Source organism: Copadichromis virginalis, linkage group LG5, assembly GCF_057382275.1.
Source record: "Copadichromis virginalis isolate Kocher_CV1m ecotype Utaka linkage group LG5, C_Virginalis_male_GT1.1, whole genome shotgun sequence".
Classification (NCBI taxonomy): domain Eukaryota; kingdom Metazoa; phylum Chordata; class Actinopteri; order Cichliformes; family Cichlidae; genus Copadichromis; species Copadichromis virginalis.
The window spans coordinates 19781932-19842879 of NC_140622.1; the positions used below are offsets into that span (position 1 = coordinate 19781932).

Sequence of the window (60948 nt, forward strand, 5' to 3'; positions counted from 1 at the left end):
AACCACTTATGATGTCAAAAGAGGATGTGAATGTCTCAATCACGCATTCGCAACTCGACTCTGAGACCCTTACTAGTTGTTAAAGCAAATTACAGCAGTCGTAGGACACGGGTGGCATGGTGGCTCCAACTTTATTTGGTTTGTCACAAACAAGTGGGGGTAGTATGCATTGTGTGGGTGGCAACTGCAGGGTGGTCGAAAGAATCCAGAGACAGGCTCATCCCATGACTTTCTAGAGCAATGAGTAAATAAGCAAAACGAGTCGGTGAATCTAACCGGTGTATCCGAGACGGGCTGCACCGCGTTGACCGGCTTTCCTGTCCTCTCTGTTACTGTAGCATCTGGCAGGTTATACCCACGGCTTTATGTTTCCATGAACAACTGTGAGGACCAAGGTTAACCTCGTTTTATACTCATAACATCATCCACAACACCTGCTTACATAAAGGCCTGCCTTTTAGGTCATGCCATTAAATGGGACAGGGGGTCCTCATTGTTTCCCCTCCCTATATTAACCTCACTTAAATTAAAGTTTATAATTATTTTAATGTGGGATCATGACCCTAATGTTCATACAACCCTGTTTTTTGTATCTTACCCAGGAGCCACTGTTTGCAGCAAGAGTGATATATGACCTGCTGTTCTTCTTCATGGTCATCATCATTGTCCTGAACCTTATTTTTGGTGTAATCATTGACACCTTTGCTGACTTGAGGAGTGAAAAACAGAAGAAAGAGGAAATCCTGAAGACCTCGTGTTTTATCTGCGGTAAGACCGCTCAATCTAATGTGTTAAAGGGGATGTGTTGTTTTTTTCCATATACGTTATTACACATATATCCTATATGTATGTATATGTGTTTCAACCAGACCCGTAAATGAGAGGCTATAAAGAGCGAGACCCAGTATAACCTTTGAATTATGCAAAGTTACTTTGGCAGAGTCCAGGAATAAAAATATGAGGAAGCTGCATAACTCTGTAGGAAAATAGTAAAAGACTCTCCCTCCTGACATGTTTTGTGCCCTTTGCAAATTCCACTAGTGAGACATTATAGGCCAGGTGACTGCTCCAAAATAAAATAAAATAAATAACAATAGAGATAAAAGCTGATAATGTATAATTGCAGCTCAAATGCATACATACTTTAATGTTGTGTGTAACCTACCGGGTGTTGGGCACAGCTTTCTGTCTCAAGAAGTCCTGTGATGTTAGTCATGGGAAATAAACCTCTTAACTTTCCAGTGATGGGATGACTTGTCTTAACATAAGGGCAGTGTGCCAGCCCGGTAAGGCTGTGCTCTGTTGCTGGAAGGGCTCTGTGTGGTTTTAAAGACTGCTTGTTATTAGAACTCCTCCACAGTCTATCTAATATTACTTTATTCCCAAATTCTCCTCTTGGAATATTAGATTTGATTTGATTTTGGTGTATTTGTGGTTTGTGGTACGCCCATATTAGTTAGTCTATTAGTTTGTTGCTTTCCCCCTCGTCTCTCCCGCCCTCCCTCCCCCTTCTCACTCTGCCGTTCCAAAGAAGGCTGAGTCATGAGGGCTTCCTGCCACTGCTCTGCTCGCCTCCATAATTCATGTCTGTCTCACACGCACAGACATTTTCTCCCACTCGCTCGCTCACTAACTCGCACACACTTAACTTCCTTACCATATGTCTCGTGAGGCTTCGCCGATTGCCCGAACTTTGTCCCTCCGTGCGCCATCAGCCGCATGTCCTTATATGTACATTATATGTAAGTAAGTAGCTAAATAAGAACATGCCGTGCAGCGTGTGCATGTCTCTGCTCATTACTGAGTGTAAGCCCAGAAGTACATGCTGTATGTGAGCATGTGTGTGCATGCGTATGTTGGGTCAGGCAGTCAGGACAAGTGGTAAGCATATGGAATGAGAACAGTATTATGTCACCCAGTCAGCCATCAGCTCTGACTCATTCATGTTAAATAAGGCCAGGCCACAGGGGGAGCTGCTGTCTCTATGGTTTCCAGAAGGACCACGAGAGAACAGGAGATGCAGAGATTAGGGGCTCCGCAGGAGGATGTTAAGTGGCTCAACATCCTCTAGCTTGGTTTTATAAGCCATTGATCTTTCGCTCAGTCTCGTATTAGTCTTCAGGTCTTTGGGGGCTGTTGCCAATGATTGATTTACGTCATGAACTTCCTGCACAGGGATTTTTACCTGTAGCTTAATTTATTGTTGTGCAACAAATCAGGCTCACTGGCACGATAAAATGACCTCCACCATCTTATTGGTTTGGTTTTCATGCTGCCGGTGTCCTTGAGTGAGCCTCTGCTTGCTTCTTTTTTTTTTTATCAAACTGTAGAAGGTTTTTATCCTTGGGCCTTTTTTGTTCTGCATTTGTACATCAGTAACACTATTGTGCAGCCCCCTTTATTGAGTAGAAAGATTAGGGTTTATGGGCTTTTAGTGAGGACTAATTGGTTTCATTATGTGGATAATTATTCTTAATGGGTAAAGTAAACCATGCATCACTTTTGTAATGACAGGCTAGCAAATAATATAGACTGAAATTTGAATTGCCATATTTGGGAAAGTAAGATTTTTTTCAGTCCATGTGACAAGTTAATCAATAAATGTGAAACTCGACTGTCTACTTTACAGAAGTGGTTTCAGTTATAAATCCAAAAATACCATCTTGAGAAAATTAACTTTAAGAACAATTCATCCATTTTCCAACCCGCTTATACAACCAGGGTCACAGGGGGAGCTGGAGCCCGTCCCTGCCCACATTAGCTAACAGGATGGGTGCAACCTGCTGGCTGTCAGTGTCACACTGGGTAACGTTTAAAAAACTTTTAAGTTCATATATATATATGAGTTTTAGTTTTCAGATAGATGGTCTCACATTTGACTCTAGAATACTTTAGTATACAACTGAGTTTGTGGTCAAATCATTGTCTTTAAGTGTCCAGGTCCTGTGCCGCTGTGCATTAGGGGCAAATATCTCCACTATGGCCTCGTCTGTCCAAAGGAGTTTCAAGGGTCCTGTGGTTTGTTCAGACGCAATTTAGCAAAAATGTTCCTTTTAGAGAGAAAAAGCTTTTTCCTGTCAGTGCTTCCAAACAAGCCAAACCTCTTCTGTCTTTCTCTAACCTTGCTCTCATGAACTTTAACATGTAACATGCTAACCGATGCCTGTAGAGTCAGAATTTCTCTGAGAAATGCACAGCCTGACCTTGGGGTGAATTTGCTGGGGCTTCCACACAGCTAAATGCTCCAGGCTAACAAACTGACAAAACTTCTTATTTTTTCTTTAGGACTTCTTAATTTCTGTATGAATGTTGCTTTATTCCTGGAAACAACAATTCCTGGAAGCAATTTGTTACCAATGTTATCTTATCTTTTGACAGTTTTTAATCAATTTTAATTGTATACTTTGCATGTTGTTTGTCTTGGTTCTGAGCAAATTTTTTAGACATTTTAGATCACTTAGTGCTCTCTGATCAGTGTCAAATGACAGTTACATGACAATAATAATAATAAGATACCTTTATTAATCCCACGAGTGGGAAATTTCATGTCTGACAAGACAGACGGCCCATGTCCTCAAGAGCCATTTTAAGCCAATAGAAGAACAAAGAGTCTTGCAGCAGATGGTTTGGCACCCATAGAGTCCTGACCTCAACACACTGAGCCAGTCTGGGGTTACAGAAGACACTGCGAAAGAGTGAATACAGAGAACAATTGTTGTTCTTCAGGACCCAATGCAAGGAGACCCCTGTAACACCAAAGTTTGATTAGATTTAACATTCACTGACATTCAACATTCACATCATTTTAGCAAATATTTATGAATTTAACTTGTTAAAATAATGTGCATTGCATTACTTACAAAACAGCAAGAAACATTGATGCTTTATTTTTCCAAAACACACTGTGACCTCTATTCGTGCTATTTTCCTCATGGCAGGTCTGGAGCGTGACAAGTTTGACAACAAGACGGTGACCTTTGAGGAGCACATTAAAGAGGAGCACAACATGTGGCACTATCTGTTCTTTATCGTCCTGGTAAAAGTTAAAGATTCCACTGAATACACCGGCCCGGAAAGCTACGTGGCTGAGATGATCAAGGTAAACGCAAAGCATGCACACACCCTTAAAACAAAGAGCTAACTGATCTGGTTGTTTTGCAAGCCTATATGTTAAAAACTGATTGACTTCACTGTGAGACCGCACTGTTTTAGAACTAACAGTGTGTAAAATCAGAGGGAATGTCTGTAAAGACTGTGTAATCTGCAGAACTTTCTGCATAAAAATTGCTTAACCTCACAGCTTGATGACGTAAGTATCTTTGACATCATTCCCAAGCCATTTACTAGAAATCAGAGTGCTCCTTGCAATACTCAGTCCTGAATTCAAGAGCGCTTTGGGCAGCATTTCCCTTTGTGTCACATTTTTATGGTAAGCAGTGCTCATCAGTTTATCCTACTGAGTCACACATAAACACGTACCAGCTTGTCACACACACACACCACACACCCTAGTAGATTGTGTTCCGCTTTTTTAATCTAAACTGACAGACATACCTGTCATGTCCATTTAAAGACACAAACAGACCAATGGGAAGTATGTGCACCAGAAAGGCAGATTAGCCAAAACTCTTAAAGCTTAAAAAGGAATCAGTCACGTGCACACTGTGATTTTCATCGCAGTAGTAGAAAGTTTTCCCAATTTTTCCATTGGTAACAATATTTTGAATTTGCCTTTTCATTAACTGTTAATAAAAGTAGTTCAACGCTCGGCTGATGTTCTCTGTCAATGCCAGGAGCACAACCTGGACTGGTTCCCTCGGATGCGTGCCATGTCACTGGTGAGCAGTGATTCGGAGGGGGAGCAGAATGAAATCAGGAACCTGCAAGAGAAGCTGGAGTCAACCATGAAGCTGGTGACAAACCTGTCTGCACAGCTGACTGAGCTCAAAGAACAGGTATATCATGTGACAGTCAACTAACTCCCTCATTTTGTAATACACCATCGAGTTTTTCTGTTTGCGTTTTTTTTTTTTGATTCAAAGCTTTCTGCAACCAATATTAAACTCCAGTTTTTACACTTTGTATTGTTTACATCTTCATTTCTGACTTGCCTTTGTTTGCACACTATTGAGAAATCAGGGGGAAAATGTTATTTCTCATATGCTTGCGTGCTTACAGTCATGTGAAAACAGAAAGCTTTCACAGGACTCTAAGCAGTCCTGTGAAAATCCAAATAAACCCTGTGATTCAATAGCATGTAGAACCACCTATAACAACAATATCCTGAAATAATAGTTTTCTTTAAGACTGTGTCAGTGTCTCACATTGTTCTTTAAGTATTTTGGCCCACCCTTTTTTTAAAATAGAGTTTATTGAGTTTTGTGGGCATTCGGCCACTGCAACACCTTGATTCTTTTCTTTTTCAGCCATTCTGTTGTAGATTTGCTCAGCCAACCTTTAGAATGCTTTGATAGGAGTCACGAAGTTCCCTAATGAAAAAATTTGCACAGCTAACTGTCAAAAACTCCAAAGTCTATAAAGACATGAGAATTAACATCAGGGATTCTATACTGAGATGATGCCTTTAAACTGTCTTGTTTTTTCCCCCTATGCAGATGACAGAACAGAGGAAGCAGAAACAACGAATTGGACTTCTTGGTCACCCTCCTCACATGAACATCAATCCCCAGCAGCCTGCCTGAGGGGCCTTGGGGCCATTTTCACCAGTGCCTGAGCACCCGTAACAGTGTACAACATGTTAGCCAGGAGAATGCCAAAACATGTCCATCTCCAGTATCTATTTAGGTCAATGTATGGCTGTATTTTCCAAAACACTCCCTTAGACGTGAGTAAAAGTTATCTTGGTATGTAGTATAGATGTGTCAGTGTGGGTGGAGTGTGCACGACGTGCCTCAGGACCTGAGAAGCCAGTCCTGTAAGTTTCTGTCTTCAGCTTTACTACCCTGAATGCCTTCTGCATCGGACCTGTCAGACAGCATGCCAAAGTTTAGCCATTGTTCCTGAGGGAATATTCCTCTCAAGTGTCCTTGTAATGAGGATTTCATCCTCTGTGTTGCACCAGCAAACTCAGGTCACATGTGGATTTGAAGTTTTGTTTGACCCCTACAACATGATATTTAATATTTTGCTTTCATCAGATGGCAATAAGAATGCTATTTAATATGCAATGACTAATTAAGAACTAACTAGTTTTGAGAATTTTGTTTGCTTTTTTTTTAATTTAAAGTGATTTATCATGTATTTAAAATATAAGACAAAGCTGTAAACAACACTGAAGAGGTCACCAAGCTTTTCCAAAGCATATAAAGATGTTATTAAATCTGTAATCGTTTGTTTCTTTGTTTTTTAAGTCGAGAGAAAGCATTTGATACTACTTTCAGAATTCTTTGTAATCTCAAACTAAGGGCCTCCTTGTTCCAGGGCAGTTTATATAAGAAAAACAATCGTTGGGAATACGTGGTAACTTTTTTTGAAGATAAAAAATAATTCTGACCCGTTACAACTTTGGAGAAATATTTTTTGTATAATGAACATTATGGACTTCCTAGAGAGCTGAAGCGATTGTTTCACCCTGACACTGGGTCCATGATGTATTTAACAATGTGATTTATGTGGGATCTCATTAAAACCACAGATCCAAACATAAAAGATTTTTGGGAACAACATTATCTTCATTATCCTTGATGTCTGCACTGACTTACTTAACCTTCGTTTAACCTGTTTAGATTGAAGCACTGATATTTTCTGTAGCACAGAAGCAATCGTTGCTATTTGTTTGGTCACTTTGTAAAGAATACAAAGACTGTGTTCATGTTAATGTGAAGAAAGAAAAAACTACTAGATTGAATTTGGAGTGCTGTTAAACCAAACTCAACTTTTATACTTACTGATGGATTCTGTCTGAACTGTACATTGCATTCTTGGAGTCTATTTAAATAAATAAGTGTGTCAAATATGGTTGCTGAAACCAATGTCTGCATCTACAAATGTGACACAAAAGGAAGTGAAGATCTGGTAATTCCCTAAGTCACAGCCATGCACTTTGATACTGCAGTGAGCATGAAAAAAAATGCAGCATGCAGAAGTCATAATCGGGAATTGCCGGCAGATTATCTCTTATCCGAAATCCTCTAAAAATGAGGAAGTGCACTTCTTCGATTATCATACGGCATGGGGAAATGTCTGCGCGTACATGGGTTGCACATTTGTAAGCTTCATTTGATCTTTTTGTATTTCATCCTTCCGCAGGCAGAATATTTGTAGAGTTTAACATTTGTGTAGCTTCCTGTATTTGCATTGAACATTGAAACTGAACAGTACTGCCCAAAAGCATTGCGCCACCCTTAATTTCTTTATATTTTGTTAGGAAAATGAGAATGGTTACAGCTATTTATAGCAGCAAACGCACACAGAAATGCAGTTTCTGAGGCAAAAACATAGTTTGTACAATCCTAACAAGTTTGCAAGTCAATATCTGGTATGAACACCTTTATTTTCAACTCTCTTAGGCAAGCCTTAGTGGAATTTATTGAAGTAATCTTCAGGAATAGTTCTCCAGGCTTCTTGAAGGACATTCAAAGCTCTTCTTTGGATGTTGGCTGAAACTCTGATGGTGCTTTTTTGTTGTTGTTGTTTTAGGCCTAGCACTTCTTCTTTTGCCCTTCACTTGTCCAGTTTCTTCAAATGTCTGTGTAATAGCTCTTGGGGATCATCCTGTTGGTGCTTTACAAACTGTTATCTGTGGCATTTTTTATCAATTCAACTTTAAACTTGAAGAAATTGCAACAAATTAACTGTTTGGTTTTTTGTTTTTTTTTTGGATGCACTGCTCATAACACTGTGCATAAAAATACAATTTAAAATCCGTTTCTTTCTATGCTGTTTGTTGTGTGAAGATGCAACACTGGTTCATGTCTCGCGTTAGTGCCTTTACGCATGAATGATCAATAGGTCAGTCTTAAGTGTCCTACAAATGTCTCTTAAAATGGTCAGGTATAAGGAGTGGACTGAAAAGGAGTGGAAAAGCAGCCAATGTCCAAATCAAAAAAATTCCAAAGACCTCCAGAAAGCCTGGAAAACTATTGCTCATGACCACTTTTAATAAATTACAAGAAAGACAGGCTATTGGATTAAAATAAGACGAAATGAGGGGTGAGAGTCAAGACCTTTGCACAGTGATAAGTAAGGTTTCTAAATATATGCTTCAGATTAAGAGAGTGTTCGTCTCTATTTGTTGTCTATATGTTGTCGCCTAAAAGGCTGTTGAAATAGCCTTTGACATTCTCTGTGGTTTCACAGTATCACATAAAAAACAATATTTTTGTTACCAAAGCTCAAACATTTTGTAAGAAAAAGAAAAGGCTTCATTACATAAAAAAAACAAACAGGATGTACTTGTGTTACGTGTCCCCAGACTGCCTTCAGGGTGCTTTCCATCGTTATGGTTATTTATAAAAGATTGGGATGTGACCGGGATTATGGTTGTTTTCCAATTACTGAGCCCCACTTTATTCACCAAACTCTAGGAACAGTTTCTAGGAACAGTTGATAAAATCACAGGACGAGAGATTCTGGAGGGTTTTAGTGGAAATACAGACTGTTACCAGTTACTGTGAAGGATCCTGATTATCTGAAACAATGAAACGTCTGTTTACTCCGGATTCTTTTAAAATTAGTGTCATTTAAGTGAAACTTTCAGAGCTAATGCCTTCTGATGTTATGAATGCATGTTTGATATCTGCAACTTTCTTTTTCTTTTGCTAGATAAGACAGATCGAAAAGATTGCTTTTAGCAGCAAAGCAGGGAGACAAAATGAGCTCTTAAACACAGTAATCATTTTTAGTTTTGTTTTGTTTTTTTGTCAGAAGGAGTATAACAACTGATGAAAATGCAAGAAGCTTCATAATGTAAAAAACCCCACAAAAACGTGCACGACTTCATCTGATTCTCCATAGATTTGACTAAATGTGCTGCTGCTGTGTTAAAAAGGTGTGAAAACTGGGAAAACCCTAAACCTCTTTCACGGTGGTTTCATAATGTGCCTTGAATTTAAGGTGTCTTTAACTACGAGATGAACAATTTATGATTTTCATGTCTTGTATGTTGCTGAGTGACCCCTAAATGCCACTGCTGTCGTTCCTGTTTTCGTCTGACATGTGACACCTACTGAATGTTGGTGTGTTCTCATATTTCCGTTCATTAAGCTGCAGCTGACCCCTATTATTCCTATTAAATGTGGAAATACCCTTGTGTATTAAGTTTGTTAGGATCATCATCAAACCTCATTTTATGAGCTATTCTTGCGTGAGAGGAAAAAAGTACCTTACTGCTTATTTCAACATTACATGAGAGTTCTAGGGGATATTTTTAGTGAATGCAAAAATATGAGCAAAATCCTGCAATGTAAACGTCGTCACACCAGTCCTTGTATACCATTTCGTTTTTCTGCGAGAAATGCAATCAATGAAGAAGCACGTTTTAAAAGTGTGCCTGCAGCCTGCAGCGGACAGGTGCAGCCGCCGTGTGCCTGGATGAGCTGGATGTGCCCCGCGCGCGCTCAGCAGGATCCCGGGGCCATGAGGAGATCAACGTGACAGACGGCACCGCCTCATGACAGTAAACACGGACTCCACACAGCCGTCCACGCACAGGCGCACGTGGTTCTCCCACCGTGACCGAGCCGTTCTGCAAACAGACCAATAGACGAGACAATTTCATCTTTCCTCTTCTACAGATTCAATAAGTTGTTTGTCTCCATGAGATTAATGATTAATAAAGTGAACTTTTGTCCTTTAGTGCAGAGCTCGTGACGTTTGAAAAGCCCCTTAAATTGTTTTTATTGCCCTTGAAGAAATATTCCGATATTTTTTGCTATTTTGCAGTCGTACGTGAGATTGTGTGCCTTTAACTGCTCGATTTACTCTTTTAATTTTATTGTGTTCCTTTAAAAAAAAAAAAAAACAAGAAAAAACCGTAGTAGGTACCACACCTACTCGCCTCGCGAGGTTCGGGTTTGTTGAACTCCTGCGATGGTTCACTGCCAGCACGTTCCTCGGCGCACAGCCTTGTTTCCATACACTTCAGCATGGTGGTACACGGGATCGGTCATGCCCCGCCCTGCGCTCTGACGTCATTCGCCGTCCGCCCACTGAGGCGCCTCATCTGTAGGGAGTGGGCCGTCCTTTCGCCGAGGATACAGCGCCGTTTAACACGTGAGCCTCATGTGACAGAGGTAGATCAGTTTGAGCGGAGAGTCAGAGGGTTTATTTAACTCGTCGTTCTGTCCTCCCCCACTTTCCCAGTGCGCCACCAAGGCTTGACTTCCTCACCGCTGCGGGACCACGGCGTGGAGATCGCAGGAACTAACTTTACAGCGTTTTGTTTTAAAAAAAAATGACAGATTATTAAACAGTTTTAACCTTTTTCGACGCATTCTGCGCATTTTTCGTTGCATTTTATCATTTCCTTTTTTATTTACAAATTGCTTTGCAAGTGCTGATAGAGCGCGTAAATAAATGCGTATTTATTTCTGAGTGCTTTTGGAAGAGTACCTCGGTTTTGACAGCAAAATTGGAATACAAAGAATGGAGCGAATTCCAAGCGCGCAACCACCCCCTCTGTCCAAACATCAGGCTGAACTGTCAGACGTGCAGGGGTAAGTTATACTTTGGAGATGTAGCTTTCCCAGACTGCGTCGCCCCCTTTTTAACCTCCAACTAAAATGCACCTAATGTATAATTTTGTGCACTTTACCATCAAAATGACCTGATTCCTTACTCGTGCGCTCTTTTTGTGTTTCTTTAGGATGGATTTCCCAATGTATGTCTATAAACCCAGGCGGGGAATGAAGCGAGGAGAAGAGAGCAAGGTCCGTTCTACGTGTGTGTGTGTGTGTGTGTGTGTGTTCGTGTTTGTGGTTGTTTATTGCCAATTGGTAAAGTTAAGTAATAACCATAGAGCTCAAACATCCAGGAATTAGATTAGGAGTTGGTCTATAGTCCCATAAATGGTTGACCTAGTTTCTACTATGACATAACTCCTGGATTCCTCCCTATCGGTGTATCTGCCTCTGGTCATGGAGAACTATGTGCTCTCGTTTCACTTAAATTTACGCAACATTTCTGTTTATTCTCTTAGGAAACCTACAAGCTGCCTCACAGACTTATTGAGAAGAAAAGACGTGACCGGATAAACGAATGCATCGCCCAGTTAAAAGATCTATTACCCGAGCACCTGAAACTAACTGTAAGTTCATAGTGTAGGTGGGAGGGTTAATGGGATTGGCTGTATTGAGCGGCACGCACCATCTAGTGGCTGTTTAGTGCTATCACATCTTTGTTGAGTGCGTCAGCAGCTCATGCCGATGACGGCTCACGTTAAAGAGAATGTGCTGCTGTTAGATTTTTGTTGTTTCGAGTGTATATTTTAAAAAGTTACATTCAGTGTTGATTTCCTTAATGCAAATGAAATTTCAATAAATTGGTGTAAATTATTTCAGAGTAATCACATGTGGTGATGTGTACATGTGTAGTAGAGCTTGGTTTCTGCTTGTTATATAAGAGGATATGCTGACTGTGTGCGTGTCTCTCCATTAGACTCTGGGCCATCTGGAGAAGGCTGTGGTTTTAGAGCTTACGCTCAAGCACGTGAAAGCCCTCACCTCTCTTCTTGAGCAGCAGCAGCAGAAGATCCTTGCTCTTCAGAACGGCATGCAAATCGGTGAGCTGCAGATCATTTTTGCACACGCACAAACACATGAGGAGGAACTGGATGGGTTTTCTAGACAGAATGCAAATAATGCAGATGAATGCAGAATTGCACCACTGAAAGTAACTTCACTTACAGCTGTTTACAAAAAGTCACAGTCTATATTAGATTTCTGAGTGTGTTGTTTCCTTATGTGTTTATAGAGCAGCCTCCCATCAGCCAGGAGAAGTCAGAGGAGATGTTCTGCTCTGGCTTCCACATGTGTGCCAAGGAAATTCTCCAGTATCTCGCTAATCACAAGACTGACGGAGACTTCACCCCATCCCACGTCATCAGCCACATTCACAAGTTAGCTGTAGAGGTGCTGCACAGTCCAGCCCGACCCCGCACCCCTCTTAGCCCTCAACCCGAGGAAATCCCTGCCTACCAACCTCATAAAGAAATGTCTCCCAGCTTAGCCCCTAAGCCCAGCGAGGGCTACGGGAGGAACTGTGTGCCCGTCATCCAGCGGGTGTACGCTTCACCAAGCAGCGAGCAGAGCGGCAGTGATACAGACACAGACAGTGGCTACGGAGGAGAGCTGGAGAAAAACGAATCTGGGGCACCGCAGGGACATCCAGATTATTACGTTCACGGGAGCCAGCAGAAGCGACTGCTGGCTGACAGGCAGAACTCCAGCATCAAGCAGGAGGATGACGAGCCACGCCACAAACGAGCCCGTGTGGAGTCGTCTGAGGATGAGCTGCTCTCAGGCGGAGAATCATCAACTTCTTCATCCTCTAGCGGATATGGAAGTTTCATGAGTGTATCCCCTAACCATCCACCCCCTCCTCCACATCCCCTCTGCATGCCTTTCTACCTCATTCCACCTTCTGCTGCAGCTTACCTACCAATGCTTGAGAAGTGCTGGTACCCTGGGGCCATGCCAATGCTCTACCCTGGCATGAGCAGCTCATCACCTACCATACCCAGTGAAAGGCCCGGCCCACCTCAGCTTGTGCTGTCTCCCCGGGGAGGTTCTCCAGCCCCAGCCATATCTCAGACTCCCATGGACTCTCCTGCTCTCCTTCAGGCACTCAAGCAAGTACCACCCCTCAACCTGGAAACCAAAGACTGAGAGATAAAGGCGAAAAGACTGCCCTGATATATTGCCCTGTTCTCAAAACACGACTGAGCTGTTCCATAATTCATAATCACTCATCTCCTCTTTTCCTCAGCCTGGAGGGTAAAGCATCAAATAAGAGGACTTGTAGAAATGATCAAGGAGAGAGAGAGAAAGAGGTGAGAGCAGCATCCTTCCACACTGAGAGCAATGCAAAGCTCTGGTTGAATGTCAAATGCTCAGCGGTGTTCAGTGGTATATATGTATCATATAAACTGGATCTGCCCTGTGCACACATAAACACACATATGGTTGAATGTAAAGAAAGAAATGTTTTAGCTGCTGCTGTTAAAGTGTAAACACAGATTAACATTGACGCATCTCACTCGCGATTTTGTAATTTAGAACGTGTTGCACCAAATGTTAGCGATAATTTGCCACCCAAAGTTTGTCGCCTATGTCCTTTGCTCACCATTATGATTACTGAGATGGAAAAAAAAGCCCTTTCAGCCATGACCGGCACCATAAAATACAAGGATTCCCTCAAATGTGTACAGACAGCGAGGGTACACCACATGGTAGATGAAGGAAAAGGCCGCCGCATGGCCACGCTGAATGAGAGAAGTGTCGTTTATGATTTAAACAGACGCCTAAGATGGATTTTTCTGTAATTATTGTTCATAGATTTATTGTACATTTCTATTTTTGATACCTTCTCGCACTCTGTCTGCCCCGAGAGATATACGAGGAGGGCAGAGTGTGGACAATGTACGTCGTGTACTCAGAAACTGTGTACATACTGTAGCACTGTGCTGGACCTGGTCTGCATACTCGACATCTGTTTCTGCTCAAGTCAAACCCGGTGTTTGTGCTTGCTGTTGCCTTTTACTTGTGAAAAGCTGATAAATCTCAGATGTTAATTCTCTGTACTATGTATGAATCTTGGAGACAAAGGAGCAAGGAAGTGAATGTAAACGTTTTAACCAGAAGACTAGTTTTCTATAGAAAGAGGTACTTGAGATTTTATATTTTGGGACCTACATGAAAGATGTTTGATGTAAATATTTTGTCTATAATTGTTGATATACATGATATAAGTGTATTAATAAAGTATTTTTTTTCCCGTGGAAACTTGTTCTGACCGTATATGTACGAAAGAGAGTGAGAATGTGTGTGAAAACAAATAAATACTTTTTAGAGGTTTTACAGCACCACAGCATTCACGTCACAGGGAACACTTATGTAATGGCAGATCTGTGGCATGGCTCTCCTGCTGGTTAACCGTCTGTGGCCTCAAATGCAAAAACACAAGTAAACACACGAGTATAAACAGCTACAGTAAATCATCTGAGGCAACAGTCAGAATACATCTGCATCTTGTCTCTATGGCTGTATGAGACGATAGTAAATACCATTATTCCAGATTTGTGACACACCCCTCTGCATTTAGTTTCCCTGCAGAGTGCTTTACCTCCTGGAGACATGCAAAACATGTAGCTGTATAATTTACAAAAAATGCTACCACTACCTCCTGTGTTGTGCAATCACATTTTTCATCTATGCGATAGCACCTCCAATTATAGGTTTATCTCAGTGCAGTTCAACATAAGCCCAGTGCCAGTCACAACATCTTTGTCTTCCCACCTACACATTTTTTTCCAGTGCCCTTTTTTTCGGAGCTTAGTCATTCTGTTGCTGGTTTGTTTATATAATCTACAGTTTGAGATTACGACCAGCCACCTAAATGTCATTTATATCTTTCAAACTAGTTTCCTTGAAGCTGATTTCCATTTATTTGTTTCAGGAGGAGTTGCATGTTGTATTGATGTCATGAGTTTGCAAGCAAAACCATTATACATGTACTCACCACCCACTTTGTTATTTACACCTTGCTAGTGCCAAGTTGAGCCCTTTTTACCTTCAGAGATGCCTTAATTCTTCTTGGCATGGATTCAACAAGGTGCTGGAAATATTCCTAAGCAATTCCCATCTACGCTGATATGATAACATCACACATGATGTGAATCTCCTGTTCCAGCACATCCCAAAGGTGCTCTATTGGAATGAGATCTGGAGACTGTGGAGGCCAGTTGAGTACAGTGAACTCATTGTCATGTTCAAGCAATCAGTTTGAGATGATCTTGTCTCTGTGACATGACCTGTAATCCCCCTGATGGACTCATCAGAAGATGAGTGCACTGTTGTCGTAAAGGGACGGACAATGTCAGCAATAGTACATTGGCCGTGGTGTTTAAATGATGCTCAGTTGGTGCTAAGAGCCCAAAGTGTGCCAAGTAAATAACCCCACACCATTACAACACCATCACCACACACATATATTGATATAAGGCAGGATAGATCCATACTTTCAAGTTTTTTACACCAAAGTCTGACCAGCGAATGTTTTTCTAGTCTCATCTTATCCAATTTTGATTACCAAGTACTAATTCCAGTGTGGCCATCTGCTGGAAAGACTATCTGCTTTAAGGTTTGTGTTGTGCTTGCATAGATGCTCTTCAAGGTTCAAGGTCCAAGGTTCTTTATTTGTCACATGCATAGTTATACAAGTATAACACACAGTGAAATGTAGCCTGACACACTCCTCGACATGTGCAAAAATAGGGGGGGTGGGGCTGTAGAGGAAGAACATTATATATATAGTATATACATTGGGTGAATGTGCAGTAGTAGCAGCAAGCAGGTGAATTCTGTACATTAATATGAATAGACATCTGACTATTTTACAGGATAGACAATATAAACATATTTAAAATTAAAGGAATTTGAAATGTACATTGTTCCTTGGTTTAGTGTCTGGAAGAGAGTCCTGTCTCAGTCAATTATAGATGATGTGAGATGATGTGAGCAGGCGGGTGTGTGTGGTTTAGGGCACAGATGGCTTGGGGATAGAATAATAATAATAATAATGGATTGGATTTATATAGCGCTTTTCTAGGCACCCAAAGCGCTTTACAATACCACTATTCATTCACTCTCACATTCATACACTGGTGGAGGCAGCTACAGTTGTAGCCACAGCTGCCCTGGGGCAGACTGACAGAAGCGAGGCTGCCATATAGCTCCTCTTGAGTCTCTCTGTCCTTGCCCGGAAGATGCGGAACCTTCTACCAGAATGCAGAAGTTGGAACAGTTTGTTGCCAGGATGGGACGGGTCCTTCAGTATCTGCGCTGTTCTAATCCGGCATCTCCTGGTGTAGGTGTCCTGAAGCGGGGGGAGAGCAATCCTGCAGCAGCGTTCTGCTGTACGGATCACTCTCTGGAGAGCTTTTTGGTCCTTCACACAGCTGTTCCCAATGCTCTCCACAGCGCCTGTATAGAAAATCCTGAGGATCTTTGGAGAGACCCTGAACTTCCTCAGTTGTCGTAGGTGATACAGGCGCTGCCTAGCCTTTTTGGTCTGGGCCTGAATGTGGGCAGCCCATGTCAGGTCTGAGGAGATGTGAACACCAAGATACTTGAAGGACTGCACCCTCTCCACTGGAGCTCCATTGATGATAATGGGCTTGTAGTCTCTGTGCTGACCCCTTCTGAAGTCCACCACTAGCTTCTTGGTCTTGCCGACGTTCAGCTGGAGTTGGTTGTCCTGGCACCACGATGCCAGATTCTTCACTTCATCCATGTAGGCCGCCTCATCGTTGTTGGAGATGGCACCCAACACCACTGTGTCGTCAGCAAACTTCACAATGGTGTTGGAGCCATGGGTGGCCACACAGTCTGAAGTGTAGAGGGAGTAGAGCAGTGGCGAGAGGACACATCCCTGAGGTGCTCCTGTGTTGATGGTGATGCTGTTGGAGAAGCACCTGCCCACCCTCACCACCTGAGTTCTGCCAGTGAGGAAGTCCAACACCCATGCACACAGACGGCTGTTAAGTCCCAGATCCCTGAGCTTCGTGAACAGTCTGCAGGGCACTATTGTGTTAAACGCTGAACTGTAATCAACAAACAGTATTCTCACATAGTTACCCTGTTTCTTGTCCACGTGGCTGAGAGTGGTGTGTAGGACGTGGGCGATGGCATCCTCTGTGGATCTGTTGGATCTGTAGGCGAACTGCAGTGGATCTGCGGTGTCTGGGATGGAGGAGGAGATGATGTTCTTCAGCAGCCTCTCAAACACCTTCATTACTACCGAGGTCAGTGCAACTGGCCGGTAATCGTTCAGGGATGAGGGTTTGCTGTACTTGGGCACAGGGATGATGGTGGATCTTTTGAAGCATGTGGGGACCACAGACTTCGCCAGGGACTCGTTGGAGATGTAAGTGAACACACCTGCTAGCTGGTCAGCACAGCAGCGCAGCCCCGACGCTTTCCTTGTGTTAACTCTCTTCAATGCCGCTCGGACGTCATGCTCCGCGATGCTGGTCACCGGTCTCTCGCTGATGACGCCACTGTCCTCGGTAGTCAGGCGGTAGATAGCATTAGCCGCTACTACCACAATGTCATCTTTTATGTGATCCCTGTTTTACTTGACTGTATGTCTAAAATGTGATAAATAAAGTAAAAAAAAAAAAAAAAAAAAGATAGGATTAGCCGCCTGGCTAACCAGATGCTCTTTAGCATAGCTTGGTTGTAACAAGTGCTTATTTGAATTACTGTTGCCTTCCGATCAGCTCAAAGCAGTCTGGCCATTCTTCTCTGCAATTAAGAAGACATTTTCATCCAGAGAGCTGCTGCTCTCTAGAAATTCTCTCTTTTTCTCTGTAAACCCTAGAGACTTTTATGTGGGAAAATCCCAGCAGATCAGCAGTTTTCGAAATACTCAGATCAGCCTGTCAGTCACCAGCTATCATGCCACCTTCAAAGTCACTTTAAATCATCCTTAAATCTGATGCACGCTTTGAACTTCAGCAGGTCATTTTTACCATGTCTATATGTCTAATGAACCGAGCTGCTGCCGCATACATGAATATTTGCACGTAGGAGCACTGAACATGGCTGCTGGTACCAGTCGAGTATTGTTGCTGACTATGTCAATCCCTTTAAGACCACAGTGTACCCATCTTATGATGGCTGCTTCCAGCAGTATAGCAAATTAGTGGATAAGATGAATACCATGTTTTCTCAAGTCATATTTGACTGTCCCTCTCTCGTTGTTTCCTGTCTGTAGTTAAAAAATTATGACAAAGCATATGAAAAAAACTTTATTATTTTATCCACATATGTTATTTAACACACAGCTCAACAAAATCTAGTTAACGATAGTTTACATGAATTTGATTAAACCTGTGGCAGTCAAGTGTGTTACTGTCTGAATGTTTTGAGAAAATGATTGTAATCAGTAGAGTAAAGATTCTTCTTCTTGGGGCATAAAGACCCATATCACTTAAAAAATAACTTTCCAAGTTGTTTTTACATTTAAATTTTATTTTTATAAAAAAGCACCGAAACACTCAATTAAATAGGTGTTGCTAAATGTATCAGTGTGTCTGTGGACCCAGAATGATTTTCTCTGGTTATTTCCTGTCATCACCAAACCTTAAAACTTTTTTTTTTAATCATTGAAACTTTATTGCCACCTGGTGGGGAATTGAAATACCCACATCCTATAAAAAGGCCAAACTTTTGTACAGACATGCATATAGATAAACTAACAGATATTCTGCTAATTTGGCTTCAGCCCATTAAAATGTAAATTATGTTCAGCATTTCTGGCTGTGCTCCATCTCCATCAACTCAACATCTCTTGTACTTATGTTCTTCTGTGAGCTCCCCTTTGTGTCTAGCTTTGACTTGCCTTTGAGAGTTTAGGCATAACTGGTGCTTGTGGGTAGTCGGGTGAGATAAAAAGGCAGAATTATGACAAACGTTAGTTCCAGTCACAATATTTGGTTGCAATTGAAAGATCTCCAGGGTTGGAAGGGGACCCTGGAGTGACGGAAAGACCCTGGAGGAAATCTTGTGTTGTGGCTCAGAGCTTCGCTGGGAAAGGAAGGATTTGGACGTGTGTGATGCATGATGATGGATGGACTGATGTTTACCCTCTGATGTACAACATGCCGGGTCTAAGGAAAAGGATAGACTCCTTGGCACCAGGGTTGCCCCACTGTCACGGCGACGTAATCCCAAACGCTGTGCTTTCTTCTGAGGTTCAGTGTGTACACTCGCAGGCTGTTCACATGCCACGCTGCGGCAGGATTTGCGAACAGGGCAGGTGTTTTGACGTTCTGCTTTTCTATCGTGCTCCCTCTTTGGACATGTAGATGTCATCTGGCTCTTTTTCACTTGGCTCTCCTTGCCTAAAAGGGGAAAATCAGCAACTGCATGTGGCTTCTGACTGAATTGTTTGTGTCTTGGCTCAGCCACAGCTTGAGATAACTGCTCTGGATGGACCTGATGAGGGAGAGGTGAGTTAGAGATAAAAGACTGTCTGTAATGTCTGGATCTCTTTATGGTCGCTCCTTCCACTAGCAGGTTCACTCCCAAATACTGAGGAACTTCAACTGCAGCCTGAAAATGTGATAAAGTAAAAACAAATCACAAAATTCTCCATGGCATTCATCGTTAAGTAGAAATATCCTGGAAATAAACAACAATTGGCTTTGAAGCCAGTCCAACCTGTTTGTAAATAAGCTTGAAGCCTCCTGTGTAAGCGCTGGGATCAGTCCTCCAATCTAGCACAACCCTCAGCGTGTCGACTTGCACAGCAGGACAGAGCCGCGCAGTCACAGTGCTGGAGCAGGCCATAGTAGGGCTGGCATTGATCTCTAGAAGCCAAGGCCTCAGATCTCTGCCCAACATAAAATCAGCTCCATAAAGCTCAAAGCTTGCCTTGTGGGGCTCCACCAAATCCTGGGCTGTCTGTAGAGCATGGACAACTGCTTGCTGCATGCCTGGTATCACCACCGACTCCCACTCTGTCTCACGGCCCTCTCGCTGCAGAAAAGAGCGAAACTGTGAGCAGGACCACATATTATCCTCCGGCAGTCCTGGATGGCGGTTACGAGATGGCTGGAAGTGCTTCTGGATGGAGTTGTTGCACAGGTGGACTGAGCTGAGGAAAATGGTAGAAAATGGGAACATCCACAAAGTACTCTAGATAAAAGACACCGTAAAACTTAACTGTAACCTTCATTTTTTGTCTTTTGTTTGAAAACTCTTACTGACCTGTCCAGAGTTTTTGTCGAGTAAGGCTGAGTGGAAAACCGCAGGTAGCACTCTTTGTAGAACCAGATAGTCAGAGGGTTCCAGTCAGTTACAAGGAACCACTGACGGAGGTCAAACTTTGTGCAGTGGACCAGCAGGGGTCGTTCCAAGTATTTTTGAACCACCCACTTACTCTCCTTTGTCAGTGCTCTGTCAGTGTCCACAAGTGCCAAAATCTCATCCAGGTGATTCATACACATAATGCCTAATGATGATGAGGGTGTGGGAGTGAAAAAAGAGGTGAAAGCAGAGTTGATTAAAACACAAAATCAGAACTGCGATTTTGACAACTATTTGATTCAGCAGTGTTTAAGATGACCTCGTGAATCAAATCTGATATTTGATGATGGAATCTCATATCTTTCCGGTCTTTTTAAAGTAATTTCACTATGCCAGCTTTCAGTCAATACCATGTCAAATTTCCCAGCATACATTCAAAGAATGGGTCATGTTAATTTCTTAACAACACACATAAAGTCAATAATGAAATACAAAGTACTTCAAAAATAAAAAGAAGGCTTGGCTTTACCACTGCTGTGCAGTGCAATAAAGGCCTCTTGTGTGCAGCCAGATGGAAGGAAATGCGACCAAGACCAACAATTCGAGCATGATCGCAGACAGAAAACTATTTGACAGCTCAACAAACAAAAATGATCCCTGGACAAAGTTGTCCTCTGAAATTTGTCAGAAAGTAATAAAAAATGACTTGCAAAGCGCAATAAAAATAAGAAGAGCCCTCCAAAATGAACAGCCATCTACTAAAGATAAATGAGAGTGAAGGCAAAGTAGCTATACCTGCATATATAATTCCACTTAGGCCAGACTTGACTACAAATCATATCTTTGTTGAGATGAAAACAGTGGTGTTAAAAAACTTATGTGAGTCTTGAAATAAAAACAGTGAAAGGAGGAAAAAAAGAGTATGACATCTTTCTTCTCTATGTATTAAAATTAGTAAAACAAAACCGAAAAAACCGGGATGTTAATAAAATATAGGGTTTTTTTCAAATGTTTTTATGAGAAAGTTTGCACAGAAGACTTGATGCTAGAATTTATGTTGTGCTACTGTAGTCTTGGCAGACTATATTATTATGCACATATAATTTTTACATAATTTTTATGTATGTGCTGTGGGTTTTTTTCTATTTTGCTGTAATATAACTTCCCAAATAAAAAGGAAAATCTAAAAATATATATATATTAATTATGTCCATTCATCAGTTGAATGTCTGAAAACAAAACCAGGCTTGCTTTCTTCAATATTTTTCACAGCTGTTTACCTGTAAAAAAAAAAAAAAAGCAAGCTTGCTATGTAAGTATCATATTAACTATTACGAAGGTAAATTATCAGAAAAAAGCCTAACCTCTTCCTCTTGATTTGGCACCTGGTTTGATGATCCAGATGTTGTTTAATCCATCTGTGTCCAGCTGTGGGCAAACAGCCTGAAGTCTGGTTAACATATCCTGGCAACGCTCCACAAATACACTGCTGCCCCTGATCAGTTTGCCTTTACTGCATATAAACATGTTATTGTTAGAATTGCAAATACAGTTTTATAGTAGTGGTAGTTTTCTGAAGCCCTCTGTATTTTGAACATGTATAGCATGTCATTCTATATTTAACCCCAACCTTTACTTATTGACTTGACTAAGCCATTGCATGGGATGTACCACTGACAGCTACAAGTGGCACCTGACATGAATAAATCCTTCCAGCAGCTAGAAAAGGACAGCACAAAGGCTCTGATCATGGCGGCACAGGAAGCACCAGATGGATGTATGCAGGAGTCTACCGCAGGCGACAGGACCCAGACTGATGCCCCAGAGACAGTCCAGCACATAGTAGCAGGATGTAAGAGGCAAGCCAGGACACCGTACACTGGGAGGCACAACTAAGTGGAGGGAATAGTGTACAAGAGCATACAGAAGTTCCCAAGTCCTAATGAGAGACACCACCAAACGTGGTTGGAAACATCATGGCTAAGGTCTTGTGGGACTTCAAGTTCTAGACAGACAAGCAGCTGCGGGCCAATCAATCAGACTTGGTGGTGGTTTACAAAGAACAGAAGACCATAGTTGTGATAGATGCGACAATCTCAGTGGTCAGTAACATCAGGAAGAAAGAGCACAAGATAATAGAAAAGTACAACTAGAGCACATCCGCTCTAGCTAAAGTCCAAAGTGGTCCCAGTGGTAATGGGAGAACTGGGATCTGTAAACTGTATGTAAGCTGTAAACTGGAAGATGGTCTCCAGCAGATTTGAGACACAACACCTGAGGTCCAGAGGAGTGCAGTGAGCTAAGACATTGCGCAGAACCCTCAAATTCCTAGGTCTCTGGTAGAAGACCCAAGATAAGAAACACACACACGTCCCTTATGGGATCTTCTCCTGACTAATGAGAACTCCAATTTTGCTATTTCAGATACCTTTTAAAGTTGTTAGCAACCTAAATTGATTTTTATAAGCAGACTTCCACTGCCAGTAATGAAAATAAAACGAGTGTAACCCGATGACAATTTGTAGAAAAACCCTGGAAGCTCCCAGAAAATCTCTCAACTCACTGCACAACCATGTAGTAGTGTTTAAGAAACTCTGCCCATTGCGCTTCCTCCACCGAGGGCGGTATTTCTGCTGTTACATCAATGTCGCTGTGCTTTAGAACACTGAGAAACTCTTGACACACGTGTAAGGCTGTGTTAATAATTTCTGGACCAACAGATCGATGCTCCTCATTATCCAACTCTGTAGAGAGAGAGAGAGAGAGAATATTGCACCGTTATACTCCCTCTTGTCCAAACTTTGCATCAAAAGCATTTTTATTCCTATGTGTGAGAAATTATTTCTAAACCTTCAGCGAGACTGTTCTTGGATTTTTGTTTGTCCCCCTCTGGTTCATCTCTTCTCCAAATACTTGTCTCAACCACATACTGCAGCAGACTGGTACATGCTGTTCTCCTGAAATCCTCTTTATGTTCATAAAAAAGAGAAAAACAGTCAGAGAAGCTATTGGACATAAGTAAACTTAAAAATTCTTTGCACCTAAATTACACCTCATTTAGTCTTGTAGAACATCTTTTTTTCTGTTATATGTAATTTACAGCAGACCTATGAATGCATGCTTTTCATCCTCTGCTCCAAGCCTGTAGCATCTTGGGAAGAAAGTGTCTGGATCCGCTGTGTCAAACCACTGAAGGTTACGCAGATTCACACAAAGTCCCACCTGAAAACAAAACAATTACACTGCAGGAAAAGAGCTAAATAAAATGTATGCGCCAGCTAATCATTAGAAACGTTTTACCTTTGTGGTAAATGTTCCAGCATTCGCATAGTGATTGGTCATCTGGTCGTGCCGCAAGGAGCGACAGTCTATGTTGTCCCGTCGTGTCGTCCAGTAGAAATACGTTGTTTCATTTCGAACAAGGCGAGACTACAAGAGTCACAACAAAGACACAAGTGAAAGTCCCTTTGGCTTTACACTGGGCAAGATATCTGTGTTAAGTTAGTGGGTACACCTAAAGCTTATCTTACCATGAGATCATACATGTCATCAAGGTTCTCCCCTTTCTCGCCTTCCTCCGCTCTCTCTGTCACAAGATAAGAGGTGTGTGTATACATGCATGGTTACAGGTGTTAGAGGCTAGCATCTGTAATGCAGCATACGATTTCTTGTTTACCAGCTAAAGGGAAATCCATCTAACTTGTGTTACAATTACTCTCTGTTAATTATTCCCACACTTAGAGGGGGGCAATCCTTTCTCTTTTTGGCCTTACCAGTAAAATAACTGCAGATCAGCCCATCATTACCATCCCCCTCCTCAACGCAGGGGTAAGTAGGTGATCTTTGGACGGGATGTGGCAAACGACGTTCAACCCACCCTCTGGCCCATAATGCAGCACGGATCACTGGATAGGGTCCCTGCACTGAAAACACTTTCCTTAACTGAGAATGATGGGAAGAGAAACGAAGAAAAAAAATATGACACAATCAACTGTGGCATTACAATAAAAATCTGTTTTTACATATGATCACCTTCACAGCTTTGTCCACCAGCGTTTTAGCTGTTTTCAGCCTGTCTGGATTGATCACTGGCAGGCTACGTACACTGGATCGTATCCTTCCCCCCACTGGAGCAACTGTGGATTGTAACACTGGAACAAACTCCAGATTTAAATATGAAGTACTAATTATGTTTTTACCAGCAGATGTACAATGACTTACCTGGCATTTGTCGCTGAGGTCTGTAGGTCTCTTTTCAACTGACCAATGCACAATGTGAAAGAGAAAGCAAAAATGCACCCAGTTGCACTATTTTTACATCATATTATAGGATTTGAAATTATACAGATCTATGAATAGCAAGCTAATATAAGTAGATCCAAATTTATAGGGACATTATTCCAATATCCAAATATACCTTTTCACTGTAGACCTAAACATGCTGTTTAGGCTACTGGCTACTGTTTCCCCTGCAGCTGAAAAATAGAGGAGGCTTTACTATAAATAGTATGGCATGTGGTACCTAAATTTGTCTATGCAGCAGCTGAAGAAGGATGTAAATTGGGTTAATCAGGCATCTTAATCTGAACTGATTTAGGCTGTGATGACTGGCAGAGCTACGCGCAAGAAGGGCGCAGGTGCGCGCACACGAGTAGAAACATAAAACGAATACACCATGACCAGCCGTGGATTGATAAGCCAACTCTCCATGATTTAAATAAGCGATTAAAAAGGCATAACGAATAAATGAATCTCAAATAAAACCAGGTGTTATTTTACAGTGGACATGAATATACAAACCTCTGTTGTCACTTCCCCACTGAACTGGGCTGTATCTGTATGCGTCCATAGACTTGCTCAGTCCGGCTTCCTTCATGCTGCCGCACACTGTTCCCATAACAACCGTGCATGCTCCCACAGACAGTTTATAGTTGCCCCAACAACAGTGTCCAGGAGAAACAGGACGCCACGCCGGTGGATGAAAAATCCACCACCTTGAGGCATGCCTTGAAGAAACTGGATCACTATCGGACACTATCAGTTGCAAACAGCGTGGCTTACAGGTGTATGCGACATGCACACGGACAATTAAGGCACTCATACATGATATGTGTGTGGAAATATCCCGTTGCAGTTGCACTTTGAATTCAGTGTGAATGGACAAAGTGGTTAAAGAGGGTCAGCTTGCCAAAATTCAATACAGTGCTCTGCAACGTGACTGGTAGGCAAGAGTTCATGCCGAGGTCAATGATGGAAAAAACAAACAAACAAAAACTGTTGCTTTTATTGCCTGGTTAATTAAATCGTATCTCCTTATCTATCAATAAAGATTAACATGTTGCGTAGGTAAAGGAACCCATCTGTGCTACATCGTAAATAACTGCCTTCAATGGTAAATTATGTCATTTACTACGCATGGATCTTTCTTTGCGTAATGCATCAGCTTAACACACGATGGCATCCGAAGACTTCTGGTATATTCTGGATCAATCAGATTCTGAAGGTCTGTGTTCGTTCAAGCCGGTGCGCCAAGAAGGCAACACTAGCGTCTGTTACAGCCTAATATTATGTTACCAATCTGCGTATTTTATAACCCGAAACCCGCAGTCACAAAGTTTAGTCCAGGTAGAGTGGTTTGCTACTGGACTACATGAAAACATTTATTCTACTGCATGAATTTCATTGTTAGGTTGGAAATTTTTACGCCTTTTCCTACAAAGATCAGTCTCTTAAAATTAATTCAACTGGTAAAGATGAAGCTTTACCCAAATATGATTTCTAGACAGGATGAAATGCATCTGAAATGACAGTTAACCGTTTTTAACAGCTTTGTAATTGAAAAAGAGGAACACATGAGTGAACGACTTTTTTTGCATATTGCATATTGTTATATTTTCGTAAATGGTACGTACATTTATGCATATATGATACAGCAGCCTTCACGTGATATGCCAGACTTTTAACCTGCATGTTTTTTGTTTTGTTTTTTGTGGATTTCAGTATTTCAGACCACTTACTAGCATTAGTAAGATGTGCGTCGTTGTCCCATTAAAACATACCAGCTTCACATTTAGTTTGGTGGGATCTGCGCTACAGTAAGTAAATAAAGTTTATTAATTAAACGTTTTTCACAGACAGAAAGCTAACATACGCACAATAAACAGGAGAAGCACCAATGAACTTTAAACAAGATAAATAATGTTAGTATAAATTATTGTGTAGGTTGAGTTATTTGTCATATTAAGATTATGCAGTCGTTTTAGACGGAATTGAACCTTTTGCTGTACACAGTAGTCGCACAACCGGAAACTGCTGGAAAGAACACTGTAAAGAAGCTCTGTAGGCTCATAATAGTCTTGGCTTCAACGTGTTGGTAGCAGCAATGCGTCGCAGCTCGTTGCTTACCTCTGCGCTCTGATTGGATGGGGCTGCAGTGATGCTCTCCGCATCCTGCTTTCACACAGCTACAGCAGGAGGGAGGGGAGCTCGAAGCGCGACTGGGAAATCATCTCAACACAGGAGCAAAATAACAGTTTTCTTCGCTTTAGTCCTTTGAGATAGATGTAAACACTTAATATGGCCGCAGAAACAAAGGGAGCTGATGTAGCCCATTCGTGACTGTTCACTCAAAACGTCCGAAAACAGCGCAAAGCGGCTCAGTGAAAGTCTTACTTTACACTCCGTGAAGGTAAAGCAGGATAACCAGGAGACCATGAGCGCGCAAGTCAACGACCCCGAGAGTATACTGTGCTACCAGGTAAAGTGGTTTTTTACTGTGTGCTGCATTGCTTTGACACTGTGGGCTGGCACTGAGCAGGGTGCACACAACCTCGGACAATTGTAGTCCCATGCTTCGAGATTCTCTCAAACTCAAAGATTGAGAGCACTCCGGAAGGTTTATAATATTATTTTTATTTCGTTATTCTACCTAAACATTTTAATGGTTAAGAGACCTCAGTAAAACATTTTGTATGATGTTAAGGTGTGTTTCCTGCCCTACAGGATGATGCTGTAATCGGGGGATGTTGTTGATGTTGTTCTGAGTTGCGAACACGTGCACTGATTCCGGAGAGCATTGAAATGCGCAGAGGGGTCGTAGCTCCTGGGACTAACGCACAAGAATACATGAAGGATTGCGTTCTGGAAATGCCGTGGACACGGTGCTGTGAGAGTGCAGCAGATTATTGATTAGATATTTTCCTCCTGTCCAACACAGCGCTCATTAAAAACTGCTGGTCCGAACGACGCGTGTGCACGAGGCAGAATAAAAGGAAGAGATGTGTGGTGGATTTTCTGCTGACTTTTAGTTGAACGGCGTGTTATTTCTGCTTAGTTACCCTCAAATGACCTTGACGCCATTCTCACATGGTGTTCTATAAAGAGGAGGGTCTGTTTCCATACAGGCAGAAGGGGGACAGCTTGTGGGAAAGCTGTGGTTTGAAGGGGAAATTGTCTTGATCCAGTGTCCTGCTGATGTGCATGTGTCATGTCCTCTAACAGAATCTCAGTAGCAGTATGGATAAGAAAGCCAGTGAGCACACCAGGCTTCATTCAAACTGACAATCATTAACATTTGAACAGACTGATTATAACCACCCTGGCATGCAGTTGGGCAGCTTAATGGACTTGATGCAACCTGCCCTAACAGTCATGTCACCCTTTTGATTCATAGCATCCTGTCTGGGCCAGAGACAGATGGAGTAAGACCAGAGGTGAGCTGGGAAGTCTCTGACATGATTAGCCAGCTTTCAGTAAGGGAGAGGAAATGGCCAGAAGCTCTTCAAATATTAGCGTTATCTAAGCTTGTGTTAAAATCTGTATAATTGTCTCTCCACCATGTCTGTGATGTGTTGTGGACCTTTGCATTTCATACCACCTGCAACCTGTTGATTTCTCACACGGTGCTGCTGATGGGGCTCAGGTGGTGGGAAAAGAGAGGTAATTTCTTTTAGGAAAATGCAAAATGTAAAAATGGATAACAGCAGTAAGGCTGGGAATAGAACAGTTTCACTTAGATATATCTGCACGATTCAAAGATACGTTGATGAAGGGTTAATTATTACATTATTAATAATAACAATTAATGTAATAATTAATAAGTATTAATGTTTCCTTGCCATAAAAGGCGAATAATGTCAGCTTCCACGTTTAATCTATGATACTGCATTATATATATATAAATATTTTTTAGAGGTTTGTTAATTTTTTTTTAAATATTTGGTTTAGATACAAAGTAACTACATATACAACTACTGGAAAAAGTACAAATCAGTTGAAGCTGAAGTGCAACCGTGGAAGAATATGGATATAGGACTGGACAAACAGATGTTGTTGTATCAAGCAAATTGTCAGTTTTATATATGTGTCTTTCTCCAAGTACTAAACAGGCGAGGTAATGTCACGCTTGGGAAATAATTATTGTGTAAATGTTATCAGATACTCTTTACTGATTGCATAAATTGACTTTTTAGTCCATTCGCCCCATGCAGCCAAATTTGATCTCACAACTAGCACAACCTTTGCATAGAACAAAGAGCAACTTGAACTTAATTAATAAACTACTATGTTTTAAGAAAAATAAGTGAAATTTCACAAAATGTCCACATTCAGCCAGTGTGCTGCCATTGCAAAGAACTCTAAGGTCCAAAATGAGTGAAATGCATCATGACAGCTACTCCGGTTAACTGTCACCGGGATGTTGGTCAAAAGCTTCTAATTGTCTTTTTCAACAAAAGATTGTAAAGCTGACAATGACTCAGACCTCCATCTTTGCAAAGCCCTTTGAGGACTGGATTAAATCTTCTGGCAGGGTGGTTTTGGTCCATGGGCTGTATTTTGGACACCCTTAGTTTAACCACTGATAAAGTTTAGTCTTACTGTTACAAACTTGAGTGCTTCATTTTAGTAGGCACAGTGTAATTTTTTTTAGTGCCATTCATGCACTGCGTTTGCAGTACCTGCAATAAAGGAAAGTATTGTATTGATTGAGACGACTTAATTTTCCCTCACTACTTTCATTTATCTAACAGAAATGTAAATCAATAAATCCAAATACCAGCAAAAACAAGCCTACAGACACAGTCAAAACAAACTGCAATGACTTCCAGATCTCTAACTAAACCAACTAAACAGGTATTCATTTTCAAATGTTCACAGTATCACTCCCAGGCCTGCTACTATAAGTGATTTTCAGTTACAGTTAATAAGTTAGTGCTCTCCACATCGTGCATTTGTCTGCATTTTAAGCCCATCAAGCACAAAACTGTCACAGTTCCCAGTTTAGTCGCTTTACGGCAACTATTTGGCATCGGCCCCAAAGTTTCATTTTAATTAGTTAAGTGGTATAGAATCCATTTAGTGACCGTGATCAATAAGCCCCCATCTAATGAATAAGCCCCCATCTAATGAATGAATGTGTACTTTAAAGAGCAACATTCTAGTTTCCAAAAGTCTCCACGTTATGTGAAAACTGTACTAAAACTCTCATTTTTAAGGCGCTCAATACATTATTATAGTAATGAGGCATGACCAGCACGTCCAATTATTGGCAGCCATTTAGTTTGAAAGAGCGTGTATAATCACAGATATGTGAAAAACTCTTCAAAAATTAGGAAATGGTGTAGAAGAGTCTTTGGGAATCATTTGGTCCCCTGGACTTTGGCACTAGTATTTATTTATTTATTTTCAATTTTCAGATGACTGAGAATTAGTTAAAAACGCAAAACTCAGTGCTCAGCCCGCTTTAGTGTTTGCTTTTGATTATTTAACCTTATTGTGTACTATATTGTAGAAGGTGTGATTTTTAATTGCAGTATATATTACAGTCTTTTACCCACACAGCCATTTGAGCTGGCAGTAATCTTTCTAGAAGGAAAATAATTAGAGAGAGAGCTACAGGGAGGCTGAATTCAACATGTGGCATTGAATAAGGTGTGTATGAGTCATGCTACTCGTGGGCTGATACAGTCAAAACAGCCGTCCCTCTCATCCTACCTCCCCCAGCTATCTCTTTTCCTCTTTCACTCTTTCACCATTACCTCTTCCTCTCCACCATTCATGTTCATCCCCTTCTCTTAGTGAAGCGCTGTCACATGCGTCTGCACCAGATCTGTAATGTCACCGTGCTATGGACACATTTAAATAACCTGGGGCTATGGCGCCAAGTGCCAATCCAGGCTCTCAGAAACAAAGCTCAGTCTGGAAGTGACAGACCCAGTTGTCTGAGTCAGGGCGTATATCCCTGCTGTCAATTCAGAGTGCTTGTGTGTGGGGAATAGCGCAGAGGGGTCAGCATTGAAAAGGGAGGTGGGGTGTTGTTGGAGTTTGAAGATAAAAATAGGAGACGCCAGAGAAACACAGTTAAGGAGGAGAAGGGAAATTTTGTCTCAAAAGATTTGCTGAAAAACTTTTGTTACAGAGCGTGAAATCAATGTTATGATTGGTCAAGTCAGGAATGAAATCTCAAAAGACTTGAAAGTTCAGGCTTATTTTTGCAACAATTTTTTTGCTCATACGCGCATCATTTTCCTGCCTCTTGTGTTTTCAAAGCTCTCCATCAAGAGCTCAAAGTCTTTACAGTAGCCAGCGAGCTCTGACTCCACTCACAGCTCCTTTGTAGTCCCGTTGGAGTCAGAGAGCATTTTAGTGCCAAGCATCGATTGCCCCGCTCAGCTAGGACACGGGGATTCAAATCATTGCTGCTCTACTTGTTCGGGACGATAAGCAGTTCAATATGTTGTTTTGTTTTTTATCCTCTTTGATGCTTTGACACCTTGTCAAATAATACTTATCTTAAAGATGACGTCCTGCATCACAGGCAGGTTTTATCAGCAGTCTAAGTAGGACATTCAACCCTGCTCTGGGAATCTGACATGTTTCTGGGACAGCCTGCTCGGCGTTTTCAGAGGTATCAAACTCACATTTCATTTTCATACTGAGACACTAGACTGAGGTGTTTAAAGTCATCAGCAGGTAGATCTTTGAAATTGGCTAAGTGTAATACATAGAATCATTTGTTTCCATTCTAACAGTTTGTCATTTACTAGGTGAACAAAAATATTATTTCATACCCTTTTAATATTTAAAAAATTCAAAGGGCATAAAACATCAGATTAATTCCCTGGAAAAGGCGCTTCTTAACATTACTGTCTCTTCACTGCACATCAACAAAAAGCTTCAGTAAAGTTAAAAAGACCATCCTTTAAAAAAGTCGCATTACTTTGGGAAAATCTGGAGGGCAAATACCTCTGATGTCCCAAGAAAGCAAAACATAGCTAGAGTTTATTTACAAAAATACAGTGCAGTTAAGTTCTGATCTTTTCCAGCTTTGAATTCACATGATATTTGAATTAACACTATCACGTCTTTTTAGTCACAAAGCAGCTTCGGTGAGGGTCGACTGTTTCCGCCGAGATGCTGGTAAAGGACAGAACCTCAAGGACAGGCAGCCATTTTGGCAGTGAACTGATCCTGTGGTACAGTCGTGCTAATCTGTTGGGGAAATTATTGAGCCATAATCCCACCTCAGTACGGTGGCAGATGTTGAGCTTGAGGAAAAGAGTAAAGAAAGAGGTCCGGTTGCCAGGATATAAAAACAGGCAGAATCACACAAATGACTTGCTCTGTCAGTGGAAAATTACGCACACGTGCGTGCTTTGAGGGTCACAGATGTGCTCCCACAGAGGGAACAAACAAAACTTTGAGTTCCATGTGAGCCTTTAATTAGCTGAAGCATGTAACGTGACACAGGAGAGGTGAGTTGTGAATGACAGGGAACCATTAACCTGTTAAAAACACACACACTTGCATGAATTTGCCATTAAGGAAGTGCTGTTAGTCAACTGTGACCTAGATGACTGCGGGCTGTGAGTCACGAGCATAGACTGAGGAGAAAGAACATCATAATCATGGAACAGATACATGGTTGTGTAATCTGATCTCGCCCACAGTGGCGACCTTTTATTTCTTTCATGTTGCATCTTTTCCTCTGTATAATGCAGCTTCACTCAGTCTGTAGTTGTAGTTATTGTTTTAGAGTTTAGATGTCTCAGTCTGTGTGTGTGTGTGTGTGTGTGTGTGTGTGTGTGTAAATGGAAACAAACTAATTGATCTGATCTGATGGCCTGTCTGGGACAAAGAGCCTTTAGAGTCGTCCCTCTTTTGGAGTGTGTCTATATGTTTAGTAAAGCTGCAGTTCTAATGGAGCTGACTGCCTGCAGCCTGAGCCCAAACCTATAAACTGCATGAAACAACCAACACCTGCACAGCTGCAAAGATTACTGGGGCATTGTGTGTGAGAGAAAATCACAGCTACATGTGAATGCACACAGAGCTTTGAACAGTAGATTTGAATGACCTGGTTTGTATAGATGATATATCTTCCACATGTTCTTCTCGCTCTTATAAATGCAAACCCTAATTAAAAAATCATAAACAAAACTCTGTTTAAAATGTAAATAAAACAGAATGCAATGAACAGCAACATGTCCCAAGAAGTTAGGTCGACCAGTTATAGTTGGCCCAACAGCTGGTCTTTTCAGACATTCCCAGATGTTTACAGACTTAATGGAAGAGGGAATGCTGCACAGTGCTAAACATGGCCCAAAGTGTGTCCCAACTTTTATGTGATGCTACCAGTAAATTGAAAGTGGGCTTCCCAGTTCTTTTGTACATACAGTACAGTACTTCTGTTTGTAACGATCCAGTGTTTTCACTTTGGAGACTCAGTTTCTGTTTGACATTTTCTGTTTGACTTTGTTCTAGTCTTCAATTTGAATATTACCTTTGCTCAGATAAGATTTTTATTCTGATTTAGTATTCCTAGTTTTCTTTGTTAGTTATTCTCAGGTTTTTCCTCTCCTCCTATCATCTGTGTGCCTAGTCTGTGTATCTGTTAGGTCTCCCCTAAGGGAGAGGCCAGCCACCCTTCAGAGGAAGCTCATTTCCACTACTTGTATCTTCAATCTAGTCCTTTCGGTCAATACCCAAATATCATGACCACAGGTAAGGTTAGGGATGTAGATGAACCTGTAAAGGGTCTGTTAATTCGAGAGCTTCACTTTTATGCTCATCTGTCTTCACCACTACGAACCGGTGCTGCTTCCGCATCACTGCATCTCCCCTCTCCCCTCACTCATTAACAAGACCCTGAGATACATAAACTCCTCCACTTAGGGCAGAAAGTCGTCCTTGACCCTGAGCGGGCACTCCACCCTTTTCCGGCTGAGGACCATGGCAGACTTGGAGGTGCTGATTCTCATCCCCGCTGCTTCACACTCGGCTGCGAACCGCTCCAATGCAAACTGCAGTTTTACTGATCAAGACAGTGTTCTGAAGCAAAAGTTGCATTACTATAAAATAAACCAACAAACCAACTGATGCAGCCTCTGCCCCTGTTTGTAAGTCCAGTTATCAGGAATAAAGACATAAATCTTTAAAAACAGATCACCAGTATCTACTTTTATTTTTTAAGATATATAAATCTAAAATAGCTAACTCTAGTTCAAAGAAAACAAAGAGGAACAGGATTAGAAGTGAACACAGTGACAGCTCAGGTTGAGAGAGGCAAGGCTGAGATGGTTTGGTCATGTTTTGAGAAATTACAGTGAATACGCTGGACAAAGGATGTTGAATATGGAAGACCAGATAGAAGTCTCATGGGTGTAGTGAAGGAGGACATGCAGTGGGTTGGTGTGACAGAGGAGGATGTTAGGGATAGAGGTAGATAATCCACTGTGGAGACCACCTAAGGAAGCAACCAAAAGGATAAAAAGTAGACATTACTCTGGAGTAAATAGTTTATTAGTCAAGTGTTATTTTCATGGCTCTGTAGTGTAGTGGTTTACACATTTGCTCAACAAGTGAAAGAGCCCCAGTTTGATTCTGGGATGAGACACAAATCCCTTTGGAAGTGCATCCGGTGTAAAAAAAAAAAAAAAGTAGTAACCAAAACATGTGGAGCTGCTCACAGTGGTGACCCTCTGTGAATAAGCTGACAGCGTTTTAGTCCTATTTTCATCAGCAGATGTATTGTTGTATGGCTGTCCTGCCTCAGAAGCATCTGTAGAATTAAATGAAACTTCGATGCACTTAACTGCTACATGTAGCCCACATACACCTTGAGTCCCATTCGGTCTTTGGCCAAAGCCTGACTACCTAATTAGGTACCCTTAATCTTTGAAATAACAGAATTGGCTTGGGAATATGAAGTGCTCAGTCACCGAAGAAGAAAAAAGAAATCCCAAAGCGCTGATATGGTAGAGAGGATGTGAAAGGAGGCAAGAAGGCAGCACCAGGCCACCCATTGTGTTTCTTTTAAGCTCATTTGAAAGAGGCTGTTATAAAACATAACCGAAGTGTGTTGTGGATTTGAATTTTTGCTTATAATAGAGTAAGACATTCATCTGTCTGAACTGCATGTTAATTACTTTTTCCTTATCAGAATCTTATGTTAATATGCTTAGCTGTTCCATTTTTAGCAGCATGGAGAGGCTAAAGAAAGTGGGAGATTAAATACTGCTTTGGGACTTCAAGTTACAGACACACTTACAGCACTGTCTTGCTTTTAAATCACATTTCATAAGTGCAGCCAGAAACCATTGAGTTCTTGCAATAAAACATGCGTGGGGTTTTATCAGTTAAACCCTGTGAGAAATAAAAAGCTCTTGCTCCATAACACACAGTGATACACACAGGGTACTGGAGTGCAATAGATGTTTTGTGTCCTGACAGGCTTTATGTATCAGGATATGTTTCTCCAACTGTGGTCATAATTTTATACTATGGGTTTTTTTTCGTCCTTTGTTCAGATTCGACATTTTGTGCAAGCAAAAGGCCATCTCTCTGAAGTGCTCCTTTCATCAGGGCAATGATTTTAGGCGTGCCATCAAATCCACCTAGGGATGGTTCTAAAAAGAATAAATTGAGGGACTGCCCCAGTGAAAGCCAAAGTTTGGAACCCCGTTGAATTTCTGTTGGGAGACTTGAAATGGGCCGCACATGCAAGAAAACCCTGAAACAATTTGCAGTTGAGGGAGTTTCTGGAATTTTAGCAAGTCATCATTCAGATATATTTTCAAATAGATGATTGAAAGAGCTAATCGTCCATATGTATTGTGTTCATATGAATACTTTGTAGCATTGTCCAGGTTCTTGCTCTTATGTGTATGTCTGACAAATGTGAGTCAGTGGCTCTGCTGTAGACCAAGCTAATATTACAATCCAAAAGCCCTTCGGGAAGACATATTGCAACTATTGTTGCTGCTGTGGTCATTATGCAGCAATCCCAGCCACAGCAAAACATTGCTGACAGAGACACTGCAAGTCTTCAGTGTTTCCCCTTTAGTTTTTCCCCTAAAAGGCAACGCAATGAATGGATTATCCAGATACTCTCAGCCATCATTCAGTATATGGTATGACAATTGTGTATTCCTCATGCACACCTGTTGAGACAAATGCTCTCAAAACAGCTTTGCTCTAAATTAGATTATCAGATGTTTTTAAAGCTATTGATTAAAAATCTGTATTTTTTGTTCTACAGAATTCTGCATCCACCCACATGCAATCACAGTAGCATTGCCAGTATGTAAACACAATGCATACAGAGTTGGCAAAAGCATGCATAGTGTAGAAAGCAGATTATATATATCAGTGTCTGCATGTGTGTTTGTATTGTGCTGCTGGTAGGGATTTATGGCATCATGCATCCCTTCATCGATTTACATTTATTTATAGACTGGTGCAGTGCCCACTGTCACAGGCATATTGACGTCAGCAAAAGTAGACGTCACAGTGAGTGGAAGTTTTATTTCTGAGCTATGTTATCTGAACTACTGAAATAATAAATCATCACAGAGGAGTGTGACCACATCTGTGAGGTTGTTACCCCAGACATCGCTTAATTATAGGAAGATGACCCCAAATTGATCTAAATAACTTCAAACTTAACAAGGACAATATGTGATTGAAGTGCAGATGTTCATCGTTATTTCAAGGGGTTTACAAATGTTTAGCATTATATATTTATATATATATATCCCTATTTTTAAAGGTTCAAAAATAATTGGCCCGCTGACAAACAAGAAGTTTCATGAGCAGGTGAGACCTGTTCCCTTGTTATTTCATGACAAATGCATCCATCCATCCATTTTCTGCTACTTATCTAGGTAAAGGTTGTGGTGGCAACCACATCCCAAGCCAACTGAGAGATATAATCTCTCCAGCATGTCCTGAGTCTGCCCAGGGCCGTCTCCTGATAAGATGAGCCCAGATGTGGAGGAAGTAGCAGTTCTACTCTGAGTCCCTCACGAATGGCCTAACTCCTCACCCTGACAAAGGAGACAGACATAATTTCTGAAGTTGATTCAACTTGTTGACTGTCATTTTAAATATGAGGACCAAAGAGAAGTCAGTGCAAGTGAGGAAGGCCATCATTAGGCTGAAAAACCAAGGGTAGATATATTAAAGTTCACAATCAAGTGTTTTCTTCATGAATGGGCACAAAGCATTTACAACAGCACTCAAGAAGAGGAAGGTCACATTAGACTTTGCTAAAATATCTAAAAGAGCACTCACAGTTCTGACAAAAAAACAACCTTTGGATGAATCTGAGACGAACTTGTACCAGAATGATGGGAAAAGAAACATATGGAGAATGAGAAAAACAGGTAATGATCCAAAGCATATCATATGATCTTCAAACACGATGAAGGCAATATTATAGCAGGGGAATGTCTGGCTGCCAGATGGGACTGTCACAAGTCGCAGCATGAATTCTGAAGTGTACAGAGCTATACTCGCTAAAGCATTCAGCTTAATTCTGCCGTAGTGATCAAACGGTGCTTCACAGGAAATACCCAAAACCATATTGCAAAAGCAACTCCAGAATTTCTCAAGGCAAAAAAGGGGTTAAAATCAGTCACCTGATTTCAGCCAGGTAGGGCAGCTTTTCAGTTACTGAAACCCACAAACAAGCAACAACTGACGATAAGAGCTGTAAACATCTGACAGAGCACATGAAGGAAAGAAACAGCATTTGGTGATATCCATGGGTTGTAGACTTTAGATAGACACTGACTGCAAAGTTTCATCCAAGTAATAAAATAATCTTTACATTTAAAATCCTGTTAGTTTGTTAATTTGAGCCTCTGAAAATGGGAGATTATGTATAAAAATGTCTGATTCTGTTAATGAAACATTTGTGGAAAACCCCTTTACACAAAGTATGCAATTCAATCACATCTTGATTGTTTAATTTAAAATCTACGTGGTGGTGTACAGAGGCAAAACTACAACAACTGTCAATGTATTTTACTGGTAATAGCTCCAACCAACAACATACTATAATAGTTAGGTCCATATATATTTGGACACTTACAAATGTTTTGTTTTTTTTACCGGTTTACTGAAACATATCCCAATTATAGTTATATAATGGATAGACATGATGAGTAGACTGTCAGCTTTCACTTAATCCACATTCAAATTGAATGAAGGATTTAGGATTTTCAGCTCCTTAACATGTGTCGCCCTCTTTTTAAAGGGAACAAAAGTAACTGGACAATTGACTCAGAGGCTATTTAATGGAAAGGTATGGGCAATTCCTTTGTTATGTCATTATCAATTAAAAAGATAAAAGGCCTGGGGTTTATTTGAGGTGTGGTGCTGGCATTTGGAAGACTTTGGTTTAAATAGACAACATGGGGTCAAATGAGCTCCTAAGGAGGTGATCCATGCAAGTGAAACAAGCCATCCACAAGCTGTGAACAGGAAAAAACCCATCTGATAAATTGCTACAATAATAGGAGTGGCCAAATGTACAGTTTGATACACGCCGAGAAAGAAGGAAAGTACTGGTGAGCTCAGCAACACAAAAAGACCTAGTGTTCATGGAAGACAACAGTGGTTTATGATCACAGAATCATTTCACCTTCACAACAGCCAACCAAGTGAACAACACTCACCAGGAGGTAGGCTCCTGTCTAGTCTACCAATTAAGAGAAGACTGCATGAAAGTAAATACATAGAGTTCACTGCAAGGTGCAAGTCATTCATAAACCTCAAGAATATAAAGGGTAGATTGGACTTTGCTAAGATCTAAGATCTTGGAGATTAAAATTCGGACAGAAAGGCCCACAAACAAACAACAACTAAAGCTGCTGCAGTAAAGGCCTGGCAGAGCATTAAAAGTGGGGAAACCCAGAATCTGGTGAACTACATGAATTCAAGACTTCAGGCCCTTTACCTGCAGAGGGTATTTAACCAAGTATTAGAAATGAACATTTTATTTTCAGTTATTTAATTTTTCCAATTACTATTGAGCCCCTGAAATGAAGGGATTATGTGTAAAAATGCTTTAGTTCCTCACATTTTTATGTAATCTTGTTGTTCAGCCCACTGAATTAAATCTGAAAGTCTGCATCTGAGTTGTTTCATTTAAAATTCATTGTGGTAATATATTTGTAAACATCCTGTAAACAGATACAATGGAGCAGTAGAGTTACTCCAAACATTTTGTAACATGTCTTGGAGCAATCTGCCCTTATTATCATAGGTCAGATACACTCACCATGAAAAACACACTGCATGTGAGCTAACTGCACTGTTTCTTAGAACAGCAACATCCTGCAGCAGTCTGCCAACAGATTCATCACCAATGGAAATGGCTCTTTGTTAATTTGATTTGATTTCCCCAGGACAGTAGAGCCTCACTATTTATGGGGTAAAACTGTGGAATAGTTTTACTATAGATCTACAGCAATGCTCAGGAATTAGTAAGTTCATGAAAATACTTCGAAAACTGATTTTGGAAGAATATGATACCGATAAAGATGATCACCCATTGTATGTATAAAAATATCAAATTATATCCAAATTATATCAGTCACGGTAGCCAAGTTTATATAGGTTCTCCTCGTGTATCGTGTGGAGTATGTGATGATGGGAATTAGGTGAATTATGTGGGATCAATAAGATGTTGAGCAGGGGTAGGAATTAATAAGTATGTTCATACTTCTTCCTACTCCTTTTCAGACCAAACATTGTTACATTATGTCAGACGATTTTGTTTTATTTCATTATATATTTTTTGTTTATCTGAACACATACGTGTGTGTGTGTGTATATCTACATATATATTCGTATCTGTAAATGAAAATATATGTAGTGTGTATATATTGTTTTTTGTTTTATATGTCTGAAACAAATAAAGATACAATACAATACAATACAATACTTGCACTCATACTCTTTTTACCTCTGCTGTGTGTGTGTGTGTGTGTGTCTGTGTGCTGCCGAGTGTGCACGCCTGCCTGTCTTCCTGCATGTGTCCATACCAGACATTCTAAGAATAACTTTCAGGAATTTGATGCTTCTTGTGGAAAAACTTCCTTTGCGGTGACAATAGCTTCTCCTTATCAGGAAACTTCTTGACTTAATAACCTTTAAAACTTTCTTTCAGGGCCTAATCTTTAAAGGCTGAAGACGATCAACATTTCCACCGAATCAATATGGCTACTAGAGACAAAGAGCATTGATTACACCAAAAAAAAAAAAAATCAAAGCAGAATCATTATGCTTACATGTGTCTTTTTTATATCTGTGTCCATCAGAGGCCTGATGAGGAGGTGGTGGTAGATCAGGGAGGAACCAGCTCTGTGCTGAACATCCACTATGAGAAGGAAGAACTGGAAAGTGAGTAACTTGCAGATTTGTTGAAAGTTGCCCCCATGTGTAAAATACAGGGTCAGCAAGAATCCATCTGTCACAGTTTTGTTAAGATTTATTTTAGACTGTCTGACTTGTACTGCTGCAAGTATGACTTTCAGCGGTACCAAAAAAAGCATTCTCTGTAGTTGTACATGGACCACGTAGCCTTTTAACAACAGGCCTGATAACCTATAGTCCTGAAGTGCCGCCGAGCAGGACACCCAACATAAAAAAAATCCTCAAGAGGATAAAGATCTGATCCAGTAATCCACGACAAAGAAGGAAAATGTATTGTTTGTCCTGAATCTGATGTTCAGCCAGTGGATGGACTGTCCTCTCCAGCACCCTTGTGCACACCTTCTCGGGAAGGGCCAAGGGACGTGTTCAAGTTAGAACACGTCCCTTGGCCCTCCTCCTTAAAAAGGAGGACCAGCACCAAAGTATGCCAATCCCAGACCACAGTTTCCACCTTTCACATGATCTTGCAGAGGTTGCAGCCAAGACAGCCACACAACATCCAGCTCGTATCCAGCATAAGCACCAAGCTTATGGATATGGACACCAAGTTCTGATTTTACAATGTAAACCAAATTTTACAATATAAAAGAACACTTTCCTGAAACTATCGTTATTGCTTTCCAAAAGCTGAATTTACTCCCACTTTTTAGAAAGACTCAGCAGCCACACAGAAACATGTATGTTTATTTGGGGGGATGTGGGGGTGGTGGGTTGTTATTTTGGTGCATTATCTAAATGAACTTTTATTTCAGTGGTCAACTGAACATAAAAACTCAATATCTAAAAGCTCCAATCTGCTAAAAATTGCTTAAAAGTTTATTTGCTTTTTTGCAACCTGTATATATTGGCTCTACAGTATTAAACTGTATTAAAAAACGTAATTAAACTTAATCAGCTGGATCGCTGTGGCCCACTTTTACCTCTGACCACCCCCTCTCACTGCCTCACACTGAAGGCAACTCCAGAGTGGATTATACTCCAACCACTCACCAGGAGACCGGTTCCAGAACCCAGTCTATATCCTGAGGTGTTCCCAATTATATCTAGCTGTATATCAGTCTCACACACTTGTTTGGGTCCTTTGTCCATAATACAAGTAATCTTATATGTCTCAAGAACCAGTTTCAGCAGAATGGGATCAGACAACCAAAGCCCCCACCTTTGAGCACTTCCTGATCCACATTGCACCAGATCCGTATGGCTAACTATTTAGAGTACACTCCTAACGGGTTGCCAGCCTGTTGCAGGCCCAACTTAGTGAGACAGACATACTCATATCTAATTTAGAATCACCAATTAACCCAACTCGACTAACTGGATGTTCTCGGACTGTAGTAAGAACCCAGAGTTAGCCCACACAGACATGAGAAGAGCAGGCAAACTTCAAGCCCCAGCCAGATGGTAGTTTAAAACCCAGCACTGCTAACATTGTTGCTGTGAGGCAGCAATGCTAACAGTGTAGTGTAGTGGTTAACATATTTGCCCGCCAAGTGGAAAATGAGACCAATGTAGGATCTGGATCTCTGGCTGGAAATGAACCAATAACCTCCTGCTTGCCAAACAAATGTATGAAGTCCTGCACTACGCTATGCTGAGTTGACCAGATGCTGATCAATAACGTGTGTCCATGAGTGCCTGCATGTACGTTCACTCATATTCAAAAATAATAAAATTCATATGTCTTATGCAGAATTATTCTCTCAAAATGTTTAAAATCTATTTGTGTAAGCCTGTTGTTTATTTATTTATTCAAAAAGACTAATATTCAAATAAAGCTCCAGTATATACAGTGTCACATGCAATCAGTCTCTTGGTTATCACACCACGCTGTTTTTGAAATTGAATCCACTAATGATAATTAATGATGGCAACAGTCAAGACTAATATAGGACAGGAAGGGTGTTGTTTTCTCATTTTCCCCGTGGAGTTTAACACCTATGCCTGAGTTTAATGGCTTTCACTTTTATCCTGCATGCTGAGAAATCATAGGACACATTATTCCTTCATGTTTTTCCCCTCTCAGTGTTTGAAGATAATTCTTTTTCCAAGTGCTAAATGCTCTTAATATTGCGGGTAAACTTAAAAATACCTGTAGAGAGTAAACTAATTGCACAAAAACAGGTCACATAGTCTCTAGTCAAATCTTGTAAAATTACTGAAGCTCTCTCAAGATAACCATCAGTTTTAAATTTTGGTTGCAAATCTTCACCACACAGCAATCAATTGACAGCAGGAGCAAAAACCTCTTCATTGTGAGTCCCTTTGGTCTAACGGGAGCTCTCCTTGTTTCATGTTTATTAAATAAATTAACAATAAAAATAGAACTTATGAAGACATCTTGCATCTCGGATTAGCCTATTTGCATAATAACTACTTGTTTTGTCAATTCACTAAACTCCTTACAGTCTTTTCATCAGATAAAATGAAGTTAAACTAAAGTGCATGCCTGTGTGACATTAAAATGCTCGCATGTTTACTTGATAATCAAATATACTTTCTTTTAATTTTTCTTGTCTTTTTTTTTTGCATTGTTTTCAGGTCACAGGACTCTGTTCGTTGGGGTCCGGATGCCCAGGCAGAGCCATCGTCACCACAAAGGTCATGGTTCCCGCCACCGCAAGAGAGACAGAAGGGCAAGCAGCATTGCAGCACAACAAAGCGAGGAGAATGAGACAACCAGTTCTAGTCATGGTAGCGCATACAGAAACAAACATCAGAATTTTTCTTAGGCTACCCCATTACTTAAAGTGTTTTACAGTTTAGATGCATTATTTTTGATTATTTTGGCTCATATAGTCATTCACCAATCAGATGGAGCCATATAGTGACTTGCTAACAGGACCAGCACCCATAGAGTAGGTAGTGGTTGTTAAACAAAGCCTATTAATATTGTGGGCACTTCACACATGCAGGACTCCAGGCTGAAATTGACAAACCACTAATTAGCTAACACAGAACAGGAACAAATCAGCATGCTGCACATGTGTACAAATGTGTGTTAAAGTATGTATGCATGTGGGCTCAGAAGCCATTAAAAGGCATGTAAGGACAGAGTAAGAAATGTTGTGTTTTGGAAAGTCTTTTGAGAACCTACAGGTCACCTCTCCTTCCTCCCACACATCACCAGACACACCATCCCAGCGGGTCCAGTTCATTCTAGGCAATGAGGAGGACGCTGAACACGTGTCCCATGAGCTGTTCACCGAGCTGGATGAGATCTGTGTCAAGGATGGCAAGGATGCTGAGTGGAAAGAAACAGCCAGGTCAGGATATCTCCTCAGGGAGCTGTTGGTAACAGTGCTTAGCAATAAGGTTTCTGACAGCCTGGCAGCTCTACAGCGGCACTAATATGAAGAGGGAAGTCTACAAGAGGTAGTTACACTTAAAGCTCGCTGAAGGTTAGCTCAAGGTGAAAAGATCAAAAGCCGTGAGTCAAACAAATATGGCTTATTTGTGCTGTTCAAATGCCAAATCTAAGTTTCTCATGCTCACTTTTTTTTATTTGGTGGTGTGAACCACTGTACAAGAGATTTAAAGCACATCTATGCATGGGAAAGAAAAACAGCTTTCTATTTAAAGTTGAATACTCCCTCTACACTTAACCTGAAGAAGAAGTGTATTCATCATACTTCAAGGAACTCCTTTAAAAAGACCCGACGTGAGTCAAGCAGTCCCTATTATAGCCACGGCTGGGAAAGCATAGCATCTGTTCTCAAGGGCCTTTGGTTTCAGTTCTTACCTAAAGGTTTTAAGTCTCTGCATCAGCAACTCCTGCTGGACAAACCAGCAACTTGTGTGGTAGCTCACTGTCCTCCGTGTGTGAGAGGTCAACTCTAAATATTTACAAGATATTTTGGAAACAGAAAATCAGTATAATATCATGTAGCAGTGGAGCAGTAACAAGGAAATTGGAAGCAAAAAAAACAACAATGACACAACGTGACAGATTTTCCGTTTTGTGTCTTTTTTGACAAATTAATAACTCAAGAATAAAACTGGAGCTCCAGCAACAGAAAGATTAAAGCCCAAACAACACCCATAGAATTAAATCATTAAAAATAAATAAATAAATAAAACATTTATCATATGATTTTTATTTTAACTAATACTTTATTTAAATATTCCTAATGTCTGCAATCATAAAACTAAAAAACAGTTATAAAATAAATTACACTGTACACTGAACCCACATTATCCACACATATAGAGCGACACTATATGTGCTCTAACAGCCCTAAACAGCCCAAATACATTGAAGTTATATATCTGCAACTAGAATGAGACCAAAAAGCCAGAGGAGACTGAACAATGGGCTAACGGTGCCCTTTACAATCAAGCTCTGATTGCAGAGCTACTGCAGGAGTCAGGTTAATGCTTTGTTCAAAAGCACTAATCAGGTGAGGAACATTTTATCTGCTGGGAGACGATGTACAGCAAATGTACCAAGTGGGGACTTTTGTAGAAAACTGACAGTAGATATACTTAGGAATAAATTATACTATTGACCTTCTAAAAAAATGCAAAAATGAAGAAGTGATAGAAATGCTGTTTGTTTTTTTTAATGGTAGCTGAAAAGAAGCTTTTGCTAAAGCAAACATTTCTTTACATGTTATTCTTTATCCACAGTAACAGCTTGTTTTGGCTCAGCTGTTGTCATTTAAATGACACTTTGTCAATTTATAAGATTGAAATTATGTTCTTAAGTTTTATAAAAATAATTAAGCCTTTGTATGGTAGCCTTTGTAATCAATATAGCGAATTAAACAGAAGGAAAAAATCATAATAATAATACTTCACATGTGCTCCAACTTGCAAGTTGCTAAATAACATCTCTTTATGCTGCAGATGGCTGAAGTTTGAGGAAGATGTGGAGGACGGTGGAGAAAGGTGGAGCAAGCCTTACGTTGCTACGCTTTCCCTCCACAGTCTATTTGAGCTGCGCAGTTGCATTATCAATGGCAGCGTATTGCTTGACATGCATGCTGACTGCATTGAAGAGATCGCAGGTGAGAACACTTGTATGTTAATATGACTCTACCTGAGTGTTCTATATAAGAAGGCAGGTTCAGACTCATTATTAAGGGCGAAACAAAACTTATTATTGGTCTTTATCATGTGCTGTTTTCTCATGTTTGGCATATAATTGTGGTCAGAAGTTTATATACACCCATTATGGGCATGAAGGTCATGGTCATTCTGAACTTAATTATTTCTTTGAAGTGTTCTTTTTCCAGGATGGAATCATTTCACTGCATACATCTTTAATGACTTTAAAAAACAAGGATTGCTGTTTGTTTGTTTTGTTTTGTATTTTCTCTAATTTACCGGGTCAAAAGTGTACACACACACACACACACACACACACACACACACACACACACACACACACACACACACACACACACACAGCATTTGTTTCAATGCTCCCTAGTCAGTTGAATCTTGACCAGTTACTTTTGGTAGCCATTACAGTTTTTTACAGCAGCTAGGACACATTTCCCAATACTTAGGTCACTTTTGCAAAACTTTTCACACAATCCTCCTAACTGACCGTCAGCTTGGCAAAACAGTTCATTTCACATTCAAAATGCACTACAACTACCAAAACACTTTATTCAGGTCTCAAATAAACTCATTCTTCCAGAACACTAGCAAAGGTTGACAGCCGACAAACACACTTTGTCACCCACAAAACAATGACCTAAAAAACACTAACAACATGTAGCATTACACAGTGTTTTCCTGTGTAAAACAAGGACACATCTCTGTTTATAATTTCAATATATGTTACTGGAATGAATCAGACATCATGCAGAATTCGTTAATATTTGTTTATGTATTTTTATTTTTTTGCACTAAGTAATCCCAAAATACAAGAATTTGTATACACACCATCCACTGATACACATACAATAGTAATGCTATTCTACTCGGTCTTCTCCATTTGGCCGCAGGTTCTCATCCACATCACATCTTATGTCATCTAGGGCAATACACCTAGGAAAGAATCTTCTGGCTGCCAGAATTGAAGGAGTTGAAAAATTGAAGGAGTAACACCTGTGTAGATGTTCATCTACAATGAGAATAAGCTGTGGCTGGTTAAACTGCATTTTTAGATTTAAAATATGTTTCAATAAAATATTGCTGTTGGATTTTGCTGTCTTTTCAAGTTTTGCATTGTGTTATTGTTTTGGCCATAAGTTTAACAGTTTTGAAAACAGTATGTAAGCACATGCAAAATGTCCTGTCCGTACAAAGATTTTTGGCAGTTGTTGTGTCTGAGTGAGAAGATAATTCATGAAATTTGAGAGATGTAGTCATTGAATGCATTTTGTGCCAAAACAATGATAACTGGTCCTCAGTTTAGCCCACATAGACTTCTGTTGTGCTCACTGTGTGAGGAGTTTTGCAAACGTGACCTAAGTATTGAGAAATGTGTCCTAGCGTCTGTGAAAAACTGTAATGTTAGCTGCTTTATCCATTCCAAAACCAGTTTTGACATGTGTTTGGGATCAGTGCTTTGTTGGCACACCCAGTTGTCAGTTGTGTTTACCATCTAGCTGTTGGAGGTAGTCCTCCTTTTTCATTAACCCTTCTGCTTTGTGTAACATATCAGCTGCAGAGCATGATGCTACTACCACCTTGCTTGACAGCTGGTACAGTGTTCTTATGTTTGAAAACCTCACCTTTATTCCTCCAAACATACCTCTTATCATTTTGGCCCAATAGCCCAATCTTTGTCTCCTCTGACAATAAAACTTTTCTCCAGAAAACTTTTATGTGGAAAGCTAGAAATTCAGTCAAGCTTTAAGGTGTTGATTTTGGAGCAGAAGCTTCTTTCTAGGTTGGCACACTCTCAGCCCACAGAGAGTAAAACTCACTTCACTGTAGTAAGTGACGCTGGTCTTCCGGTAGTTTCTGGTTCATGGCAGGCTTGAACCTCGGTGATTCCTGAGTTATATGTGAACATGAAATTTCCTCTCATCTGAGGGTGACGGTTTGGGTGGTAACAAAAGAGGTGACATGTCAAAATAACTTGTATTTACAATTGTTTGAACCGATGATCTTGGAATCTCTAGTTGTTCAAAAATGGCTCCAAGAGCTTCCCAACTTTTCCATTGGTCTGCATATTGGCCTGTCTAATAGTCCCATTGTCAGTAATCCATCCATCCATCCGCTACCGCTTATCCTTTTCAGGGTTGCGGGGGGCGCTGGAGCTGATCCCAGCTGTCATAGGGCGAGAGGCGGGGTACGCTCTGGACAGGTCGCCAATTTGTCACAGAGCCAACACACAGGGACAGACAACCATTCGCACTCACATTCACTCGCACATTCACACCTAGTGGCAATTTTAGATTATCCAATTAACCTATCCCCACAAGCTGCATGTCTTTGGACGGTGGGAGGAAGCCGGAGTACCCGGAGGGAACCCACGCAAACACGGGGAGAACATGCAAACTCCACACAGAAAGACCCCGGCCTGATGGTGGAATTGAACTCAGGACCTTCTTGCTGTGCGGCAACGGTGCTAACCACCGTGCCACCGTGCTGCACAAATTCAACCTTATACCATTTATTTGCCTGTTTTTCTCCACCTTGCTCTATAGAGCCAGTTCTTTAGCTCATGTTACTTTTGTTACTATGAATCAGACTGTAGCCTTGTCAGAATGCCTGCTAGTTGTAATCCAAGAAAAACAACATACACGAACGACTATATTCTTTTGGACTCAGAAACACAGTTTGCTTCTCTTATGGTAACTTTGCAGAACAACCAGCCTAGTTCTAGGCAGCACATCAAGCTGCAGTTTGTGTAATAAACCTGAGCCGAAATTGTATTGCTGTCAGCACCTGTACACCTGGATTTTACTTGGAAATTGCAGCTGAAACTGTGATTGCATAAAATCTACTTTGATCCAAACTCATTTGCATGCAAGTAATAAACTTTGCACCTTCATTTATTTATGCATACTCATGACTGGATGAGGTAATTATGCACATCATGCAAACAAACACACACACACACACACACACACACACACACACACACACACACACACACACACACACACACACACACACACACACATAAACAAAAATAACAAGAACAAGTGAGTAAGCAAGGCCTGATAAAGTGCAGAAGCGGTAAGAAAGATGGAGAGATGCTGATTATTCTGCAGTTTCATGTGGACAGATATTGACATAACCCTTTAAACTTTCACCTTCTGTTCAACAGTGAAAGATGTCTGACCAGATTGGCTTGTATTTGTTTTAAAAGCAGCGGTTACATAAAATTAACATGTGTTCCATAAATCAAGGAGGGTATAATGTTGAGACATTATGATTTGATGTGGAACACCAACGCTCTGATCATACTAAACTCTGGGTTTATGAGTTTGACCTGCGTTGCAGACATGGTACTGGACCACCAGGAGGCATCCAATGAGCTGGATGACAGCGTAAGAGTGAGGGTTCGTGAGGCGCTGCTCAAGAGACACCACCACCAAAACGAGAAGAAGAAGAATTTGATTCCCATTGTACGCTCCATCACAGAGGGAGCACGCAAACAGTCAGAACCTCATCTGATTGGTGAGTTTGATGGTGGATGTCACACACAAGCGCATCCTGACTTGTGCTCTCTACATCAAAGTAGAAGTCATGTCCTGATATAGGGCTGAAATTGGCTTTTTTTGGGGGGGGGGTACTTTGGCTGTGTGCTGAGGGGCCTTGATTGGGTTTTTAATTGTAATATTAATTAAGATTTTCAGTTCAAATTATAGTCAGGGTAAAAATACATAAAAATACATGAAAAGTAAGTATTGATTTGATTAGATTAAAGTAAGTCAGACTGCATAACAAACATATATTTCTTTCAGGGCGATATATTTTTTTATTCATCGTTGTTAGTTTGGACTTGGCACAACAACTATCATATTTACTGACTCTGAATCATTTGTCTCCTTCCATCACACATGCACATAAACACCCTGCAGGGTCAGCCACGTCTCCCCAGCCTATTCAATCCAACGAAGCAGCTAAGAACGGTGCTGGACAGGACAGCACTCAGGTGGACCTGAGTAAGGTAAACAAGCAGGCTGTAGAGCAAATGTTGCATTTCTTTAGATGAATGCTATTAAAAAAAAAACCAGAATACTTGTAAATATGATTATGCTAAACAACAACAACAGATCTTATTTTGTGTGTGTGTGTGGGGGGGCTCTCAGCTCTGAGAATGCACTGGAGACCTGAACTGGGATGCTGTAAATATCACAATTGTGTCACTATGTGACACAATTGTTTCTCATAGTGCCCCCTACAGTGGAACAACACACAGCAGTAGCCCATCAATAAAGGTACTTTTAGAGCCTCCCAAAGGGTTGCCATAGCAGATGCCCTTTCTTACTCAACACTCCCATTTATCCAGGCTTGTAACCCCCTGAGGTTGGGTTTTTGTGTTTCCTCTTAGTATCAAACAAGAGGTTTTTCCACATGTAAGGCAAATGTGATAACCACAACAACACAGAGCCACTAACAGCAGTCCACCAACGAAAGACTAAAAAGCAGTGCCATAAAGCCACAGACAAAGGTTTCCAATGAGCACTGGACCTGCTCGGTTCTCTACAGTTAAGTTAGTTATTACAGTAAATCAATAAACAACACGCTAAAGAGAAGAAAATTAAGGACATTAATTCTGGGCAGACAAGTTACAATAGCATAGAAAAGAAAACTGGAGACAAATGAAGAATAGATATACAAAAATTCACAAACAACGTTTTTAAATACCGTAACAAAAATCCCAATCGACTTACATCATAACATCAACATTGAGATCAAATCCTGTACTGATATTTGCATCTGTCCTGTCTGAACAGGTGGATCTGCACTTCATGAAAAAGATCCCAGAGGGTGCAGAGGCTTCCAATGTGCTGGTGGGAGAGCTGGACTTCCTGGAGAGGCCTATTGTAGCCTTTGTGCGCCTTTCCCCTGCTGTGCTGCTCACTGGACTTACAGAGGTGCCCATACCGACCAGGTAGACAGCTGCAGCTCCCTGCTTTAATCATAAAATCAAATTCAATATTCCAGAAACTCTTTATAAACTGAAATTCATCTGCTGACGAATATTAGGTTCCTCTTCATACTTCTTGGCCCTGATGGGAAGGCTCAGCAATACCATGAAATCGGTCGCTCCATGGCAACCATCATGACAGATGAGGTAAGCACTCTGTCAATCAAAATAAATCTGAGCATCTCTCTTGCAGGTATAAAGAGGCTGAGTTTTCTATTTCTTTTGCTTTTTTCTGTACCAGATTTTTCATGATGTAGCATATAAGGCAAAGGACAGAAGTGACCTTCTAGCGGGAATAGATGAGTTTCTAGACCAAGTAACTGTCCTGCCACCAGGAGAGTGGGACCCCTCAATCCGTATTGAACCCCCAAAAAAGGTCCCATCTCAGGTACATAGCTGCAGTCAATTAAAGATATTTGTACAACGAAAATTTATAACTGTTGGTTCAGTGTATCATAATTTTGCATTCCTTGATATCTGCAGGAGAAAAGGAAGATGCCTGGAGTCCCTAATGGCACCGTCTGTCAGGAAGAGGAAGAGCTGCATGCTGAACACCACGGGCCAGAACTGCAGAGAACTGGAAGGTTTGCCCAGACTTCTTGCTTCTGTAATGGTGACTGTAGAAGGCATATTCAGACAGCAGGGTGTTTTCCCCCAGAAATGTAACCCTTAAAACAGCTTGCAGTTAGGTGCCTTAATGGATGTGTTGCAGCCTGGGCCTGAGTTTAGCACTCTTCACTGTGTTCCCATTTGCTCCGGTCACGAAATCTAAATTTGGATTTGTGAGGAACAGACAAGTGACAATTACCAGTGCGAATGTGACAGCCTGAAGGAAACTGAAGACGAAAGCATTTTACTTTATTCTTTAAAGAAAAGGTTGTCTTTGAAATCTTCTTTCTCAACAAGATTCTTTTTATCTTTTCTATTTACATCCCACACACCACAATTTTTAGTGAGGTACCAAAAAAAGTTCCATTTTATTGAAATAAAGGTTAGTACAATCACATCTTGTCCATTTTGTCTACAACAATCATTTACAGGCAACTTCATTTTAACCCATTTTTTTCTTCTGATCATCATGTTATCAATTGTCCAAATTAATCTTAAAGTAATAACTTGAATTTAGAAAATAGTAGCAACTATCATGCCAAGAGTTAAATTAGATGACTATAATGTCCATTTGTGTGTTAGCTGTGTAGCTTGAGCCAGGAGCTGTTTATCTCAGTTTAGCATAAAAGACTGAACCTTTGAGAGGTAGATGAATTAAATTTTGTTGTTCTCATCCAGCAGCAAATGTGCACATTTTCCACAGTGCAATCTGAATTCTACACAGCATAAAAAGTCACTTGAATGCTGAACACGTGACGATCACAGGCTCCCTCCTTAGAACTGCGGACTGTTTGGAGGAGGTCATGACAGAGAGTGTTGCGCTACAAGTCTAAACTGCTGCTAAACTACTGATAAACTTGCCCTGCTGAGCCACTCAAGGCCTTTATGGTGGCTCCAGATCTTTTGCAGGTGTCTTTCCTCAGCACTTTTCCTATTTACATTAACACAATAACTTGAAATTATTGTGATTTTATTGTGAGGCTGTTTCAAATGTTTGATACAGCACCGATTAAAGTTGAAGAGTGCCAAGATGCTGCTATGGCTCATAGGTTGTAGGTCAATTAGGTGACTTATTACAGCAAGGAGCTGTGATCTGTCACACACCACAATCCCAGTGAACCTTTCTACAACACCACAGAGCCACTAGAAGCAGCCATTAGACTTGAGGACTATAAAGCAGTGCCACAAAGGCGTTACACTTGCTAGTTTCACTATAGTTAAGCTAGTTATTTCAGTAATTCAATAAGTACCATGCTGCTTCCTTACTCACTAGGGCCTGGTACAGCAGGTAGTTACACGTTTGATTTGGCTGATTTTTTCCCCTTGTTTTTTTTTTCCATTTTTTTACACTGAATGTCGTTCCTGACCCAACCCCAGATCAAACAGGGGACATGTTGCTCGTTAGGCAAATGTTAGTACCAGTTTCCCCCCTCTCTTTAAGTGTCCCAAGTCCATGTACTGTACTATTCTTTGCCTTGACGTGTTTTTGCAAATACAAAAAAAAACAACAAAAAAATAGAACTGTTTCTGAAAATATTCCATGCTCATCATGTTCATGCAGTGAGGATATGTCAGGTTAAACTGTCTTTGTTTACTGAACTAGTCCTCTTCTTTCCATATGTGCTGCGATCAGGTTATTTGGTGGTCTGATCCTGGACATCAAGAGGAAAGCTCCATTCTATTGGAGTGATTTTAAGGATGGTGTCAGCCTCCAGTGTGTGGCCTCCTTCCTCTTCCTCTACTGTGCCTGCATGTCTCCTGTCATCACCTTCGGGGGACTGCTGGGGGAGGCGACAGAAGGACGTATTGTAAGAGCTTAAACACACTCAAGGACACATTCACAGTACTATATTGTAGTTATATACTGCCGTGTCTTTAGGCCATTACTACCACAGCATCAAGACTGAATGTTACTGAAGATTGTGTAGCAAAGGTTACAGGCTCTCTGCATTTGCAACATATGTTGTAGAGCGCCATTGAGTCCTTATTTGGTGCGTCTATGACTGGAGTAGCCTACTCGCTGTTTGCTGGTCAGCCTCTCACCATCCTGGGCAGCACAGGTCCTGTTCTTGTGTTTGAGAAAATCCTCTTCAAATTCTGCAAGTATGTACAGGACTCACAACAGCTTCCTTGTGACATCATTATCGCCAAAATGACATTTGTCCCTGTTCCCCGCTGTGCTCTAACTTTAGTCTCTTCTCTCATTTCCTCTCCTCTCCTCTTTCAGGGACTACGACCTTTCTTATCTGTCGCTGCGGACTTGCATAGGCTTATGGACAGCCCTGCTGTGTTTACTGTTGGTTGCCACAGATGCTAGTTCCCTGGTGTGCTACATCACTCGTTTCACAGAGGAGGCCTTTGCTGCCCTCATCTGCCTCATCTTCATCTATGAGGCTTTGGAAAAACTGTTTCACCTGGGAGAACTCTACCCTTACAACGCATACAGTGATTTGGACAAGCTCACCCTGGCATAGTCAGTAACTCAATTTCCTCGAGAGTTTACCAGAATGTTTACGCTGTAGCTTTTTCACTGCTCGTTCTTTTTTTGCTGATCACTTTCCTGCTTTCCTCATCTTATGCTTGACTTGTTCTGACTACTGAAGAAAAAAAACACATTTTTGTGAGCTGATGTATAGTTCAATTCATTGTGTGTGTTATGCGTCTTTGTCTGTAGCTGTAAGTGTGCAGAACCTGATAATCCAAGTAATGAAACCGTGGAAATTTGGACTGAGAGAAACATCACAGCCTCTGCTGTACCCTGGACCAACCTGACTGTCAAGGTAATGTAACTATGTGGGAACACACATCTAATGAAGTCTAATGTTGATATAACTTTCATAATAGCACTTGCCACATTTGTTCCAGCTTGTTTACTTTCCCAACTTGTTAACATTCAACTAACCCCCTCACCTTCCAATGTGCAGCCGACCTCACATAAGGATCTTTGCAAACACTGACAAGGAGACTTCAATTAAACTCTCGCTGCTGTGTGTTTAGCTAAGCACACCAAAGGCCATTTTGTTTGTCTGTTTTATGTCTTTTTTATGCTCTGTAGACTCTTCCAGTCCGCCACATAATTCTGATAAAACAGTTTTATGTGATGCATGAATGAATGTGATGCATTTATTGTAATAGGATCTCTGTTCATCTCTGTAGGAGTGTATCAGTCTGCACGGCCACTTTGTTGGGACAGCATGCGGTCACCATGGCCCCTACACCCCAGATGTCCTTTTCTGGTCTGCTATCTTGTTCTTTTCAACGTTCTTCATGTCTGCCTTTCTCAAACAATTCAAGACTAGCCGTTATTTCCCCACTAAGGTAACTAACCACATCATGAGTAATAGATTAGTAGGCACTGGCAATAGCATTAAAACTTATTGCATTGTGTTAATGATCATTAATCTCGTAGCCTTGTTGTCTCTTCTGCTCAGGTGCGGTCTATGATCAGTGATTTTGCAGTGTTTCTTACCATTGTTTTTATGGTCCTGATTGACTTTGCCATTGGAGTACCCTCCCAAAAGCTGAATGTGCCAAGCAAATTCCAGGTATAGAGGAACTGTATAACTTGCACTTCATGATATAAAACCATTGAGGATGATTAGCTGCATTATTGCATTATATTTCTGGTAATTACCTCTTCAGCCTACCAGAGATGATCGTGGTTGGTTCATCAATCCAATAGGGCGAAATCCATGGTGGACAGCTTTGGTTGCATCGATTCCTGCTCTTCTCTGTACGATCCTCATCTTCATGGACCAACAAATAACTGCCGTTATAGTCAACCGCAAAGAGCACAAACTACTGGTAAGACAACATTTTTTTAATCATATTCAAATAAGTCCTGAAGCTTTTCTGATTTTCGGACTTCTGCGATACAGAAAGGCTGTGGGTACCATCTGGACCTGCTGATGGTGGGAGTGATGCTGGCCGTATGCTCCATCATGGGCTTGCCCTGGTTCGTGGCAGCCACTGTCTTGTCGATCTCTCATGTCAATAGTCTGAAGCTGGAGTCAGAGAGCTCAGCTCCAGGGGAGCAGCCTCGCTTCCTGGGGATCAGAGAACAGAGACTTACTGGCCTGGTCATCTTCCTGCTCATGGGCTTATCTGTATTCATGACTAGAGCCCTCAAGGTTAGTCAGAGAAGCTATATAATGGTGGCCCCCTCTGGTGTATTACACATGAATCAGATGTGCAATATACCTACTATGACAAGAAATATCTGCTGTAAAAAAAAAAAAAAAAAACTTATAATGGAAGTTAATGGATAAATTAGCTGATAAAAATATAATGTCTGTTTGTTTTTTCAGCTCATTCCTATGCCAGTGTTGTATGGTGTTTTCCTCTACATGGGAGTGTCTTCATTAAAAGGCATCCAGGTGAGGAACTATGCAGCATGATTGTGCAGTTGACACAAAAACAAAATATACTGTGATTATGATTATTTAGAAAGCTCTCCTTCCTTTAATCTGGTGGCAGCTGAAGGCGCCTTGTCCTGGTGTGATTGAATACGCCAGCCATTGCACAGATTGCCGATCCACCACACGACTAACACAGAGAGACAGGCAACCACTCATTCTCCAATCCTTACATGCAGCCAAATTAAATAACCAATTGATCTAACAAGCATGTTTTTGGACTGTGGAAGGAAACACGCACAGACACAGTAGAACATGCAGACTCCACGCAGACTGGTCTTTGCCAGTGAGGAGGTTCAAACCAGGAAAAAGTGGTTACTCCGGCCCCTTCTCGATGCATGCTGCTGTATATATTAACACTCTGATGAACACATCAGGAGCTCCTCGGGGTTCGGTATCTTGCCCAAGGATATTTTGGCATGCAGACTGTTTTTGGAGAATGTCTGAAACAATACTACACTATGAATAACGTACTTCCAAAAAAAACCCCCCCCAAAAAACACCAACTCTGACTCAAAACTGCAAAATAATTAAAACTGTTCTCTTGTCCTCTCTTGCTGGATGCCCCCTGCTGCACCCTTGCCTTTTCTAATTATAATGCTGTTGCAATTAATCATGGCCTGACAGTTTATTGTCTGAACTATCCAGATGCATTCATTCTTTTTCCATTTTCACCATCTGTCTCTTTGCTTTGCTCTCATTAATTTGTTCTCTCCTTTGCCAACTTCCATAACACCTGCTTTCATCTTTACCACTTCTCAGTTCTTTGACCGTCTGAAACTGTTTGGTATGCCGGCAAAGCACCAGCCAGATTTCATCTACCTGCGACACGTTCCCTTGAGAAAGGTGCATCTGTTTACTGTCACCCAGCTCACGTGTCTGGTGCTTCTCTGGGTCATTAAGACATCACCGGCGGCCATAGTCTTCCCCATGATGGTGAGTTGACCACAACCATTCCGTCTTACCTAGTGGAGCCGTATCTTCTGTTTAAACACCGAGCCTGTTCGTCTGCCTTTTTCTGCAGGTGTTGGCTCTGGTTTTCATCCGCAAGGTGTTGGACTTGTGTTTCTCCAAGCGAGAGCTAAGCTATCTAGATGACCTAATGCCCGAGTGGAAGAAAAAAAATCTTGACGATGCCTCGAAAAAGATTGAAGAGGTAGTCTAAAGGGAATTTTAAAATGTAAAGTTCACCTTTTGTGAATGCATAAATGTGCACATATTGAGCGCGTACGTCATGGATTTGTCTCGCAGGAGTCACAGGTTATGCTCAGCACAAATAAAGAAGATTCGACTACAGTTCAGATTCCCATGGAGAAGACCAAGCCTGCTCAGGCTCCAAAAGCCCACGATCCCAGGTGAGCACACATGTTCAAATTTAAATAATAGACATCATATTTGGAGTGGTAAGATTATACAGGGAGTGCAGAATTATTAGGCAAATTAGTATTTTGTCCACATCATCCTCTTCATGCATGTTGTCTTACTCCAAGCTGTATAGGCTGGAAAGCCTACTACCAATTAAGCATATTAGGTGATGTGCATCTCTGTAATGAGAAGGGGTGTGGTCTAATGACATCAACACCCTATATCAGGTGTGCATAATTATTAGGCAACGTCCTTTCCTTTGGCAAAATGGGTCAAAAGAAGGACTTGACAGGCTCAGAAAAGTCAAAAATGGTGAGATATCTTGCAGAGGGATGCAGCAGTCTCAAGATTGCAAAGCTTCTGAAGCGTGATCATCGAACAATCAAGCGTTTCATTCAAAATAGTCAACAGGGTCGCAAGAAGCGTGTGGAAAAACCAAGGCGCAAAATAACTGCCCGTGAACTGAGAAAAGGTAAGAAAGGCTGAAAGACGACCACCACTGAACAAGACACACAAGCTGAAACGTCAAGACCGGGCCAAGAAATATCTCAAGACTGGTTTTTCTAAGGTTTTATGGACTGATGAAATGAGAGTGAGTCTTGATGGGCCAGATGGATGGGCCCGTGGCTGGATTGGTAAAGGGCAGAGAGCTCCAGTCCAACTCAGACGCCAGCAAGGTGGAGGTGGAGTACTGGTTTGGGCTGGTATCATCAAAGATGAGCTTGTGGGGCCTTTTCGGGTTGAGGATGGAGTCAAGCTCAACTCCCAGTCCTACTGCCAGTTTCTGGAAGACACCTTCTTCAAGCAGTGGTACAGGAAGAAGTCTGCATCCTTCAAGAAAAACATGATTTTCATGCAGGACAATGCTCCATCACACGCGTCCAAGTACTCCACAGCGTGGCTGGCAAGAAAGGGTATAAAAGAAGAAAAACTAATGACATGGCCTCCTTGTTCACCTGATCTGAACCCCATTGAGAACCTGTGGTCCATCATCAAATGTGAGATTTACAAGGAGGGACAACAGTACACCTCTCTGAACAGTGTCTGGGAGGCTGTGGTTGCTGCTGCACGCAATGTTGATGGTGAACAGATCAAAACACTGACAGAATCCATGGATGGCAGGCTTTTGAGTGTCCTTGCAAAGAAAGGTGGCTATATTGGTCGCTGATTTGTTTTTGTTTTGTTTTTGAATGTCAGAAATGTATATTTGTGAATGTGGAGATGTTATATTGGTGTCACTGGTAAAAAATAAATAATTGAAATGGGTATATATTTGTTTTTTGTTAAGTTGCCTAATAATTCTGCACAGTAATAGTCACCTGCACACACAGATATCCCCCTAAAATAGCTCAAACTAAAAACAAACTAAAAACTACTTCCAAAAACATTCAGCTTTGATATTAATGAGTTTTTTGGGTTCATTGAGAACATGGTTGTTGTTCAATAATAAAATTATTCCTCAAAAATAAAACTTGCCTAATAATTCTGCACTCCCTGTATACAAGGATTTTTGTCACTTTCCCAGCAACCTACATGCATGCTTGTATTTATATACTAGTGTGTGTTGTTCTGTTGTGCCACCTGTGAGTGAGACCTCTCCCTAAACCCTCCGGTTCCTTTCCGTGCTCCTCAGGTGTGACCCCTCTGATATTAACATATCTGATGAAATGTCTAAAACCACCGTGTGGAAATCTCTCAACACCAATCAAAAGGACACTCGTCCTTTGACTGCGAAAAAGGCAAGGCCACACCCCTTATTTTTCCTCACCCCTACAATCTGGAAACATTCCTGCTTTATATTGTGCTCATTTGTATCTTTAGTATTTTAACATTATTTTGTTATTCAAAACTCAGGGTTGCTGCCTTGTGCTCTGTGCTGTCTTAACTCAGCCTTTGCATGTTTCGCCCTGCAGGTTTGAAGAGATTGCATTCATCGATGAGTAAAGGATGTCCAGATTCATGACAGACTCGACTGCATCTCTTGACTGGACAGGATTTGGCTGCTTCAACCATCAGCCACTTCAGTGCTCAGAAAAAGGAGTCTTTAGTTTCTACCAGCTACCCATAAAACACATGTTTCTCAGACACACAGGGAAAGTCAAGGGTGTAGAACATCCATCCATTCACTTCTACCTTTGTGAAGTTTGTAAATATATAAAATATATATACCGTACTACATATATATTGTTTAATTTCCCTAAATTCAAATCCCTACCTACTTATAGCTCTGGCCCTCACCACTCCTATATCTTAAACACCTTGGCTTGGAGTTTTGTTTTTATTAGGCACATATAATGTCAACCTTCTTACACCATCTGAACAATCTTAAACAATATTTAGCTGTGAGATTCCAATACTACTGAACGTCCAACTTTTAACTGAATTGTGGAGAGCAGTGATATGGAGTTGTACTCTAGAGGCAAGTCCTGGAGCTGCTCCACTGACAGTCACAGAACTGTTTTCTGTTTCAAACCATGCAGTCATATAAAGGTAACTGGGACGTACCATTTCAATTAACCATACTGGTTCATCTCCAAAAGATGGCGGTTTTGTTTCAGCTTGTATGAGTCAAATTTAGTTTGCTTTTAACTAAAAGAACAGTACCATGAAAACAGTGAGAGTGAAACAAAATAGTAAAACCGTTAACCTGTACCGCTCCACAGAGCTGAGGCAAAGCGCAGATTTAAGTAATAATTTATTGCTGGTTATCAAAAAACCTTGTGTCAACAAAAAAGTAAGCAAAAACAATGATATGTTTAATATGGTTGATTATTTGGTAGACTCATCAGAAAACGGGAAATGAAAGCACCATCAACAATGTGCTTTTTGGGGTGTAATGTTTCCTTTATTGGGTGTTCATCTTTAAATTAATGATTGTGTAAGAATCAAGTCTGTTATACCGACAGCACCCTGTGTGTTTGTTTTCTGCTTGTATTCTTATTTATTTACCTCAAACAAGGCCACGAATACTCATGTAAGGCATTTTGGATAACATCAGGTAGGAAAAACCAGAAACGTGTGCGTATCAAAAAATGAGGGAGGCTTCAGGGTTTTATTTTAAGCAATAATTTACCCACGCTCCACCCAAAACTAATCATACTGCAGCTTTTTATTCTTCAGGAACCTTTCTTACTAGTGCAACTTTGTATATTCATCTTGAGCTGGACTCTGAAGGCCTTCCTCGCACTTTCATTACATGTTACACTATAAAACAGTTACAGTTAATAAAGTGAAGCTATTTGAGCAATGTCAACTTCATCTGAGACCTTTCAGTCTGCATAAACAAGGTTGCACTGTAATGTGGGCCCTTGTGTTTAATAACCTTCATAACCAGCCATTTCTGCCTGAAGTTCGCTAACATTAGCCATCATGAATTAACTTAGTAATATTTCACAAATAACAATATCCTGTTAACATCAGTTCATTTTCAGGGATACTTCCTGAACAGTCTTCATCTGTTCTGTTTAAGTGAATTTGATCCAAAGTGCACAAGTAATGTGTCATTGTAAAGGTGACACCTCTGTGACACGTGTGAAAGTTTGTGGAGTGTGACTCATGTCATGCACTTCTGCTTTGATTCTGTCAGATATCTGAATGTGAGTTGAGTGCAGCCGTAGCTAAATTCATTAATAAAATATTATTGTGTAATCATATCAGTGAGTGCAAACAGTAGCTGATGCTATGTAAAACTAAGGGTAAAAAAAAGAGGATTTGACCAAAATGTAAAATCACTGTTAAAAATCCAGTGTTAAAGGATTTTAAATGTGCTGTTAAAAAAAAGAATCTACAAGTTATTTTGGTGACTTTAAACCTGTTGATGTCTATGTGAATGTACGGTAAATATAAAGTAAAATGCCTTCATTGCACCGTAGAATGATTGCATAAACATGTAGCCAGGAGATTCATTCATTAGGTGGATGTGACTATAAATATATGTGCAATACCAGTACATGCGTGCCTGTCATAGACTACATAACCATTTCTTGTTGTGCTGCCTTTTCCTGCACCATTGACCTTACATCCGCTTTTGTTTCTGGGTCCAGTTTTGGATTGTTGTACTGAATCGTTATTTATATTTTCCTGCCCACTTCATTTTTACATGTAGGTAAAGGTGACATCTGTGCACTTTGTCCTTGTAATAAGTATTATGTGAAACCGATGTCTATTTCAAGGACGAGGTGACAGTAGAGGAAAAATGTAGTTGTAGAGGGGGGAGAGGAAGTTTCCACTGAGAAGAAGAACACTTGTACCGCGGTAACATTAATCCTACAGTTTCGGAGCCATAGAACGAGCGATGCCTTGTCTCTTGTATTAGTCTTGAAAGAAATAATTCTGTTTTATATGTATATCAAATTTAATTTTTGACAATGGAAATGGAAAATAAATAACTACAGGTAAAACTGAAGAAAAATGTGTTTTATGTCATTTTGCCACAATTCTTGAATACACGCCACCAAAATGAGTATTTACATGTTTGACCATGCATATATTTCAGTGTATTTAATGACTTTGTCCACTAGGAGGCAGCAGAGTAACAATCCTTTCTAGCAGGTTCTGACCATAAGGACTTTGCCCTTCTAATTTTAAGCTAAATTCAAATCTGTTGCATCATTGTAGAAAACATAAACACTAATCCCACCCAAAACATCCTGAGAAATACTCAGAAGGTTTTTCAAACTTCCTCCCTTGTGTAGCACCCTTCCCCCGTGTGAGAATACAGTGTGCACATCTGGAGGTGATCTTGACTGCAAAGGAGTTGCCTGTGGGAAGGAGTATGCGGTTA

The 60948-nt window shown here is 40.9% G+C and overlaps 4 protein-coding genes across 8 annotated transcripts in view; 3 read left to right on the top strand and 1 right to left on the bottom strand.

Annotated features, from left to right (window-relative positions):
* LOC146709516 (inositol 1,4,5-trisphosphate-gated calcium channel ITPR1) overlaps positions 1-6978 on the top strand; it is a 77545-nt gene extending 70567 nt beyond the window's left edge. For all 3 annotated transcript variants that reach the window (XM_085456507.1, XM_085456508.1, XM_085456509.1), the window contains 4 exons: positions 603-768; positions 3939-4099; positions 4794-4955; positions 5616-6978. In XM_085456507.1, coding sequence (XP_085312633.1) covers positions 603-768; positions 3939-4099; positions 4794-4955; positions 5616-5702 — 576 coding nt within the window. In that variant the 3' untranslated portion in view covers positions 5703-6978. The remainder of the gene's footprint in view (positions 1-602; positions 769-3938; positions 4100-4793; positions 4956-5615) is intronic.
* Positions 6979-10241: 3263 nt separating this feature from the next.
* On the top strand, positions 10242-13957 carry LOC146709517 (class E basic helix-loop-helix protein 40-like). Its single transcript, XM_085456510.1, has 5 exons — positions 10242-10676; positions 10826-10889; positions 11159-11266; positions 11617-11740; positions 11932-13957. The coding sequence occupies exons 1-5, from the start codon at positions 10606-10608 to the stop codon at positions 12843-12845; spliced, it is 1281 nt and encodes a 426-aa protein (XP_085312636.1). The 5' UTR covers positions 10242-10605; the 3' UTR covers positions 12846-13957.
* Positions 13958-17976: 4019 nt separating this feature from the next.
* Positions 17977-25107, bottom strand: ttll3 (tubulin tyrosine ligase-like family, member 3). Of its 3 annotated transcripts, XM_085456513.1 has the most exons (14): positions 24792-24854; positions 24409-24466; positions 24213-24250; positions 24024-24142; positions 23765-23933; positions 23522-23577; positions 23292-23420; positions 23099-23213; positions 22842-22958; positions 22555-22735; positions 21356-21504; positions 19953-20196; positions 19404-19839; positions 17977-19295 (listed from the first exon to the last, which is right to left on the bottom strand). In XM_085456513.1, exons 3-14 carry the CDS (start codon positions 24217-24219, stop codon positions 18522-18524), a joined length of 2496 nt encoding a protein of 831 aa, XP_085312639.1. In that variant the 5' UTR covers positions 24220-24250; positions 24409-24466; positions 24792-24854; the 3' UTR covers positions 17977-18521. The 3 variants fall into 3 exon arrangements, with proteins under 3 accessions (XP_085312639.1, XP_085312638.1, XP_085312637.1); XM_085456512.1 differs by lacking the exon at positions 24409-24466 and having other exon boundaries at positions 24792-24817; XM_085456511.1 differs by lacking the exon at positions 24409-24466 and having other exon boundaries at positions 24024-24250; positions 24792-25107.
* Positions 25108-26416: 1309 nt separating this feature from the next.
* Positions 26417-60569, top strand: slc4a8 (solute carrier family 4 member 8). Its single transcript, XM_085456515.1, has 25 exons — positions 26417-26748; positions 39599-39680; positions 42252-42404; positions 42841-42976; positions 44559-44719; positions 48123-48299; positions 48704-48792; positions 49583-49740; positions 49836-49923; positions 50018-50164; positions 50260-50360; positions 52019-52193; positions 52355-52488; positions 52613-52858; positions 53060-53165; positions 53542-53703; positions 53817-53930; positions 54028-54189; positions 54264-54515; positions 54693-54761; positions 55563-55736; positions 55825-55956; positions 56052-56155; positions 57799-57904; positions 58079-60569. Exons 1-25 carry the CDS (start codon positions 26704-26706, stop codon positions 58082-58084), a joined length of 3279 nt encoding a protein of 1092 aa, XP_085312641.1. The 5' UTR covers positions 26417-26703; the 3' UTR covers positions 58085-60569.
* The last annotated feature ends 379 nt before the right edge of the window (positions 60570-60948 follow it).

Bases quoted from the DNA above. Each gene is read 5' to 3' on its own strand.
- LOC146709517 (XM_085456510.1), top strand. From the start codon at position 10,606: ATGGAGCGAATTCCAAGCGCGCAACCACCCCCTCTGTCCAAACATCAG. The intron at 10,677-10,825 runs GTAAGTTATACT...GTGTTTCTTTAG, and splicing joins GAACTGTCAGACGTGCAGGG to GATGGATTTCCCAATGTATG. The intron at 11,267-11,616 runs GTAAGTTCATAG...TCTCTCCATTAG, and splicing joins CCGAGCACCTGAAACTAACT to ACTCTGGGCCATCTGGAGAA.
- slc4a8 (XM_085456515.1), top strand. From the start codon at position 26,704: ATGAGCGCGCAAGTCAACGACCCCGAGAGTATACTGTGCTACCAG. The intron at 26,749-39,598 runs GTAAAGTGGTTT...TGTGTCCATCAG, and splicing joins AGAGTATACTGTGCTACCAG to AGGCCTGATGAGGAGGTGGT. The intron at 53,704-53,816 runs GTAACTAACCAC...TCTTCTGCTCAG, and splicing joins GCCGTTATTTCCCCACTAAG to GTGCGGTCTATGATCAGTGA.
- ttll3 (XM_085456511.1), bottom strand. From the start codon at position 25,092: ATGAGTGCCTTAATTGTCCGTGTGCATGTCGCATACACCTGTAAGCCA. The intron at 21,505-22,554 runs GTGAGTTGAGAG...GTTTATATGCAG, and splicing joins CACTACTACATGGTTGTGCA to TAAAGGCAAACTGATCAGGG. The intron at 19,296-19,403 runs GTTGGACTGGCT...TCACATTTTCAG, and splicing joins TCAAGCTTATTTACAAACAG to GCTGCAGTTGAAGTTCCTCA.